Source organism: Erpetoichthys calabaricus, chromosome 12 (genome assembly GCF_900747795.2).
Source record: "Erpetoichthys calabaricus chromosome 12, fErpCal1.3, whole genome shotgun sequence".
NCBI lineage: Eukaryota > Metazoa > Chordata > Cladistia > Polypteriformes > Polypteridae > Erpetoichthys > Erpetoichthys calabaricus.
Window position 1 is genome coordinate 142,866,707 of NC_041405.2, and position 72,089 is coordinate 142,938,795.

At 39.7% G+C, this 72,089-nt stretch overlaps 2 protein-coding genes across 2 annotated transcripts; both read left to right on the forward strand.

Annotated features, from left to right (window-relative positions):
* Nucleotides 1-2,964: 2,964 nt before the first annotated feature.
* Nucleotides 2,965-25,475, forward strand: LOC114661565 (mucin-16-like). The gene is made up of 10 exons (XM_051935416.1): nt 2,965-3,146; nt 4,930-4,997; nt 5,190-5,356; nt 5,737-5,837; nt 7,392-7,459; nt 15,001-15,167; nt 15,292-15,324; nt 17,977-18,077; nt 24,961-25,028; nt 25,151-25,475. Exons 1-10 carry the CDS (start codon nt 3,087-3,089, stop codon nt 25,473-25,475), a joined length of 1,158 nt encoding a protein of 385 aa, XP_051791376.1. The 5' UTR covers nt 2,965-3,086.
* A 4,505-nt stretch (nt 25,476-29,980) lies between these two features.
* LOC114663175 (mucin-16-like) lies at nt 29,981-49,254 on the forward strand. The gene is made up of 8 exons (XM_051935310.1): nt 29,981-30,205; nt 36,011-36,078; nt 40,282-40,454; nt 44,153-44,343; nt 44,890-44,957; nt 45,035-45,198; nt 48,686-48,795; nt 48,884-49,254. Exons 1-8 carry the CDS (start codon nt 29,996-29,998, stop codon nt 48,968-48,970), a joined length of 1,071 nt encoding a protein of 356 aa, XP_051791270.1. The 5' UTR covers nt 29,981-29,995; the 3' UTR covers nt 48,971-49,254.
* The last annotated feature ends 22,835 nt before the right edge of the window (nt 49,255-72,089 follow it).

Below are 72,089 nucleotides of genomic sequence, written 5' to 3' on the forward strand. Positions count from 1 at the left end.
ACAAACATGCCCACATGCAAAACCAGAACACACAGGCATAAACTGACAGACATGGAAAAAAAGAAGCAAAAACAACGTCAAACAACTGAGTCTAGCAATTCAAAAGGAGGTCTGTTCAGGTTATTTTATTAATTTTGTAAAAATTCTTGTTGTTATACTATTTTGATACTATTATTGTGATGGAAATTTAGCACTGTTTAGTGGTTTTTACTTATAGACACTGTTAGTTTGTTGTTTGTGGTAATGACACCCATTGCCTATTATGTGGCCGGACATCACCACTTATTTCCAGAATAAAACGTTAGTGTTCAGCTCCTGGTGTTCAAACCCCTAGGTATGTGATTAAAAGAAACAAACCTTTGCCAGTGTTGGGAATAGTTAGGGAACTCTTCTTTATTAGTGGTTAGGGATTCTTCTTATTGTTTTTTGAGCATGATTTTGATTAATACTTTGATATTTGGAGCTTTCTGTCCCCTTTTTGGTTTCAGGCCACTTGCCTGCTTTTTAAATATTTTGTCTTGCTCCTTAAAACACTCTCAACATCTCGTGGCTCATTCCTCTTCTAGAATATGGTCCTTTGGACCAGTTCATTTTCATCTTGTCCATTATAAAGGAGTCCTAAAGAGCTGTCAGTGCTAGCATTGGTCTAGGCCTCCTGTTACAGCAGGAAGACGACCACTAGGTTGTCACACGTCCATAATTGAAAAACAATAAAATATCACTGAGCTGACGCAGATGACTGTTCCAACCCAGAAGAAATGTGACTAGAGTCCACAGTAGTCTATTTTTATTAACTACACAAAGGCAGATAATTAACAGATTTATATGGCGTGCATGCAGCTTGTGCAAGATGTCTCCAGCAGGGAGTGTTTGCAAGACAGACTTGAACCTGTATATACACCCCTTTAGTAACCATGGTGGAAATAATCAGAAGAGAGAAATATGGTACAAAAAGAGATACGTATACTGTATTTAACTGAACTGAAGGGATGAACTAGTATTTATATTGCTAAGTAGGATTTATAACATTCAAAAACTCAACAAATCCCTTTTCATTGCATTTTTTACATCAATTTACAGCAAGTAAAAGATGTCCAGTATTAATTTGGATTTATAACATCTTACACTATTTTTACTGTTTGTACTCAGTAATCCTATTTCAGGAGCAGACATCTAGCGTCATTTCAAGACAACCAAAACTGTGCACAGTAAGGTTAGGAAATGAACTGTGTAGTAGCTGCAGATAAAGAATAACTCAATAATGTGAAAAGAAAAATTGTGTGATGTCCTTGGCCACTAAAGAATCTGGAGTATCACTGGAGTCAAGTGGTGACTTGTTGTTTTAATTTATTACAGAAATGCTGCCTTTCACCATCAACTTTACCCTAAACAACCTGCAGTTTAAACAACGTCTTTCCTCTACAGTCAATCCTATTAACCAGAATATCACATCTCTGGTAAGTTAGACGATAAGAAGAAGGAGATATACGTGTCTGTAAGAGAGCAGCAATTATTAACAACCCAAAGCATCTGAAACAGTGAAATGATAATCAGCAATTAGAAACCAGATGCTGTGTAAAATATGACAAGATCTGCCCGAGATGTTCCTTTTTGGCGTATAAAACTTTTGGGATCCCTCTAAACAAATGGTCTTTCGATTAGATTAGATTAGATTAGATTAGATTAGATTAGATTAGTATAGAATGGATAAACTTTATTAATCCCATGGGGATATTTAGATGCATAAAGCAGCGGAAACATCAAAAACAAGGATACAAACTCTCAGGACAGATAATACATCTAATCAATCAATAAGAAAATTAATAAATAAAAATAAATTTAAGGAGTACATCGGGTAGATGCATTGAAGTGCCTGATAGCAGTGGGCAGAAAAGACCCCTAGAGGCGCTTCTTAGCACACCTGTGGATAAAAGAGCTCGAAGACAGCGCCTCCTGGAGGGGATTTTTCATGATGGCATCCGATTCTAAATGCTAGGAAAATTAATAATAAATTCAGAACAGTGTCCAAAAGGCTCACCTTTATATACTGTAAAAGACTCTTTCAAAATGACTTGCAGAAGTCTTGTTTCCAGGGCATTTTCTCCGGATTTGGGACTGACAACGAGAGACTAATATGTCTCCTTAAGAGTGTCAGTGCTTCATTTAAAGAGAAACTCAGTTTTCTCAGCTTATGCCATTTTTCATAGTATGTTCTGACATCTGACTGCTTATTCTTAAATTTAGGTTTCTAACGCACTCCTGACTGACAGTTGCGCTCCAGCGTTCTCCTCTTGTCAGCCTGCTTCCTTCAGGTAACAATATTGTTTACCTAAAGAAATGAATAAAAAAATCTCTAATGAAGTGTAATAATTTAGATCAATTTGGCTAAGTGCAAAATAAATAACAAATAGGTTTATTTAAAAAATAAACAACATCTTTAGAATCAGATTATCTCTGGTGCTACCCTGATATGTGATTTGTCTTTGTTTTATATCTCAGTTCTGACCCGGGAGGGACAGCCGTGAACCTTACCTGTAACTTCATGAATATGACATTAACACCACCCATTAACACAGTGACTGTCTACAGGGAGCTAAAGCAAAATACCAACAATGGCTCCTCCTTAGGATCTTACGTCATGGTCAAGGACAGCCTCTATGTCAATGGTGATTACCAGTCCTGACTGGACTGTCAATGTTATCTCTCTGGTAGACAAACATAGATTTCTGTTTGGGTGTGAGATGTCCATAAATATAAGGTATCTGAAGGTTGATATCTTTTTATTTCAGGGTACCGTGAACTAGAACCTCCTCTTCCCCCTTGTAAGTAAGACACTCAGCAGTGAGTGAATTTCTCATCCTTGTATAATTCTCTTAGTTGTATATTTCAGTTTGTCATGTTACAGTGAAATCACCCACAGACTAAAATAACTGAGAATACAACACATTTTACTGATTCTTCTAGGGATGTATAAACTTAGAAAGCCTTCACTGACGAGAATGTCCTAGAAGTCAAGTGCTGACCTGTTTGTTTGATTTGTTACAGCAACGCTCAACTTCAACATCAACTTTACACTCACCAACCTGATGTTCAATCAGAATCTTTCCTCTGAAAGCAACCCTATCAACCTCAAGCCAGTGTCCCTGGTAAGTGAGCGGGTGAGCTCTGTGAGTTGGATTGTGGTGTGGTGTGTGACTGGGTATGCCAGGTGGTATTAAACAGTTTATGTGCTTTGGGTGGCCAAGACTTGAATTCTCAGAAGGCACCATGGAGGCACCAGAAGACTGGGAGGTGTTATGGTCAGCAGTTTTCAGTAAAGTGTACAGTATATCTGTTTAGGGATTTTAAAACCCAAAGATTGTAAAAATAACATTTATTCTTACAAGACATTTTGAGAAAGTAAAAAATGTATAGTATTGGGCTGCAATGCCATCTTGCTTTCTATATGAACATCACCATTTTGTGAGTCTCGTTGCCAAGATTTGCTTCCCAGTTTCCGGGAGCATTGTCTCGGAGGTCATGACATCTGACGGCGCTAATGCAATGGGTTTGAAGGTCAGCACTGGGCATGTTCTCATTCGAGTTTGCAGATAATCTCTCCGTTAGTGTGCAGTTCTGATGGTGAATATCAACTTACTGGCTTTAGAAATCTACTGTTGTTTTTCGCACCTTGATTTTTGGTCAACGATTTAAAGTTGTGCACCGATAGCCTTGACTTTGGTTCTGATTTTCATTTGTTCCCTGACTATGTTTCATCTCCTGATCCTTATCTTTAAAAAGCCTGTCTTGCTTTGAGTCACCATCAACTTTACCCTAAACAACCTGCAGTTTAATCAACGTCCTTCCTCTACAGTCAATCCTACTAACCAGAATATCACATCTCTGGAAAATTAGACGATAAGAAGAAGGAGATATACAGTACGTGTTTGTAAGAGAGCAGCGATTGTTAACAACTCAAAACATCTGAAACAGTGAACTGATATGGTTTGAGGGCGGAGTGGTGGCTCTGAGGCTAAGGATCTGCACTGGTATCCAGAAGGTTGCCGGTTCAAATCCCTGTCACTGCCAAAAGAGATCCTACTCTGCTGGGCATTGAGCAAGACCCTTAACTTGTAATTGCTCCAGGGGCGCTGTACAATGGCTGACCCTGCACTCTGATCCCAAGGGGTATGCGAAAACTAACAAATTCCTAATACAATAAATTGCATAATGCAAAATAAAGAACAAAAAAACAAACAAAAAAAAATGATACAGCAATCGGAAACCAGACGCTGTGTAAAATATGACAAGATCTGCCTGAGATGTTCCTTTTTGGTGTATAAAACTTTTGGGATCCCTCTAAACAAATGGCCTTTCGATTAGATTAGATTAGATTAGATTACTATAGAAAAGATAAACTTTATTAATCCCATTGGGAAATTCAGATGCATAAAGCAGCGGAAACATAAAAAACAAGGATACAAACTCACAGGACAGATAATACAGCTAATCAATCAATAAGAAAATTATTAAATAAAAATAAACTTAAGGAGTACATCGGGTAGACGCATTGAATTGCCTGATAGCAGTGGGCAGAAAAGACCCCTAGAGGCGCTTCTTAGCACACCTGTGGATAAAAGAGCTCGAAGACAGCGTCTCCTGGAGGGGATTTTTCATGATGGCATCTCATTCTAAAGGCTAGAAAAATTAATAATAAATTCAGAACAGTGACCAAAAGGCTCGCCTTTATATACTGTTAAAGACTCTTTCAAAATGACTTGCAGAAGTCTTGTTTCCAGGGCATTTTCTCCAGATTTGGGACTGACAACGAGAGACTAATATGTCTCCTTAAGAGTGTCAGTGCTTCATTTAAAGAGAAAATCAGTTTTCTCAGCTTATGCCATTTTTCATAGTATGTTCTGACATCTGACTGCTTTTTCTTAAATTTAGGTTTCTAACGCACTCCTGAATAGCAGTTACGCTCCAGCGTTCTCCTCTTGTCAGCCTGCTTCCTTCAGGTAAGAATATTGTCTACCTAAAGAAATGAATATAAATATCTCTAATGAAGTGTAATAATTTAGATCAATATGGCTAAGTGCAAAATAAATAAGTAATAGGTTTCTTTTATTAAAAAAATAAACAACATCTTTAGAATCAGGTTATCTCTGGTGCTACCCTGATATGTGATTTGTCTTTGTTTTATATCTCAGTTCTGACCCAGAAGGGACAGCCGTGAACCTTACCTGTAACTTCATGAATATGACATTAACACCACCCATTAACACAGTGACTGTCTACAGGGAGCTAAAGCAAAATACCAACAATGGCTCCTCCTTAGGATCTTACGTCATGGTCAAGGACAGCCTCTATGTCAATGGTGATTACCAGTCCTGACTGGACTGTCAATGTTATGTCTCTGGTAGACAAACATAGATTTCTGTTTGGGTGTGAGATGTCCATTAATATAAGGTATCTGAAGGTTGATATTCTTTTTATTTCAGGGTACCGTGAACTAGAACCTCCTCTTCCCCCTTGTAAGTAAGACACTCGGCAGTGAGTGAATTTCTCATCCTTGTATAATTCTCTTAGTTGTATATTTCAGTTTGTCATGTTACAGTGAAATCACCCACAGACTAAAATAACTGAGAATACAACACATTTTACTGATTCTTCTAGGGATGTATAAAGTTAGAAAGCCTTAACTGACGAGAATGTCCTAGAAGTCAAGTGCTGACCTGTTTGTTTGCTTTGTTACAGCAACGCTCAACTTCAACATCAACTTTACACTCACCAACCTGATGTTCAATCAGAATCTTTCCTCTAAAAGCAACCCTATCAACCTCAAGCCGGTGTCCCTGGTAAGTGAGCGGGTGAGCTCTGTGAGTTGGATTGTGGTGTGGTGTGTGACTGGGTATGCCAGGTGGTATCAAACAGTTTATGTGCTTTGGGTGGTCGAGTCTTGAATTCTCAGAATGCACCATGGAGGCACCAGAAGACTGGGAGGTGTTATGGTCAGCAGTTTTCAGTAAAGTGTACAGTATGTCTGTTTAGGGATTTTAAAACCCAAAGACTGTGAAAATAACATTTATTCTTACAAGACATTTTGAGAAAAGTAAAAAATGTATAGTATTGGGCTGCAATGCCATCTTGCTTTCTATATGGAACATCACCATTTTGTGAGTCTCGTTGCCATGATTTGCCTCCCAGTTTCCGGGAGCATTGTCTCGGAGGTCATGACATCTGACGGTGCTAATGCAATGGGTTTGAAGGTCAGCACTGGGCATGTTTTCATTCGAGTTTGCAGATAATCTCTCCGTTAGTGTGCAGTTCTGATGGTGAATATCAACTTACTGGCTTTAGAACTCTACTGATGTTTTTCGTACCTTGATTTTTGGTCAACGATTTAAAATTAACCACCGATAGCCTTGACTTTGGTTCTGATTTTCGTTTGTTCCCTGACTATGTTTCATCTCCTGATCCTTATCTTTAAAAAGCCTGTCTTGCTTTGAGTCACCATCAACTTTACCCTAAACAACCTGCAGTTTAATCAACGTCCTTCCTCTACAGTCAATCCTACTAACCAGAATATCACATCTCTGGTAAATTAGACGATAAGAAGAAGGAGATATACAGTACGTGTTTGTAAGAGACCAGTGATTGTTAACAACCCAAAACATCTGAAACAGTGAAATGATAATCAGCAATTGGAAACCAGACACTGTGTAAAATATGACAAGATCTGCCTGAGATGTTCCTTTTTGGTGTCTAAAACTTTTGGGATCCCTCTAAACAAATGGTCTTTCGATTAGATTAGATTAGATTAGATTAGATTAGATTAGATTAGATTAGATTAGTATAGAATAGATAAACTTTATTAATCCCATGGGGAAATTCAAATTCATACAGCAGCGGAAACATAAAAAAAAGGATACAAACTCATAGGACAGATAATACAGGTAATCAATCAATAAGTAAATAAAAAAGTAAATTAATAAATAAAAATAAATTTAAGGAGTACATCGGGTAGATGCATTGAATTGCCTGATAGCAGTGGACAGAAAAGACCCCTAGAGGCGCTTCTTAGCACACCTGTGGATAAAAGAGCTCGAAGACAGCGCCTCCTGGAGGGGAGTTTTCATGATGGCATCTCATTCTAAAGGCTAGGAAAATTAATAATAAATTCAGAACAGTGACCAAAAGGCTCGCCTTTATATACTGTTAAAGACTCTTTCAAAATGACTTGCAGAAGTCTTGTTTCCAGGGCATTTTCTCCAGATTTGGGACTGACAACGAGAGACTAATATGTCTCCTTAAGAGTGTCAGTGCTTCATTTAAAGAGAAACTCAGTTTTCTCAGCTTATGCCATTTTTCATAGTATGTTCTGACATCTGACTGCTTATTCTTAAATTTAGGTTTCTAACGCACTCCTGAATGGCAGTTACGCTCCAGCGTTCTCCTCTTGTCAGCCTGCTTCCTTCAGGTAAGAATATTGTCTACCTAAAGAAATGAATATAAATATCTCTAATGAAGTCTAATAATTTAGATCAATATGGCTAAGTGCAAAATAAATAAGTAATAGGTTTCTTTTATTAAAAAAATAAACAACATCTTTAGAATCAGGTTATCTCTGGTGCTACCCTGATATGTGATTTGTCTTTGTTTTATATCTCAGTTCTGACCCAGAAGGGACAGCCGTGAACCTTACCTGTAACTTCATGAATATGACATTAACACCACCCATTAACAGAGTGACTATCTACACGGAGCTAAAGCAAAATACCAACAATGGCTCCTCCTTAGGATCTTACGTCATGGTCAAGGACAGCCTCTTTGTCAATGGTGATTACCAGTCCTGACTGGACTGTCAATGTTATCTCTCTGGTAGACAAACATAGATTTCTGTTTGGGTATGAGATGTCCATTAATATAAGGTATCTGAAGGTTGATATTCTTTTTATTTCAGGGTACCGTGAACTAGAACCTCCTCTTCCCCCTTGTAAGTAAGACACTCAGCAGTGAGTGAATTTCTCATCCTTGTATAATTCTCTTAGTTGTATATTTCAGTTTGTCATGTTACAGTGAAATCACCCACAGACTAAAATAACTGAGAATACAACACATTTTACTGATTCTTCTAGGGATGTATAAACTTAGAAAGCCTTAACTGACGAGAATGTCCTAGAAGTCAAGTGCTGACCTGTTTGTTTGCTTTGTTACAGCAACGCTCAACTTCAACATCAACTTTACACTCACCAACCTGATGTTCAATCAGAATCTTTCCTCTAAAAGCAACCCTATCAACCTCAAGCCGGTGTCCCTGGTAAGTGAGCGGGTGAGCTCTGCAAGTTGGATTATGGTGTGGTGTGTGCCTGGGTATGCCAGGTGGTATTAAACAGTTTATGTGCTTTGGGTGGCCAAGACTTGAATTTTCAGAAGGCACCATGGAGGCCCCAGAAGAGTGGGAGGTTTTATGATCAGCAGTTTTCAGTAAAGGGTACAGTATGTCTGTTTAGGGATTTTAAAATCCAAAGACTGTGAAAATAACATTTATTCTTACAAGACATTTTGAAAAAATGAAACATGTATAGTATTGGTCTGCAATGCCATCTTGCTTTCTATATGGACATCACCATTTTGTGAGTCTCGTTGCCATGATTTGCCTCCCAGTTTCCGGGAGCATTGTCTCGGAGGTCATGACATCTGACGGTGCTAATGCAATGGGTTTGAAGGTCAGCACTGGCCATGTTTTCATTCGAGTTTGCAGATAATCTCTCCGTTAGTGTGCAGTTCTCATGGTGAATATCAACTTACTGGCTTTAGAACTCTACTGATGTTTTTCGTACCTTGATTTTTGGTCAACGATTTAAAATTAACCACCGATAGCCTTGACTTTGGTTCTGATTTTCGTTTGTTCCCTGACTATGTTTCATCTCCTGATCCTTATCTTTAAAAAGCCTGTCTTGCTTTGAGTCACCATCAACTTTACCCTAAACAACCTGCAGTTTAATCAACGTCCTTCCTCTACAGTCAATCCTACTAACCAGAATATCACATCTCTGGTAAATTAGACGATAAGAAGAAGGAGATATACAGTACGTGTTTGTAAGAGACCAGTGATTGTTAACAACCCAAAACATCTGAAACAGTGAAATGATAATCAGCAATTGGAAACCAGACACTGTGTAAAATATGACAAGATCTGCCCGAGATGTTCCTTTTTGGTGTCTAAAACTTTTGGGATCCCTCTAAACAAATGGTCTTTCGATTAGATTAGATTAGATTAGATTAGATTAGATTAGATTAGATTAGATTAGTATAGAATAGATAAACTTTATTAATCCCATGGGGAAATTCAAATTCATACAGCAGCGGAAACATAAAAAAAAGGATACAAACTCATAGGACAGATAATACAGGTAATCAATCAATAAGTAAATAAAAAAGTAAATTAATAAATAAAAATAAATTTAAGGAGTACATCGGGTAGATGCATTGAATTGCCTGATAGCAGTGGACAGAAAAGACCCCTAGAGGCGCTTCTTAGCACACCTGTGGATAAAAGAGCTCGAAGACAGCGCCTCCTGGAGGGGAGTTTTCATGATGGCATCTCATTCTAAAGGCTAGGAAAATTAATAATAAATTCAGAACAGTGACCAAAAGGCTCGCCTTTATATACTGTTAAAGACTCTTTCAAAATGACTTGCAGAAGTCTTGTTTCCAGGGCATTTTCTCCAGATTTGGGACTGACAACGAGAGACTAATATGTCTCCTTAAGAGTGTCAGTGCTTCATTTAAAGAGAAACTCAGTTTTCTCAGCTTATGCCATTTTTCATAGTATGTTCTGACATCTGACTGCTTATTCTTAAATTTAGGTTTCTAACGCACTCCTGAATGGCAGTTACGCTCCAGCGTTCTCCTCTTGTCAGCCTGCTTCCTTCAGGTAAGAATATTGTCTACCTAAAGAAATGAATATAAATATCTCTAATGAAGTCTAATAATTTAGATCAATATGGCTAAGTACAAAATAATTAAGTAATAGGTTTCTTTTATTAAAAAAATAAACAACATCTTTAGAATCAGGTTATCTCTGGTGCTACCCTGATATGTGATTTGTCTTTGTTTTATATCTCAGTTCTGACCCAGAAGGGACAGCCGTGAACCTTACCTGTAACTTCATGAATATGACATTAACACCACCCATTAACAGAGTGACTATCTACACGGAGCTAAAGCAAAATACCAACAATGGCTCCTCCTTAGGATCTTACGTCATGGTCAAGGACAGCCTCTTTGTCAATGGTGATTACCAGTCCTGACTGGACTGTCAATGTTATCTCTCTGGTAGACAAACATAGATTTCTGTTTGGGTATGAGATGTCCATTAATATAAGGTATCTGAAGGTTGATATTCTTTTTATTTCAGGGTACCGTGAACTAGAACCTCCTCTTCCCCCTTGTAAGTAAGACACTCAGCAGTGAGTGAATTTCTCATCCTTGTATAATTCTCTTAGTTGTATATTTCAGTTTGTCATGTTACAGTGAAATCACCCACAGACTAAAATAACTGAGAATACAACACATTTTACTGATTCTTCTAGGGATGTATAAACTTAGAAAGCCTTAACTGACGAGAATGTCCTAGAAGTCAAGTGCTGACCTGTTTGTTTGCTTTGTTACAGCAACGCTCAACTTCAACATCAACTTTACACTCACCAACCTGATGTTCAATCAGAATCTTTCCTCTAAAAGCAACCCTATCAACCTCAAGCCGGTGTCCCTGGTAAGTGAGCGGGTGAGCTCTGCAAGTTGGATTATGGTGTGGTGTGTGCCTGGGTATGCCAGGTGGTATTAAACAGTTTATGTGCTTTGGGTGGCCAAGACTTGAATTTTCAGAAGGCACCATGGAGGCCCCAGAAGAGTGGGAGGTTTTATGATCAGCAGTTTTCAGTAAAGGGTACAGTATGTCTGTTTAGGGATTTTAAAATCCAAAGACTGTGAAAATAACATTTATTCTTACAAGACATTTTGAAAAAATGAAACATGTATAGTATTGGTCTGCAATGCCATCTTGCTTTCTATATGGACATCACCATTTTGTGAGTCTCGTTGCCATGATTTGCCTCCCAGTTTCCGGGAGCATTGTCTCGGAGGTCATGACATCTGACGGTGCTAATGCAATGGGTTTGAAGGTCAGCACTGGCCATGTTTTCATTCGAGTTTGCAGATAATCTCTCCGTTAGTGTGCAGTTCTCATGGTGAATATCAACTTACTGGCTTTAGAACTCTACTGATGTTTTTCGTACCTTGATTTTTGGTCAACGATTTAAAATTAACCACCGATAGCCTTGACTTTGGTTCTGATTTTCGTTTGTTCCCTGACTATGTTTCATCTCCTGATCCTTATCTTTAAAAAGCCTGTCTTGCTTTGAGTCACCATCAACTTTACCCTAAACAACCTGCAGTTTAATCAACGTCCTTCCTCTACAGTCAATCCTACTAACCAGAATATCACATCTCTGGTAAATTAGACGATAAGAAGAAGGAGATATACAGTACGTGTTTGTAAGAGACCAGTGATTGTTAACAACCCAAAACATCTGAAACAGTGAAATGATAATCAGCAATTGGAAACCAGACACTGTGTAAAATATGACAAGATCTGCCCGAGATGTTCCTTTTTGGTGTCTAAAACTTTTGGGATCCCTCTAAACAAATGGTCTTTCGATTAGATTAGATTAGATTAGATTAGATTAGATTAGATTAGATTAGATTAGTATAGAATAGATAAACTTTATTAATCCCATGGGGAAATTCAAATTCATACAGCAGCGGAAACATAAAAAAAAGGATACAAACTCATAGGACAGATAATACAGGTAATCAATCAATAAGTAAATAAAAAAGTAAATTAATAAATAAAAATAAATTTAAGGAGTACATCGGGTAGATGCATTGAATTGCCTGATAGCAGTGGACAGAAAAGACCCCTAGAGGCGCTTCTTAGCACACCTGTGGATAAAAGAGCTCGAAGACAGCGCCTCCTGGAGGGGAGTTTTCATGATGGCATCTCATTCTAAAGGCTAGGAAAATTAATAATAAATTCAGAACAGTGACCAAAAGGCTCGCCTTTATATACTGTTAAAGACTCTTTCAAAATGACTTGCAGAAGTCTTGTTTCCAGGGCATTTTCTCCAGATTTGGGACTGACAACGAGAGACTAATATGTCTCCTTAAGAGTGTCAGTGCTTCATTTAAAGAGAAACTCAGTTTTCTCAGCTTATGCCATTTTTCATAGTATGTTCTGACATCTGACTGCTTATTCTTAAATTTAGGTTTCTAACGCACTCCTGAATGGCAGTTACGCTCCAGCGTTCTCCTCTTGTCAGCCTGCTTCCTTCAGGTAAGAATATTGTCTACCTAAAGAAATGAATATAAATATCTCTAATGAAGTCTAATAATTTAGATCAATATGGCTAAGTGCAAAATAAATAAGTAATAGGTTTCTTTTATTAAAAAAATAAACAACATCTTTAGAATCAGGTTATCTCTGGTGCTACCCTGATATGTGATTTGTCTTTGTTTTATATCTCAGTTCTGACCCAGAAGGGACAGCCGTGAACCTTACCTGTAACTTCATGAATATGACATTAACACCACCCATTAACAGAGTGACTATCTACACGGAGCTAAAGCAAAATACCAACAATGGCTCCTCCTTAGGATCTTACATCATGGTCAAGGACAGCCTCTATGTCAATGGTGATTACCAGTCCTGACTGGACTGTCAATGTTATCTCTCTGGTAGACAAACATAGATTTCTGTTTGGGTATGAGATGTCCATTAATATAAGGTATCTGAAGGTTGATATTCTTTTTATTTCAGGGTACCGTGAACTAGAACCTCCTCTTCCCCCTTGTAAGTAAGACACTCAGCAGTGAGTGAATTTCTCATCCTTGTATAATTCTCTTAGTTGTATATTTCAGTTTGTCATGTTACAGTGAAATCACCCACAGACTAAAATAACTGAGAATACAACACATTTTACTGATTCTTCTAGGGATGTATAAACTTAGAAAGCCTTAACTGACAAGAATGTCCTAGAAGTCAAGTGCTGACCTGTTTGTTTGCTTTGTTACAGCAACGCTCAACTTCAACATCAACTTTACACTCACCAACCTGACGTTTAATCAGAATCTTTCCTCTAAAAGCAACCCTATCAGCCTCAAGCCGGTGTCCCTGGTAAGTGAGCGGGTGAGCTCTGTGAGTTGGATTGTGGTGTGGTGTGTGACTGGGTATGCCAGTTGGTATCAAACAGTTTATGTGCTTTGGGTGGTCGAGTCTTGAATTCTCAGAAGGCATCATGGAGGCACCAGAAGACTGGATGGTGTTATGGTCAGCAGTTTTCAGTAAAGTGTACAGTATGTCTGTTTAGGGATTTCAAAATCCAAAGATTGTAAAAATAACATTTATTCTTACAAGACATTTTGAGAAAATAAAAAATGTATAGTATTGGGCTGCAATGCCATCTTGCTTTCTATATTTTACATCACCATTTTGTGAGTCTCGTTGCCATGATTTGCCTCCCAGTTTCCGGGAGCATTGTCTTGGAGGTCATGACATCTGACGGTGCTAATGCAATGGGTTTGAAGGTCAGCACTGGCCATGTTTTCATTCGAGTTTGCAGATAATCTCTCCGTTAGTGTGCAATTCTGATGGTGAATATCAACTTACTGGCTTTAGAACTCTACTGTTGTTTTTCGTACCTTGATTTTTGGTCAACGATTTAAAGTTAACCACCGATAGCCTTGACTTTGGTTCTAATTTTCGTTTGTTCCCTGACTATGTTTCATCTCCTGATCCTTATCTTTAAAATGCCTGTCTTGCTTTGAGTCACCATCAACTTTACCCTAAACAACCTGCAGTTTAATCAACGTCTTTCCTCTACAGTCAATCCTACTAACTAGAATATTACATCTCTGGTAAATTAGACGATAAGAAGAAGGAGATATACAGTACGTGTTTGTAAGAGAGCAGCAATTGTTAACAACCCAAAACGTCTGATACAGTGAAATGATAATCAGCAATCGGAAACCAGATGCTGTGTAAAATATGACAAGATCTGCCCGAGATGTTCCTTTTTGGTGTCTAAAACGTTTGGGATCCCTCTAAACAAATGGTCTTTCGATTAGATTAGATTAGATTAGATTTGATTAGATTAGATAAACTTTATTAAACCCATGGGGAAATTCAGATGCATACAGCAGCGGAAACATAATAAATAAGGATACAGACTCACAGAAGAGAAAATACAGCCAATAAGTAAATAAAAAAGTAAATTAATAAATAAAAATAAACTTAAGGAGTACATCGGGTAGACGCATTGAATTGCCTGATAGCAGTGGACAGAAAAGACCCCTAGAGGCGCTTCTTAGCACACCTGTGGATAAAAGAGCTCGAAGACAGCGCCTCCTGGAGGGGAGTTTTCATGATGGCATCTCATTCTAAAGGCTAGGAAAATTAATAATAAATTCAGAACAGTGACCAAAAGGCTCGCCTTTATATACTGTAAAAGACTCTTTCAAAATGACTTGCAGAAGTCTTGTTTCCAGGGCATTTTCTCCAGATTAGGGACTGACAACGAGAGACTAATATGTCTCCTTAAGAGTGTCAGTGCTTCATTTAAAGAGAAACTCAGTTTCCTCAGCTTTTGCCATTTTTCATAGTATGTTCTGACATCTGACTGCTTACTCTTAAATTTAGGTTTCTAACGCACTCCTGAATAGCAGTTATGCTCCAGCGTTCTCCTCTTGTCAGCCTGCTTCCTTCAGGTAAGAATATTGTCTACCTAAAGAAATGAATAAAAATATCTCTAATGAAGTGTAATAATTTAGATCAATATGGCTAAGTGCAAAATAAATAAGTAATAGGTTTCTTTTATTAAAAAAATAAACAACATCTTTAGAATCAGGTTATCTCTGGTGCTACCCTGATATGTGATTTGTCTTTGTTTTATATCTCAGTTCTGACCCAGAAGGGACAGCCGTGAACCTTACCTGTAACTTCATGAATATGACATTAACACCACCCATTAACAGAGTTACTGTCTACAGGGAGCTAAAGCAAAATACCAACAATGGCTCCTCTTTAGGATCTTACGTCATGGTCAAGGACAGCCTCTATGTCAATGGTGATTACCAGTCCTGACTGGACTGTCAATGTTATATCTCTGGTAGACAAACATAGATTTCTGTTTGGGTGTGAGATGTCCATTAATATAAGGTATCTGAAGGTTGATATTCTTTTTATTTCAGGGTACCGTGAACTAGAACCTCCTCTTCCCCCTTGTAAGTAAGACACTCAGCAGTGAGTGAATTCCTTATTCTTGTATAATTCTCTTAGTTGTATATTTCAGTTTGTCATGTTACAGTGAAATCACCCACAGACTAAAATAACTGAGAATACAACACATTTTACTGATTCTTCTAGGGATGTATAAAGTTAGAAAGCCTTAACTGACAAGAATGTCCTAGAAGTCAAGTGCTGACCTGTTTGTTTGCTTTGTTACAGCAACGCTCAACTTCAACATCAACTTTACACTCACCAACCTGATGTTTAATCAGAATCTTTCCTCTGAAAGCAACCCTATCAACCTCAAGCCGGTGTCCCTGGTAAGTGAGCGGGTGAGCTCTGTGAGTTGGATTGTGGTGTGGTGTGTGACTGGGTATGCCAGGTGGTATTAAACAGTTTATGTGCTTTGGGTGGTCGAGTCTTGAATTCTCAGAAGGCATCATGGAGGCACCAGAAGACTGGATGGTGTTATGGTCAGCAGTTTTCAGTAAAGTGTACAGTATTTCTGTTTAGGGATTTCAAAATCCAAAGATTGTAAAAATAACATTTATTCTTACAAGACATTTTGAGAAAATAAAAAATGTATAGTATTGGGCTGCAATGCCATCTTGCTTTCTATATTTTACATCACCATTTTGTGAGTCTCGTTGCCATGATTTGCCTCCCAGTTTCCGGGAGCATTGTCTCGGAGGTCATGACATCTGACGGTGCTAATGCAATGGGTTTGAAGGTCAGCACTGGCCATGTTTTCATTCGAGTTTGCAGATAATCTCTCCGTTAGTGTGCAATTCTGATGGTGAATATCAACTTACTGGCTTTAGAACTCTACTGTTGTTTTTCGTACCTTGATTTTTGGTCAACGATTTAAAGTTAACAATCGATAGCCTTGACTTTGGTTCTAATTTTTGTTTGTTCCCTGACTATGTTTCATCTCCTGATCCTTATCTTTAAAAAGCCTGTCTTGCTTTGAGTCACCATCAACTTTACCCTAAACAACCTGCAGTTTAATCAACGTCTTTCCTCTACAGTCAATCCTACTAACTAGAATATTACATCTCTGGTAAATTAGACGATAAGAAGAAGGAGATATACAGTACGTGTTTGTAAGAGAGCAGCAATTGTTAACAACCCAAAACGTCTGATACAGTGAAATGATAATCAGCAATCGGAAACCAGATGCTGTGTAAAATATGACAAGATCTGCCCGAGATGTTCCTTTTTGGTGTCTAAAACGTTTGGGATCCCTCTAAACAAATGGTCTTTCGATTAGATTAGATTAGATTAGATTTGATTAGATTAGATAAACTTTATTAAACCCATGGGGAAATTCAGATGCATACAGCAGCGGAAACATAATAAATAAGGATACAGACTCACAGAAGAGAAAATACAGCCAATAAGTAAATAAAAAAGTAAATTAATAAATAAAAATAAACTTAAGGAGTACATCGGGTAGACGCATTGAATTGCCTGATAGCAGTGGACAGAAAAGACCCCTAGAGGCGCTTCTTAGCACACCTGTGGATAAAAGAGCTCGAAGACAGCGCCTCCTGGAGGGGAGTTTTCATGATGGCATCTCATTCTAAAGGCTAGGAAAATTAATAATAAATTCAGAACAGTGACCAAAAGGCTCGCCTTTATATACTGTAAAAGACTCTTTCAAAATGACTTGCAGAAGTCTTGTTTCCAGGGCATTTTCTCCAGATTAGGGACTGACAACGAGAGACTAATATGTCTCCTTAAGAGTGTCAGTGCTTCATTTAAAGAGAAACTCAGTTTCCTCAGCTTTTGCCATTTTTCATAGTATGTTCTGACATCTGACTGCTTACTCTTAAATTTAGGTTTCTAACGCACTCCTGAATAGCAGTTATGCTCCAGCGTTCTCCTCTTGTCAGCCTGCTTCCTTCAGGTAAGAATATTGTCTACCTAAAGAAATGAATATAAATATCTCTAATGAAGTGTAATAATTTAGATCAATATGGCTAAGTGCAAAATAAATAAGTAATAGGTTTCTTTTATTAAAAAAATAAACAACATCTTTAGAATCAGGTTATCTCTGGTGCTACCCTGATATGTGATTTGTCTTTGTTTTATATCTCAGTTCTGACCCAGAAGGGACAGCCGTGAACCTTACCTGTAACTTCATGAATATGACATTAACACCACCCATTAACAGAGTGACTGTTTACAGGGAGCTAAAGCAAAATACCAACAATGGCTCCTCTTTAGGATCTTACGTCATGGTCAAGGACAGCCTCTATGTCAATGGTGATTACCAGTCCTGACTGGACTGTCAATGTTATATCTCTGGTAGACAAACATAGATTTCTGTTTGGGTGTGAGATGTCCATTAATATAAGGTATCTGAAGGTTGATATTCTTTTTATTTCAGGGTACCGTGAACTAGAACCTCCTCTTCCCCCTTGTAAGTAACACACTCAGCAGTGAGTGAATTCCTTATTCTTGTATAATTCTCTTAGTTGTATATTTCAGTTTGTCATGTTACAGTGAAATCACCCACAGACTAAAATAACTGAGAATACAACACATTTTACTGATTCTTCTAGGGATGTATAAAGTTAGAAAGCCTTAACTGACGAGAATGTCCTAGAAGTCAGGTGCTGACCTGTTTGTTTGCTTTGTTACAGCAACGCTCAACTTCAACATCAACTTTACACTCACCAACCTGACGTTTAATCAGAATCTTTCCTCTGAAAGCAACCCTATCAACCCTGAGCTGGTGTCCCTGGTAAGTGAGCGGGTGAGCTCTGCAAGTTGGATTATGGTGTGGTGTGTGACTGGGTATGCCAGGTGGTATTAAACAGTTTATGTGCTTTGGTTGGCCAAGACTTGAATTTTCAGAAGGCACCATAGAGGCACCAGAAGAGTGGATGGTGTTATGGTCAGCAGTTTTCAGTAAAGTGTACAGTATATCTGTTTAGGGATTTTAAAATCCAAAGATTGTGAAAATAACATTTATTCTTACAAGACATTTTGAGAAAATTAAACATGTATAGTATTGGGCTGCAATGCCATCTTGCTTTCTATATGGACATCACCATTTTGTGAGTCTCGTTGCCAAGATTTGCCTCCCAGTTGCCGGGAGCATTGTCTCGGAGGTCATGACATCTGACGGTGCTAATGCAATGGGTTTGAAGGTCAGCACTGGCCATGTTTTCATTCGAGTTTGCAGATAATCTCTCCGTTAGTGTGCAGTTCTCATGGTGAATATCAACTTACTGGCTTTAGAACTCTACTGATGTTTTTCGTACCTTGATTTTTGGTCAACGATTTAAAGTTAACCACCGATAGCCTTGACTTTGGTTCTGATTTTCGTTTGTTCCCTGACTATGTTTCATCTCCTGATCCTTATCTTTAAAAAGCCTGTCTTGCTTTGAGTCACCATCAACTTTACCCTAAACAACCTGCAGTTTAATCAACGTCCTTCATGTTTCATCTCCTGATCCTTACCTTAGAAACGAAACACAGAACAAAGAAATCACACTGAATAATATGTAAGTACAAAGTTAGCAAAAGAAATGGACCTGAATATAAAAGTGTAACAAAAGAAGCTTAGCACTACACATAGGCCTGGATGAAAACTAACAGTCTAAAAAAGCCACAAGTGGTTGATGGTTTTTATGGTCAGCATCATTGACATCCAGAAGGAGAACAAAGTGACAGAAGTCTGCAGCAGTCCCAAATACTTTGTGAAGTAACCTTGATTATGTGTATAGACCACGCGGAGCCGTTTTCCACAAGCTGACTTGTGCATGTCAAACAGTCAACTGCCAACAGGACTCACCTTGTCTGCCACAAGGTGCCAGCGTAATCCCTTAATAAGCCCGTTTTGCCACTTTTATCCGAGAGCTTAATTTTTTTTCACCATTTGTGAAATGTGTCTTCACATTGCACAAACTAAAAGCACTTCATGCCGTGTGTGTGTGTCTGTGTTTGCCTTTGTCCTAAACAGCCAAAGTCTGCCCCTTTGTGATGTGCGAATAAATAAAATAAATACTGAACACTCTTTGTGAGGTAAAATAAGTGAGAAGTCAAGCAAAATGACCCCATTTATTGGCTAACTAAAAAGATTACAATATGCAGGCTTTCAAGGCAACTCAGGCCCCTTCTTCATGCAAGATGTAATACAGAAAGTGGAGTTCCCTGTGTTTATATACACACCAGGACAGATACAGCGTCGGAAAACCTTTAAGTGGGACATCTTAGATGTAAAAAAATGTAAAAACCTAACTGGGTGCAGTGAATCACATTCTTTTTTTTTATTCTTAAATAAGATAGACATTTTAATGATATTGATAAACATAATGTGTCCTTTTTGCTTTTTTAAAGCTAGTGCTGTTATCTTAATAATGTATAGAAGTTTAATAAACAAGACATTAATGGCTCCACTGCAGATTGCATTTACTTCATATGTGAACATAAACAATCCCGGAATTTTTAACCTGCATTCAAACATTTTTAAAACAAGTAAATGTTTTAACATAAAATATATAAATCTCAATTATGACCACAGGTCACATCCCGAGTGAGCAATATAGGCCTTCAACTGCTATCAGTTTGCTTCAATTTCTCTTATATAATTAGAAATAAATATTTAAGCTTAGCACAACCTTATTATGTTTTCCTTCTTCTACTTTGAATATTATTCTTATTGTTATTTGTGGTGAAGCTTTAATTTTAGTATCAGAAAACTACAAAGTATCATCGCCATTCCGAGGAAACTACAAAATGTCATCATGAGTACAACTTTGTGGATCAGGGGTGCCATAAAATCGTGACGTGTGTGTAGGATGTTTCGTAATTGCTTATCATATCCTACTCTCAGGTAGGACAAATTCTTATCCTAGTGAGACTTTGAGGATGCCTGATAAATACGAGTGCTTGGCCATTTGGTGAACGGAGGTCTCATTTTGTGTTTCACGGCAATGCCTGCTTAGATTTTTGATGTCGTTTTTGAATCTAAGGATTCAAATTTCATAAATAACATCAGCGTTCATTAACCATAAGAAAACATTTTTCTCCTGACACACATTACTTCATCTTTTATTATCTTTAATTAACCTTAAGAATACATTTTCTACTGACCAACACTGCACATGTAATAAGTAAACATAGCCTCATGTTCCTTCATAAACTTTATACTTTCTTTAACCAGAAACACCTACATTTTGCTTTGTTAATATGTCATTTATTATTAACATTTTCTCTTTTATTGTCCTAAAGCCAAAACACTCTTCTGCTTTTACTTTTAGTTAGCATGTTTTAATTTCAAGTTTATAGGTGTGCATACATAGCACACCTATACAAGACAATGATAAAGTGCCAACAAAATACACGCCCAAACACAAAAAATTATGAACAATACATATTTGAAAGAATTTGTCTTTCTCTCTCTCACATATACAATTAATACTCACTACCTGTGGTTTTGTTCTTGCTGATTCATTTATCCACAATTATAAAAGTGTAATCCATTTTGCGACAACCAGAGCCTAATCGTGCTTATTCATGGCCATACCTGGCAGAAAAAAAATGTTGAGAAACCTATTGCACAACAGAGAAAAATTAAATTGAGCAACAACATGTCTGTGATACCCTTAGATGTTCTGAGCCGCACACACACACGTGACACTGAATAGATCAGCGTGTGTCTACCTAACGCCGAGAGGCACTGGTAAGCCATTAAACCCCATTCACGATGCAAGTGTTCTCCATGACCAAGGAATTCCCAGTAAGTGTGGGTCATGTACTCGCACTGATTAAGACCCTGCCCTTTGTACACAGCACCTGCCACTACTATTGATTAGATGGTTTAGTGAGGTCCTCGGATCAGCCCTGTTACAGTCGCTTGCTGCCTGTGGTGGAGCACCTAGAAGATAACTGGACTTGACTATAGAGTCAGTAAAAGTCGTAAAAAACAGTTCCATCGATGAACCTGAGAAAGGATCATTACACGTTTATTTTTTTAATATATTCAACATTTATTACAATATTTGCTGTTAGTATTGGATGGGAAGTGCCTCTGAATCTACTGGTGTAAGTGCCAATAGTCCTGTTCTGTTTTCCAGAGGGGAGAAATGACTAAAGAGACCTTTCAGGATGGCTCGGGTCTGTTTGCCTTTCTAAGGTAGAGAGGTTTGTAATGTATATGACCTGAACAGAACACAGATGGGTATTAGAAACAGTCTGAACCACCTTCATCACTCTATGCATGGATTTTGAGCCAAGCAGGTGCTTTACCAGAATGTCATGCAGTTTGAGACAATGGACTTTACTTTGCAACTGTAGAAGTTAGCTAGAATTAATGGAGAAATCTGCCATTTTCTCAAATGCCTGTAAAAATTGAGGTGGTGGTGAGCCTTCTTAATAATACCCAAAATATGTTATACCCACTTCGGTTCATGAATAACAGTCAGTTCAAGAAATTAAAAACTTCTCACCTTTTTGGGAGCATCCTCTCCAATGTACACTGAAGTGGGGTTTGCCTTCTACTTTCTAAAATCTATGACCAGCTCGTTGGTTTTTCTGGCACACCACTTTGTCCAAAGGCAAGGACTCTAAAAATTAATATTAAATATTAAAACATCATTAAACAGTCCAATATGGATAGATAGATAATAATAATAATAATAATAATTCTTTACATTTATATAGCGCTTTTCTCACTACTCAAAGCGCTCAGCAATTGCAGGTTAAGGACCTTGCTGAAGGGCCCAACAGAGCATAGTCCCTATTGGCATTTACGGGATTCGAACCAGCAACCTTCTGATTGCCAGTGCAGATCCCTAGCCTCAGAGCCACCACTCCGCCTACATTAGATAGATAGATAGATAGATAGATAGATAGATAGATAGATAGATAGATAGATAGATAGATAGATAGATAGATAGATAGATAGATAGATAGATAGATAGATAGATAGAAGGCACTATATAATAGATAGATAGAACTTTATTTTTCCTCATGGGAAATTTGGCTTTTATAGACACTCAATAAACAAATAACTATTATTACATTATACAAACCATCAAACTGCTCTCAAAATTCCACCGGAATGACTCAAAACAAAGACAACCTCTGACTTGTCAGTAAGACCCTCCGTGAGGCACTGTAAGAGAGCAGTCACAGTGTCAAGTATGTTGTTTCTCTTTTCCCCCTCCCTTGTGCTAATTGTGGGGCTAGTTAACATGCCCCTTTTTAAAATAATTACTGCTCTTCTTGGTATTGTTCTTAGTATGAGTAAGCTATGAAAACACCTCCCTCTAGTGGTCATACTTGGTAATGTTTTTTAACTCTGTTCCAACATTGCAGAATCAATCTGCATTGATCACAAAGTACAACACAGCTAAAAGATTTGTTTTCTGAGCTTTATGTTTCCATACTTTTCAATGTATATTTGTGACATTGTGTCTGTCATTTTATTTCCACTTTGGGCTGGACACCCACATGTTCTTTCTGGGTTTTAAATTACCATTGTTTCACTTGTGAGTTTCAAAAGTCACTCCTTTGAACTGAGACGTTAATTTAACTATAAAATGTGTACACTAATTACACCAGTTTGATACACATGCACTATATTTATATGATTCTCTCTGCCAAAAAATATGTTTTGTTTTTTTGACACGGATGCATTAGAGTGGGTTGCCTGAAGGCTAAGGGAGTTGTCTGGCAGGAAAAGTGGCACAGGTACATGCATTGTATGTAAAGAAGGAGTTGTGTTGGTTTCAGTGTTGAATGACGCACCAGAAACACAAGAGGCAGGGGCACTGTTATAAGAAAGAGAGAGAGGACGAGAGTGAGAAGATCTGGTAGAAAATATGATGTTAGGGAGCAGATGACCCAGCAGGTGCAAGGAATTCTTGTGTTTAACTACAGAGAGAGTGAGATAATGAAGGACTGGCAGGAGTTCAGAAGATCTCTTGGCAGATAGAGGATGGCACTTGGCGCCAGCTCAGAAGTAGGACCATGCTGCATTTTTACAAGTGGGTTCTGGAAGGAATGACTCAAGGCCAGTATTTATTCCCCAGCCAATTAGCACCTAATCACAGAGTAGAAAGAGCACAACCTTGTTCAGGGGTGCAGTAATCTTAAGGTTACCAGGAGGATTTCTGGGTGCTTGGCACAAGAATTTGTAGGCTCACTCCAGGCATCACAGGTGGATTAAATCTCCATTAGCCCGTGGTATCCATGAGCTTTAGAGTATGGCAGTGAGTAGGAGTAAAGTCAGCTTGTGAGGGAGAGACAGAGAAAGAGGGAAAGGAAAAACAGAGGAGATAATGGATGGGAGTTATTTATGGTAATGGGGCCTCAGATAAGTTGGAGAACCACGAATGTGCAGGAGTTCAACACCTGTAGAAGTAGGCACAGAGAACTGCTGACTTCTATTCATATTCCTTCTGCTCTTCTGCTTTGTGTGCAATAAATATCCCAATTTTGATAGAAAACTCCTTGGATTTTTGTATTGGAAGAGGATTCCTGCCCTCCAATAAGAGAACCTTTGTTAGTAGTTTGATTTATAAAGCACATTTGGTTCTTGACCCAAAGGTTTCTCAGTTACACTTCCAAGATCGTCCTAGGGTGTTTCATTACCCCATTTTTTTGATCTTATGTTCTGTACTGTTGTTATTGTGCTGATTGGTTTTTCGATTGCACAATGTGCTTATTGTGTTAAAGAAGAACAAACTACAAGTAATGGAGGTGGCCAGAAGAAGAAATGACATAAAACAAAAATAGAACTGATACTGAGATTCTGTCCTATCTTTTTTGTAAACCGAAAATCAAAGTTGAAGCCAGAAAAGGATTCTGTAACGCTAATGATGAAATAACAATTTAATATCTAGTGCAGAAGAAAAATAAATAGCACCTTATGGACACTAAACAGGGTTGAAGGACCAAAGCACCGAGATATCCTCAATCAAATCCCTGCTCAAAGTCCTCTGGACCTCAGAAGGGGTAGATTCATATTTTTATAAGTGTAAATTGTTATTTAATAAAAAACAGCTTTCTATCAACAAGTTTTGTAAACTCACCAAAGTTTGAGGAATACTATCTTTGAGATCCCTTGTGACTGAGTGAAAACAGACCAAGCATGCCAATGAAATATTGGGGTGCCAACTAAGCAACTCTGTTCAATCAGAAACAGAAAACAAAAAAAGAAAACTAGTGCCCTTGGCACTCGGGGGTTAATGCCGTCAGTAGCCCAAGGTTTTGACACTTCAGTTGGAGCTCTGTCTCTGTTGAGATCCAGGTCCAAAGTGACAGCCTCTATCCGGGGACGGCCCGCTTTTATGGTGTCCGGGGCTAAAGGGGGGTGGAGCCTTCATTGGTTGTTGTGGGAGGGGCTTGCTGTCATCCTTTGACGTCTTCCCAGAACGGTGATGGAGAGAAACGAAACCATTAGTGCCAGTGCCCCTGTCATCCCAAGGTGGTATTGGGTATGTTTTTGTAGCCTGGACGGTGGTTCCCAGTGGAGCATGTGTGACACCCTGCTTGACGTTATTATGGATGCAGTAAATGAATAAAAATTGACAAGCTGAGTTGCTGGGCTGAATTGTGTGTCTCCTTCAAAACTTTTTCATGTGTTTTTTTAAATGGGATATTTTCATCTCTAGGTGTCGCAGGCTCTTCTCGCAGGAAATATGAGTTCGGAATTCTACGCGTGTCAACCTGCCTCCTTCAGGTAAGAATTTTGTCCTCAAGTAAAGTTAATAAAATTTTCAAAAGCAAAAGAAAATCTTTGAGCAATGTCATAGGTATCAAGTTCTTCCAAGTACATTTCTTATTCTTTCTTCTTCATCTTAGTTCTGACCCTAGAGGAACAGCAGTGTATCTTATGTGCAGCTTTAGGAACGACACCTCAATACCACCTATTGACAGAGTGACCGTCTATTTACAGCTGAAGCAAAGTACCAATAACTGCACCTCCTTGGGGCCTTACTCCATGGCAAGTGGCAGCCTCCATGTCAACGGTGATTACCAATCTGCCTTGGGGGCAAATATTACATCTCTGATGGAAATCCATGTAAAGGGTACCAAAGATTTACTGGTGAAAAATGACAAGGCGCTATATTGTTCTTTCTGTTTTTTCAGGATACCCCGAGGCAGAAGTGCCGCCAGTCTCACGTAAGTAATGTGCACTGCTATACCCATGAGTGGGTTCATCCTCTTTATTAGCTTTATGTGTAATTGTGTCCTTTTACAGTGAAGGCATTAAGGTGATCAGACCAATTGAGAACAAATAAAATCAAATTATACTGGCCACTCACTTACCTGATGTGCCATTAAAGAAATCCTGATGAGCCATTGGTCCAGGAGATTATGATATGCTAACGCCCACCTGAGAGAGTAACCATGGAGCACATGGCCTTTTATTTCTATGTGGGTGTATCAGCGTGTGCTCCTAAACCTCTCTGTCTCTATTGTGCCCACGTGACCACACGGTAATATCCAAACTATTCCGAAGGAAAGTTTGCACTGATTTGTGTTTTTTGTATCTCACACCCTCATACACCTTTATCGTAAGATCATCCCTTTTCTACGATGGAGCATTCGATCAGAAAAAAATATAAAGCTGGTTTTAAATTAAACGTTGTTGAAGTAGCAAAAGAAATTGGTAACTGCGCTGCTGCAACAAAATTTGACGCGTCTGAGAGACTGGTGCGAGATTGGAGGAGGCAAGAAGATGTAAAAAAAAAATTTAAGAGTCGCATTTTTGAACAGGCGTATAAGTCGGGGTCTGATTTTATGATCCATTTTTCGGGTTTCAAGACCCGCCTTATACGTGAGCATATATGGTAACAAAAATTGAATAAACGTCAGAATTGATGGGCCCTAAAAGTTTACTCAGCACTGCGTACATCGGTACATTAGGTAATAATAATAATTCTTTACGATTATATAGCTTTTTTCACTACTCAAAGCATTTTTTGTAGTGAGGGGGGGCCACCTCAACCACCACTAATGTGGAGCATCTACCGAGATGATGCGACGGCAGCCATTTTGGCGCCAGTACGCTCATCACACATTAGCCATTAGGCGCTGAAGTGGTGAGTGACAGCCAATTAGAGACAGGGGATGATTATGGAGGCAGAATGAGGCCATAGTGGGCAATTTTGCCTGCACATCAGGATACACCCTACACTTTACAAAGGATACCCAGGGATCTTTAGTGATCACAGAGTTAGGACCTTGGTTTTACGTCTCATCCATGGAGGATCGCAGGAATCATTGAGTAGAGGGGTCCTTTCATCAGATTAGCTGGACCAGCACCAACTCAACTGTGGAATGGCCAATAGGGGGAGGCAGCATGATGGCCGTGGTCTCTAGTACTCTGAACAAATCCAAATCATATTATTTGATATCATCTACTGTTCAATTCGGCTCTGTACTTGTAAGATTTCTATTTTACTATTATATTGCATTGAGGATTTGTTCTGTGTATTGTATTGTATTGACCATCTTTTTTTCTGACACCCACTGCACGCCCCATCTACCTGGAGAGGGGTCTCTCTTTGAACTGCCTTTCCCAAGGTTTCTTCCATTTTATTTTCCCTGCCAGGGTTTTTTGGGAGTTTTTCCTTGTCTTCTTAGAGAGTCAAGGATGGGGGGCTGTCAAAAGGCAGGACCTGTTAAAGCCCATTGCGGCACTCCCTGTGTAATTTTGGGCTATATAAAAATAAATGGCATTGTATTGTGTTGTATCCGCCATTTTTACAGCACAGTGTCCCCGTCACTGAACTGGGGCATTGGGATCCACATTCAGACCACAAGGTTGGCACCCCCTACTGGCCTCACCAACACCTCTTGCAGCAGCAGCAGCTGCCCAAGCTTTACCTGGTTGGTCTCCCATCCCATGCGGGCCCTGACATGCTTAGCTTCAGGTGGTACATACGACAACAGCTAAGAATGGCAGGGTATCTGAGCTCACAGCTTGATAGATAGATAGATAGATAGATAGATAGATAGATAGATAGATAGATAGATAGATAGATAGATAGATAGATAGATAGATAGATAGATAGATAGATAGATAGATAGATAGATAGATACTTTATTAATCCCAATGGGAAATTCACATTTTCCAGCAGCAGCATACTGATACAATAAATAATATTAAATTAAAGAATGATAATAATGCAGGTGAAAAAAAAGACAGAAACTTTGTATAATGTTAAATGTTAACGTTTACCCCCCCGGGTGGAATTGAAGAGTCGCATAGTTTGGGGGAGGAACGATCTTCTCAATCTGTCAGTGGAGCAGGACAGTGACTGTCTGTCGCTGAAGCTGCTCCTCTGTCTGGAGATGATACTATTTAGTGGATGCAGTGGATTCTCCATAATTGATAGGAGCCTGCTGAGCGCCCGTCGCTCTGCCACAGATGTCAAACTGTCCAACTCCATGCCAACAATAGAGCCTTCCTTCCTCACCAGTTTGTCCAGGCGTGAGGCGTCTTTCGTCTTAATGCTGCCTCCCCAGCACACCACCGCGTAGAAGAGGGCGCTCGCCACAACTGTCTGATAGAACATCTGCAGCATCTTATTGCAGATGTTGAAGGACGCCAGCCTTCTAAGGAAGTATAGTCGGCTCTGTCCTTTCTTGCACAGCGCATCAGTATTGGCAGTCCAGTCTAATTTATCATCCAGCTGCACTCCCAGATATTTATAGGTCTGCACCATCTGCACACAGTCACCTTTGATGATCACGGGGTCCATGAGGGGTCTGGGCTTCCTAAAATCCACCACCAGCTCCTTGGTTTTGCTGGTGTTCAGTTGTAGGTGGTTTGAGTCGCACCATTTAACAAAGTCATTGATTAGGTCCCTGTACTCATCCTCCAGCCCATTCCTGATGCAGCCCACGATTGCAGTGTCATCAGCGAACTTTTGCACATGGCAGGACTCCGAGTTGTATTGGAAGTCCGATGTATATAGGCTGAACAGGACCGGAGAAAGTACAGTCCCTTGTGGCGCTCCTGTGTTGCTGACCACAATGTCAGACGTGCAGTTCCCAAGACGCACATACGGAGGTCACTAGGTATGAATCTAATCCCATCTCTGTCAGCTTGTCCCTAAGGAGCAGAGGTTGGATTGTGTTGAAGGCGCTAGAGAAGTCTAGAAACATAATTCTTACAGCACCACTGCCTCTGTCCAAGTGAGAGAGGGATCGGTGTAGCATATAGATGATGGCATCCTCCGCTCCCACCTTCTCCTGATATGCAAACTGAAGAGGGTCAAGGGCGTGTTGAACCTGTGGCCTAAGGTGGTGAAGCAGCAGCCTCTCCATGGTCTTCATCACATGTGATGTCAGAGCAACAGGCCGAAATTCATTCAGCTCACTAGGATGTGATACCTTTGGGACTGGGGTGATACAAGATGTTTTCCAAAGCCTCGGGACTCTCCCCTGTTCCAGGCTCAGGTTGAAGATGCGCTGTAGAGGACCCCCCAGCTCCGATGCACAGACCTTCAGCAGTCGTTACGATACTCCATCTGGACCGGCTGCTTTGCTGGCACGAAGTCTCCTCAGCTCTCTGCTCACTTGCGCTGTTGTAATTATGGGTGGGGATGTCTCTCCTATGCTGGTATCAGCAGAAGGAAGTGTGGAGGGTGCAGTACTCCGAGGTGAGAGTGAGAGTGGGTTAGGGTGGTCAAACCTGTTAAAGAAGTTGTTCATTTGGTTTGCTCTCTTCACGTCTCTCTCGATGGTGGTACCCCGCTTCGAGCTGCAGCCAGTGATGATCTTCATCCCATCCCATACTTCCTTCATGCTGTTATTCTGTAACTTCTGCTCCAGCTTTCTCCTGTACTGCTCCTTCGCCGCCCTGAGCTGGACTCGGTGTTCCTTCTGCACGCGCTTGAGCTCATGCTGATCACCGTCTTTAAAAGCCCTTTTCTTCTGGTTCAAAAGGCCCTTGATGTCACTTGTAATCCATGGCTTGTTGTTAGCATAGCAGCGTACAGTTCTTACTGGAACTACAATGTCCATACAGAAGTTAATGTAGTCAGTAGTGCAGTCAACAACTTCCTCAATGTTCTCACTATGAGATCCCTGCAGGATATCCCAGGCTGTAGTTCCAAAACATTCTCTCAGAGTATTCTCAGCCTCTGGGGTCCACTTCCTGAATGAGCGTGTGGTTACAGGTAGGACTCTCACTTTTGGTTTGTAGTGAGGCTGAAGCAGTACCAGGTTATGATCTGCTTTCCCAAGCGCAGGCAGCGGGGTGGCGCTGTATGCGTCTTTAACGTTTGCATACAGTAAATCAATAGTCTTGATTCTAAGCTTGAGCTCTGCCTATGCACAGTTGGTGAGTTCTGTTTGTGTTCATGTGGTTTTTCTTCATGTATTCCTGCCACATATCACATGCATGCATATTAGGGTTACTTGTTGTTTCTTATTTAATCTTGTTAAATGTGTGTGTCTCCCGTCGAATGCTGGTACAAATGGCTCTGGCACTGAGGGATTCTGTAACAGATAAGGCAAAGAGAGAGTGTGAATAGTAGGATGCTAAAATCCCTGTCTTAAAATGAACTGTAAGTGAGGAATGATATGAAAGTTACCTGTGAAGGAACCTTGTAGACAGGCCTGGGGAAGGATAAAAACCATTGAAAGTTACAAGAGCATTAATTAAGAGTAGTTTAAGAAAGATTTTGAAATATGAAAAAGCTGTTCATCAAAATAGTGCCAAAGACTGTCATCACCCTTTTTTTAATATCCTGTTTAGGTATTCAAGACGTTACCTCGGCGCCTTCTCCAACCAACATTTATACAGTCAACTTCACTATTACAAATGTGGCATTTGTAGACGCCCTGAGAAATCCTCAATCCAATGAGTATAAGTACTTGTCTTCCTCACTTGAGATCCTGGTATGTATCTGCAATCATAATTAAATTTATGAGTGTAAATATGGATAATTCAAAAATTGCTTTAGTTAAAATGATTTTCTTTGAATTTGTGAAATTTGCATTTGAGCATTGCCACCTCACCACATTCAGAACCCTTCTTGAACTCTCAATGGAGTCCCTCCAATTGGTGTCTGCATGTACTCCTCATCTTCACATACTCTGATGAAATTCAGTTAAACTTATTTTTGGGTCTAAGTGGGCACAGTATGGGCACATGTGGGCTGGATGAATAACTTCCACTAACAGACATGACCGCATGACTTTTTGAAATAATTGAATTTGTGACACAGCCTGCACTTAGCTGTTGCTTTGCCTTTCCAGGTAGCCAAAAAAAAAAAAAAAACTAATTCCCACTTTCAGCTAAACTATGGCAATGTGTCTCCATCTTGGCCCTGGTGCATCTCTGTGACGGCAGGCTTTCAATTTGGTCTTCCGTTTTGAGCTTCTTGCTTAATTTGATGTCTGGCTAGAAAGTTAGAAGGTAGAAATCCAATGCAGTGTTTTCTGTTTGAAGTTACATTTCTTGAATTTTCTTGGGCATTAAGACCTTGTGCCATTGTTGTTGCTGTTAACATTTAGCAAGCTAACAGAATTGCTGCCACACGATCCCAAGAAAACCCGAATGGTCACTGCTTGTATAGATTGACACTTTCTTCAGGGGTCTATGGCTACTCTAAATTGTCTATCACTTTGTTAGATTCTGACCCACTGTGGATGAGTGAGTGCCCCACAAACCTAAAATTGGATTAAGGGGCAATGAAATGATTTGGCTAACAGCTTGCCTTGTATTGGAATTAATGAGTTCATTAAATTAACAGATTAACACAAAATCAAGGAAGCCATGAGATATGACCCAATTTTGATAATAATAATTATTATTAAAATAATACTGTATATCAAGTTTTCAAAGTACACAATGTATTCATAGACACATGATGTCTTATGCTGAGAATGCCATAACCACTCAGAATCATTATTCCATTCCAATGGAATCCACACTTCTGTATTCAGAGGTGGAATTATGGGTAAACTGTAAGTCAGTCCTCTTCTAACAAGTTATGACTGCATGGGGGGCATAATTCAGGAGACCAAGGCAGGAGTCCAGAACATAAGGTGTTAGCCTCAATTCCAGGCAATGCATGTGTTGCATTTCTACCTTTAGCATTTAAACATTTAGCTTTGTCCTTAATTGATAAAAAGAATACATAAAATAAGATTTACAGGTGGAGAATTTCCTAGGGCTTTCTCATAATGAAGAGCTGAATATGGACTAATTGGAGATGTGCAACCTCAAACAAAAATACTAAATGTCTTTTATAGAGACAACTGAATGAAACGAGCAAAATCAAAGATTCAAATTGTTTTTCGCTGTAGATCTAGCTCCTGATGTGAATCTTTATTTTATTGAGTAAAAACGTTTTTCTAGTTTCAATTCCATTCATCATGGTAATACCACTGCTACTGTACCTAAAAGAGGGCATCGGAGGACCGGACACACTCTGGCCGTCCTAAGCATGTAGTTTGAATTTAGTGCCATCAAGAAAGGATTTTCAGACTGAGTACGTGGGCAAATGAAGTTTAATCAAGACACACAGTCATGTGAAAAAGTATGTACACCCCATGGAAATTGTTGACTTTTTCAACATATATGAACAGGGAATCAATAGATCTTCATGTAAGCCATGTCTACAGATAAAGGTGATATACGTAAATAAAAGCATGAAGAAAATGAGCATTTTCAATCATTTATTCAACACAAATATCAATAAAGTTATGGCCACCCGGGGGCACAACCAGCCGTCCAAACCTGACACAAACGGACTCTAGGCATAAGTTCAACAGACATGTTTTATTTCTAAGTGGGGAAGCACTTTACCCTCGCTCCCCACAGCAGCACAGTACAATACCAGTACGCTGCACAAATGCACCAATAAACGCTGTCCTTTCTTTCTTTCTCTTTCTTTCTTTCTTTCTCTCCCTCTCTCTCTCTCTTTCTTTCTCTTCCTCATTCCACCTCCACTCCTCTTCTGGCAATCTTCATCTCTCTGTCCCTCCCGGCTCTTTTTATGCTGCACCTGGGAGCGCTACAGGTACCCCATCAGTGTTATTTGGAAGTACTCCCAGGTGTGGTGGAAACCCAAAGTAGGGCTCTACTGCTCCCCCTGGTGGCCATCACGGAGCCCAACAGGGCTGTGCCAAACTACAACTCCCGTGGAGCCCTGTGGAAATCTGACGGTTTGCTGCAACCCAGGGGGGCTGCCATCTAGCACTCTGGTGTAGGTAGCGTCCTGTGCACATCTGCTCCCCCGGTCCTTCCAGTATATTGGCCTCCTGGCGGGGAAAGAGTCATGGCTGTCTGTCACAATGTAATGGGCTAGTGGGGAAAAAGGAAGTCCACCTTTGGCCTCAGAAGTTGGCATTGTCCCCTTTAGCAGAAATGACTTCTTGTAGGTGTTTTACATAACTGCCCACCAGTCACTGACATTGACTCAGTCAACATTTTGACCAGTCATCCAAATTCCTTCAGTTTCAAGATGTCTGTGGGATTTCTGGCATATTTAAAATCCCTCCACAACGTTTCAATGGGATTCAAATCAGGCTTTTGACTAGGCTGGTCCATAGCCCTGCATTTCTTCGTTCCGAGCCATTCCTTGGAAGATTTGCTGGTGTGCTTCAGATCGTTATCGTGCTGGAAGGTCCATTTCCGAATCAACATTTTCTTTCAGACAGATGGCCTCAAATTCACCTCAAGCATACTTCAATATGACACAGAATTCATAACTAACTGAGTGACTGAAAGCTTCCCAGGCCCTGAGGTAGCACAGCAACCCCAAACCAGAACATTTCTGCACATGCTTCACTGTTGGTATGAGGTTCTTCTCCTGAAATGCTGTCTTTGGCTTGCACCAAACCTGTCTACTCTACCTCTGATTCATTTGTCCAGAGCACTTTGTCCTAGAAAGTCTGATCTTTCCCTAGATGTTCAAATACAAACTGTAGCCTTGCTCAGGTGTTCTTTAAGAACACCATTTTTTTTTTTCCTAGCACACCTTGCAGAAAGGAGTGATCTCTTTCTGATTATAGATGCTTGCACTGTACCACCAGTCTTTGCAGGAGTTACCTGCACATTCCACAATGAATTTCTGGGGTTCTTGGAGACTTCTTTCAGTATGAAATGGTCGGCTGTTTGACTGGATTTGATTGGCAGGCCAATCCTCGATAGATTAGCAGCCATTTGAAATCAATGCAATCGACGCCACTTGTAGATGATTTTCCATTGTTTGATTTCAAATAATTTGGCAATTGTTTTTTAAATCCCTTCCCAGAATCATAGGCATCCACAGCCTTCTTTCTGAAGACCTCTTTTGATCTTAGCATGATGACAGTACACATTAACAGCAAAGAGAACATCACACCCTGAATATCTGTGGTTTAAAGAAGACAGGGTCCACCAGCATACTTAATAAGAAAGTTCTAATCATTGGCATCTCATCTGAAACACCCGATTCTAATGTTAAGGATTTTAAGTGGTGATAAACTTTTTCCACATAATAAATCTGCATTTTTGTTACTGTATGTATTCGCATACAAGTCTGGTCTTGAAACCTGAAAAATCGATCATAAAGACTCCAAAAAATCGATCACAAAAACAGACCCTGACTTATGCCTGTTCAAACATACAACACTTATTATTATTTTTTTTACATCTTTTTGCCTCCTTCACTCTCGCACCAGTTTCTCAGACAAATCGAGTTTTGTTGCAGCAGCGCAGTTACCAATTTCTTTCGCCTCTTCAATGCCTTTTAATTTAAAGCCAGCTTCATATTTTCTTCTGATTGAACGCTCCATCGTAGATAAGGGATGCTCTTACTGTAAAGGTGTATGAGGGTGTGAGATACAAAAAGCACAAATCAGTGTAAACGTCGCTTTGGAATAGTTTGGGTATTACCGTGTGGTCACATAGGCACATTACATAGAAAACAAGGCTGTGTGCTCCGTGGTTACTCTCTCAGGTAGGTGTTAGCATATCATAAGCTCTTGGATAAATAGTGTGAGTTTTCCGCATTCGACTTATACGACCGACATTATAAAATACTGGAAATTATACGGTAAATTCAAACCCCGACTTATCCTTGGAAGAACTTAAACGTGAGTACAGTATATACAGTACTTGCCTGTCCAAGATGTGAGATACGACCGACATTATAAAAAACGGGAAATTATACGGTAAAATCAAGCCCTCGGGAGAACTTAAACGTGAGTATATACGGTAATTTAGATTATGAGAACGACTACACTGTGTCATACTGATGTGTCATTTGTTCAAGTGTATCAACTTTGCTATATAAATAAAATGTATTATTATTATTAATATCATCATCATCTTTAGGCACAGTTTGCATGAAGATGTACTGTTTGCTTCAAAAAGGTTTAAAAAGTCAATTTTCAATGGGTGTACTTACTTTTTCACATGACTGCAATTGTGCAACTCTTGAATTGAGACATCAGCCCCTCTAACCTGTGCTGCTATACCCACTTCTGCACAATATCCCCTGCCCACCAAATGACACTCTCAGCCAAATTCATGTTTCTTCATTTTCTCATTTGTTGACAATGTAAAACAGATGTTATATTTCAAATTGAAATAATTGTGAACTGTACACCTGACTAAACAAGGACAGTTACTGTAACTGTAGAATTCTCCATCTGATTAAAAAATGAATTATTATCAAAACCAATGGGAACAGTGCTTCTGTAGGTGCAGGACTGGGAGGCACTGAGCTAAATATTCCTTCAACTCAAACGTCTAATGAGATCTTTGACCAAACACTTGTCTGGATTTCCTCTCACAATCTCCAGCCACCATGAAACTGACTGGAAATTTCAAACTACCTGGTTATGATTAATGATTGGCATGTACATCAATATGCCCAGTAGAGTATTAGCGAACCAGCTGGGCTTGGCTCTGCGTCTGTCTTTGCTGTAACCCTCTACTGGGACCGGAGGCTCAGAAAATAGCTAAGGGATGTTATGACTGGGAGTCCCAAAACACGTTAGTTCCAAAAGCACTTCCAAGAGGGGGAAATCCTGTCAAAAACCCCAGATAAGTACAAAAAGGGGCCAGGTAGAATCTTCAAAAAATGAAAGATTTATTATTTCAAAAATGCTGTTTAAGTACATAAAGCTCTGTAAAGCACACAAGGCAAAAAGGAGTTGCAAGCAAGGGCAATCAAAAGTGAACAAGTCCTAACACACACTTTGAGCCTGGGAAAGGCGCTATATAAATAAATACAAATAAAATATATTATTATTATTAATATACAAACCAAAGGTGAAGTCCAAAAACAGTGCAAATGGTCAAAAATCCTGGTGGGGTTCCTGGTGGTGATTGGCAGGTGGCCCCACCTCTTTGGGAACCACCCAAAAACACATGGAACATGGCACAGGTATAGAAAACAAAGAAGACAATTAACAAATGTAACATTAACATACCTCAACGGCAGAGTCAACAAAAAATAAGACATAAAACAAGACTTTGAACCCCAGTCAACATATAACAAGGGATAAGAGAGATTTGATGGGAGAGCCCTCCAAGAGTGTGGTTACTCTGGTTTTCTGTAATTCCCCAGCGGGTCAATTGGCTTAAATTGATGTATCGAGTAAAATTCATAAAAGCATGTGCATAAAAATGATGAAAAAAAATCCTTGATGCAGCGGGGAGACAGATTAATGCACTAATTGTTTTGTTTCCTTTTCTTGTTTCAGACAGGGAACATCTTCAACAGCAGCCAGTTACAAAATAACTATGCTGGGTGTCATATTGTGCAATACAGGTATGAAAAGCTGATGTGTGCTTCTGGTCTCAAGATCAAAATGGACAGAACAGGTCACTTTTACTTGCTCCACGCATAAGAATTCTACAGGATGAGCAGGATGGGGTTAGACGCCCATGAAAGTTAAATGGAAGAAGCCATCAGGCCTATCCTAACTAACTCGAGCAAACACAGTGGGAACAAAGGCTCTGTAAGCTGTTGTGGAACTTGCATAAAAATCTTTCTTTTTCTTTTCTTTAATCTGATTTAAAAAATGGGTGACTGCTGCCTTGGCCTCACTAAATCTGACTAAATCCACGCCAGTGCTGTTTAACGACCTGTTCCACTTTGCTACCCATCAATAAATATATTAATAAATAAAGTTATCGGATCTAGTCCCACAACTTGGTTAGCAAAATCCTTCTGTAACCTTTCCCAATATTTATCAGGTTCTTCCTTTGACTTTTGTATGCTCCCATTTTATCTTACATCAGTCAATCTTACCCTCCTTAACATTTACTTTTTTTCTCAAAAAAACATGTAAAAAGCAAGTGTAGAAAGAATAATAATGATACAAATAATAATAATAATGAATAATAATATGAACAGTAAAGTGCACCTGTGTCTGAAGTCAGATTCACTTCGTCATCACTGCTGATGAAAGGAGTTTCTTACAGTACACCATTATGAGCCTAGGAGAAGTCGCATGTACACCTTTGCCAGGGTAATGCTCAGGTCTGACGCTTACACAAGACACTCCTATACAGTAGCCTGAGTAACGCTCGATGCTGGCATTTTTACAGCCCGAGTAATCCTTCGGTCTTACACGAGACGCATCTATACCACTGTCTGAGTGACACTCGGGACTAATGCTTTCAGCACTGTTTTTACAGCCCGAGTAATCATCAAGTCTTACACTAAGGAGGTTAATCGGATACTTTTTCTTCAACTTGTCTAATAATTCAATAAACCCTTCATTAGTAAATAACTCCCACAATTCTGAATCTGTTGGCCATTCTTCTAATTCCACACAACTCATTTAGGTGATAATAATTCTACCATATCTCCCAGTGTCTGCCTATAACTTACTTCTGTTTCCTCTGAAAATGCAGTTATATTATTTCTTTATTATCTCCCGGAGGTCTGAAGGACTCCATGGTCTGTGCACTTCAATCACCACGTTCTCACCAGCATTAGCTGCTCTCCCAATAGTAAATTCCTAGCCTCACCTGCAAATGCCTGGCCTTATGACCTTTCCGAATGCCTAAGTGCTCTTTCTCTCCCCCTTCTGAATCTTGATCTTCCATCGTGGAAGTAACTAACTTGATGATCTGCAACTGAATTATAGAAGGTTATGCTGGAGCATGGATGGCAGTAACAGTCTGCTGACGTTGATGACAAGGAAGAGGTGCTAGACAAGGTGCTCATTCATCATCCTCCCGGTTACATTTTGAACTGCAATTGAATGTTGGGATTGCAGGAGTATTAGAGATTTGAGGGTAAAGGGACTGCCACAGAATTTGTACTGGGGAGCTGCATTGCCTGCTTATGCTAATGTTCCCATATATTTTCTTTCATCCTTTCTATGTCTTTCTTTCGATTTTCCAATTTACTAGCCCTAAATGATTTTTAATGTCTGTCATCCAGTTCACATTTCCAAGCATTATATGCTCTTTCTTTAGTCCAATCCTTTTTATCTTTGGATAGTATATCTTGATACAGGAGAAAGTAGGGTGAAATAACACCTTTTATTGGTTAACTAAATAGATTACAAATGCAAGTTTTCGAGGCAGCTATGGCCCCTTCATCAGGTAAGGTCTCCTGATGAAGGGACCTTAGCTGCCTCGAAAGTTTGCATTTGTAATCTATTTAGTTAGCCAATAAAAGGTGTTATTTCACCCTACTTTCTCCTGTATCAATCTATGGCTAACACGGTACAACACTCTACTGATGGTATATCTTGTCATTTAGTCCCTCTGTCCCAGTTAAAACTACATTCCATTGGCCACCTTATCAATCCTGTTGTCTTTTTGTGCAATTTCTTCTTAGATTTATCACCTTCTGGCCCAAATTTATTACCTATCTGTTCAAAATGACTAAGCTTACCAGTGTGTAATACCCATTTTAGATAGATAGATAGATAGATAGATAGATAGATAGATAGATAGATAGATAGATAGATAGATAGATAGATAGATAGATAGATAGATAGATAGAGCTCGCCACAACCGTCTGATAGAACATCTGCAGCATCTTATTGCAGATGTTGAAGGACGCCAGCCTTCTAAGGAAGTATAACCAGCTCTGTCCTCTCTTGCACAGAGCATCAGTGTTGGCAGTCCAGTCCAGTTTATCATCCAGCTGCACTCCCAGGTATTTATAGGTCTGCACCCTCTGCACACAGTCACCTCTGATGATCACAGGGATTTTAGGGCCTGGGCCTCCTAAAATCCACCGCCAGTTCCTTGGTTTTGCTGGTGTTCAGTTGTAGTTGGTCTGAGTCGCACCATTTAACAAAGTCCCTGATTAGGTTCCTATACTCTTTCTCCTGCCCACTCTTTATGCAGCCCATGATAGCAGTGTCGTCAGTGAACTTTTGCACGTGGCAGGACTCCGAGTTGTATTGGAAGTCCGATGTATATAGGCTGAACAGGACCGGAGAAAGCACAGATTTTGATTTGCACTTTGTTCTTTGACCCATTGTCACTTATCTAAAGCTAATTTAATAACGAGAACCGCTCCTCAATTTATCAAGGCCCCTGCTTGATTTTGTTGTTAATACTGGTATATGTGTAGGTGAACCACTCCTTACACCCTGAAGGACCCACCTTGAACCAAATACATATACACAAAAACAGAAAAACTACCAGTCCTTCTGCCAGTTTGGTTTCAGAACTTTTTGACAATGTCCTACAAACAGAACTGAGCCCGGCCTGTGAGACGAGGCATATTTGAAAAATCATGCTTACATTATGGAGTGCTGACAATGCAGTCACAGATCCCGTGCTGCTGGAAAGAATCATCAGAGAAGTCTGTTCCCGATTCCACCCATAAACTGTGGAAGAGAAATGAGTCACATTTATCACTTATCAAGTGGGAGGTCTTTATTACAATACACAATAAATCTTATCCTTGACAGGAGTTGAATCCATCCCTGTTCTGTAATAAAGACCTTATGCTTGATAATTGATTATTTTGTCTCATTTTTCTTCCACGCTACCCTTCAAAATTCTACCCATAAATGATATGTTCCTTTCATTATGTTAATTGTATCCCACTTTGTAATTGTATAATGTATTTGCACTCTGATGATTATAGCTGCTTTCACTTTTTTGTGTTAGTAGTGCGATGTAGTCTACCGTCTAATTTTATGCTTTAGTTGTGCTTGACTTGTATACAGTAGTTCCTTTTGATAATCAATGAGGCAGACCACTGACTAAAAAGGTGAAGAACAGTTAGGTGACCTAGTGGAATACTGCAGCCCAGGTGACAGAGGAATGCAATGTCCGGCCTTCTTATGGTGTTTGCTATTTTACCCACGTGATGCTATGCTTCAGGACTGAACAACACTTTGAAGATCTGAACCAAAATTATGAAAACTGCACTGTGTTTCACTCAAAGTCATGTCATTTTATTTTCCAGCCCACTTAATCCAGACCAGGCTCGTGGGGAAGGGTTGAAGCATCCCCACCAGTATAGGGCAAAAGTCAGGAACAAACCCTGGACAGGGTGCCAGTCCATTGCAAGGGACACACACACACACCCACCCACAACAAACAAACACTAGGGCCAACTTAATGTCTCCAATTCACCTGACCTGCATGTCTCTTTGGACAGAGGAAGGAAACCCACACAGATACAGGTACACCATACAAACTTCAAGCAAGGATGACCAAAGGATGTGAACCCAGGTCTCCTTACTGCGAGGCAGCAGCACCACCACTGTACCACTGCACTGCCCTCTATCCCAATGTCCACTTCTTCATTCTTAGACACATCGTAGTACTGTTTTGCTTAGAACTGAAGAACAATGAACACATTCATGATGATGGTGATGATGATGATGATACTTTGTTTGTCCCCAAGGGGAAATTAAAAATTGTCATTGTTTCAGGCACCATCTACCGGTGCAAAAGGCAGTAATTATAAATGTTTTTTTTTTTTATTCAATCTTCTGTTCTCTAATCTGTATGCATTTTTATGTCATTCTGTTCTTTCCCACAGTCCTACTGCATATCCAGATGAAACAAAAGTAAATATGATATGTAACTTCGGAATTAGCGCTTCAAGGGAACTTACGCAAAAGGTTCTTGCATTTAACATTTTCAGGGAAGCCACAAAAAACATCACTATTCTGGGTCCCTACACCCTCGATCACAATAGCCTGTATGTCGATGGTAAGTATGCTCTACCACCTGACCTTCTAAGGAAAGTTACCTACTAATGAACTTGTACTCAAAGCTTGTCCAGCACCTTCTCACAGAACTGCTGAGCTTTGTGGGGCTGAATGGCCTGTTCTCATCAAAGTTTTTCTATTCTTTGTCACAAACTTGATCATGAGCAATAGCAAGGTTTAGGGCAGCCACCCGTATATTATTTTCCAGGCCGCAAAATTGCAAACAAGAAGATAGCACTGGGGGGCACAAATCAGAGTCCAAAACAGAACTGAGGGAGTAGGGGAAAGGTGGAGGATTTTAAAAGTCAGGATAGGAAGTGACATCCATGGGGCCAGGATCGGAAGGATCTTCAACCATAGGCTCGGGCCCAGACATGACCGGAAAGGTCTTCATCTGCAGTGTTTCCCAAACTCAGTCCTGGGGACCCACTGTGGCTGCAGGTTTTTGTTCCAACCAGCTTCTGTTTTTAAGTGGACTCCTGGGCTAATTAAGTGAACTATTATTTCCCAAGTTCTGTGTTTTGGGAACAACATAGAAATTCGAAAACTAAGTTTGGTAAAAAAAAAAAATAAAATAAAATAAAACATGCCAAGCAGTTATATGGGAGGAATGTATTTTTCATTCTTTTTAACAATATTTACATCTTGATTTTCATTCTACTTTTCCGGGGGTTCTAATTGTTTAATTAATTCATTATTTACTAATTAGTGGGTCTGACACTAAAGTAGTTTCAGCCTTTGATTATTTAGTGTTGTTTGCCTGGGTGTCTGCTCTGCTTGTTTTTAATTGTCATTAATAAGATACAACAAAGAGGGAAAACTGCACAAAGATAGGATAAAATATAATGAAATCAACAAAAGAGAATTAAGCATTTCAATTTATAGAAAAAGCAGAAATATCTCTAAATGTCTTATAAATGTAAAAATAATGCCAATGTGCTTTTCTGAATGTAGAATAACAGAAAAAAAATACCAGCTAATTAAATGAGATCAGTGTTATCAGGTGTTGTCACTGATTAGGAATCTGGTTGGAACAAAAACCTGCAGCCACAGTGGGTCCCCAGGACTGAGTTTAATAATAATAATAATTCATTACATTTATATAGTTTGGGAAATACCAGTCTATAGGTTCGCTCCCGGAAGTGATGTCACCAGGGCCAGGTGGAATTTCCCGTGAATGGTCTGCAGGGAAGTGAGAAAAAGAATCCGTACACTCTGCCACATCCCGGTCTGATTCAGAATTGCCCTCATTCAAGCCCTTTAGCTGCCTCCCATGCGCAAGTGTGTGACATGTACTTATTATGTAAAATGTAGTGAGAAACTGAACAGTATTTAGACAAGACTTTGGCAACTTTAGGCATGTGTGCCATGGTGGCACACTAGCACTTGGATTGCAAATGACTGAATGTTCACTTCTGGCAAAGCACGCACATGTATTATTACAAGAAGGCCTTAACCCTGTTTTACACTACTAACTATACAGTGCCATCTAGTGGTTTCATATAGTTTTACACTATCATTACTACTACATGGCTTGCGCATTTACTTTTGCTAATCTTTTCTGGGGGTGTCTTCACTGTCAATGACTATCCCACTACCTAAGAAGGCTAAAGCTAAGGTTCTGGCTTTCTAACCCACATGAACAGAAAAATGGGGTTTTGTGTTTCAAACACTGCACAGTGTGTACTTGATGTCTTGAAAATGCTGTCTGCTAAACGTCAAGATTTCAAATGACATTTTGAGATAAAACCTGAGAAAACTTTCAAGGGTGAAGCAGACAAGGTAGAATCTATCAAATGCTCCACTTTCACGTTACACACTGAAAGTATTTGCTTATCCCAATGCTAAAAGCCAAGCTAGCGAAGCAAACCATCACACTGCTCATTGCATTGTGCACTGTGAAACATGGAAAGCCATTCACTGATGGGGAGTATATTAAGGAGGCTTTTCTCTGTAGCTCAGTTATTTATTAAGGATAAAAGACATCCCCATGTCAATCAGAAGTGGTGGAAAATGCTGGCATGCAACAGACAGCTGGGTTGAAAGATGCCGTGGTACTCAGAATCATACTTGATGAGAGCGTGGGTGGGAAGGACATACCCCGCTTGGCAGTCATGGCAAGATACTGTGATTTGACTTTAAGGGAACAGCTCTGCTGCTTAAAATCACATGCAACCAAAGGAGAGGGCATTGCCAAGGTTTTTGTGGAGCATTTAGTGGAGTGAGGGATTGACATAAGCAAAGATTTTTTAGTGACTACAGATAGTCCTCTTGCTATGATTGGGAAAGTGAATGGAGCAGTCACATTGACCGAGGAGCAAGTCAATCATCTCATTATGAAACTGCACTGCGTAATACACCGAGAAAAGCTCTGTGTGAAGATGTCAGAACTTCATGAGGTTATGGCTACTGTGATAAAGGCTATCCTTAATATTCCTCTCAGTGGAAAGAAGATGAGGCACAAGCTAATAAAATACAAACATCTCGAAATTCTTAGTACTCAAGAACTTGATTGCCTAAAATCAAACCTACAAGAGTTGCCAACTAGGTCCAACATCACGGGACCATTTGTTTTGGGAATGCACTAAGTTAAGATCATTTTGGACAAAAATCTTTATAAACGTCTCAGATAGCCTTTGCTGTCACAATCACTCCTAATCCCTTAATGGCAAAATTTGCTGTACTTCCAGATGGAATTAAAGTGGATAGTGCGATAAGGTGATATATAGGTGCCCGACCTGACACAGACTGACAACAGAGGCACACATAAAAAGTTTACAAACTTTTATTTTCTCTTCAGCTGGGGGCCACGTCTTCCCTTTGTCCCTCAGCCCTAACACAGTCCCACAAGCACAAAAAAGCAAAACAGAAACACAAATCCACTCTTCTTCCTCTTCCACTCCTCCTAGGCAACTTTGTCCTCCTCCTCCCGACTCTGGCACGCTGAGTGGTGGGTGTCGACTTCTCTTATAACCCACCCAGAAGCGTTCCAGGCGATAATTGACCAAAATTAGGCTTCACTTCCAGTTGTGGCTGCATCACAGCCCAGACGGGCTCGTTAAGCCATGCAGCTCCCACCGGTGGCCACGGAGCCCAACAGGGATGAGCTCCGGTGTTCCACGACTGTGGCCCCGATGCAACCCAGGGGGGCTGCCACCAAGTGTTCGGGGGGAAGTAACTGGCCTCCCATGGCCATTCCCTTGCATATAGTGCCAGAGGGGCGTCCTGGCCGGGCATGGACCCCAGCCGTCCGCCAAAATAGGAATAAATCGATAGCACACTATGACATGCAGACTTATCTTGTTTAGCTAGAAGAATCCCAAACAGCCTTCTATAACTCAGTAGGAAAGAAAAATTCAATTTTATCTTAAATTAGAAAAAAATCAAATTGTCTCTTACAGGATATGTCCAAAAATTGTTTTAAAAGTTGAAACAAATAATTGAATATTTTAGAACAAACATGCTCTCCCATGCTATTAATTGTTCTATTATATTTAAAAACATTAGATTTTTTTCCATTTTCGCGTATTTTCTTTTGTTTTATCTTCACTGATTTTTGAAGTAAATGGCTGTATTTGTTATGTTGTTATTATTATTTGTCAGATTTTATGTTTGATTATGCTCTGCTTTACTAAAGTGTTTATTTCACTGAAGAGCCCAGTCCCCACTGAATTATATTCTTTGTTTCATGTTTGACAGGCTATAATGAGGGCTATGGTACCATCACTACTGTTTCTGCCTTTCTGCCTACAACACTTCCAGAAATCAGCATGCCTGGCGACGCCGGCTACAGCCTTGATTTCACTATTTTCAATCGGAATTTCACTGCTGATCTGGATAACCCAAACTCCCCTTACTACACTCAGCTTGTGTACAACATAACTTCCATGGTAGGTTATACAGTATATGCAGAATCATTCAATTTCTCTATTTCTTATTCTAGTCAAGGTACACCGACACATACACACGCCCATTCTTTGATGCTTATAGAATTGAGCGTGTGTTTGGATTGTGGGTGACGAAAGGAGCATCAGCAGGTAGGTCCATGCAAGATGACAGACAGGATGCAGGAAATGAGACTACAATATACTGCAACATCACCCCTCATGTAGAGACAGTTACATTAATGTGAAATTAGACCACACACTTATTTTTGTACAAATACAAATTTTCTTTGTGATGACTGCAATCAGTGGGCCTACTGTTAAGGTCATATTAATGATATAATAATCCTTCATATGAGTTGTTGCAAAAGGAAATTAAGCAATTATAAAAAAGCTGTCAAGCATAACAGCGGTACTGACTTGTTATTTTACATTGCGGCCAAATAAAGTGTACCAGTTTTTAAAATTCATACTTAATATCCACTGAGTGCTGGATTTAGTTTCAGAGATGTCAAAATTGAATATAAACATGATGTTACTTCCTCTTGACAGCTTGAGACCTTATATGAGACAAGTACTCTGGGTGGTAGTCTCCGTTACTGTTATGTGACTTCCCTAAGGTAAGACTCTTTACAGCTGTTATATGTAGACTTTCAGTTGATGTTCCTCTACAGCACTCACCTCTTTGTTTCCCCAGCCCTAACCCTGGACATGGCGTGCATGTGACCAGTGTGTGTGTCTTCAGACCCACAACGGGCATTGACAGCGACGTAGTAACGAACCAATTTGCAAAAGGGACAGACAATTTAGAAGAGCTGGGTGACACTTACCAGCTACAGGATAGCGGATCAAATATGAACGGTGAGAGGTTTTGACCATATTGGGATAGTGGGATGGGGTAGTGGGAATGTAGTTTAATTCGGTAGCACCTCTTTTCTTTCCTTAGCCTCTGAGTTTTCGTTTCCTATGCTAACCAGCTTATTAGCATGCATGCAGTCTACATATTACACAAAGTTGTGTCTGCTAAGCTATCATGGAAAATCCCACAGCTTCTGCAGGCGTTCACATTATGCACAGTGGCCAGAATAGTTTGGATATTGCAAATCTCTAAGGTGGATAAAAATTTAATTGTAAATCCTTGAATATTGATAGCACTCGAATGCAGTCTAGTCTATTTCAGCATTAATAGGAATTTATTGATGTTATACTGAAAGTCCAAATGTCCAGATAAATAATTCATCATGAAACAGCAGAATCTGGTGGTCATCACTCCATCTAAAGCCTGATTTAAATTTACTGTGTGAAGCCGGCACGCAGACTACACCACAAAGCACACGTGGCGAGAGACCAAAACACATTTATACTTGTCATGGCCCATTTGGTGGGTATGTTGATATTCTCCTAATCAATATTATTATTATTACTATTATTAATAATAACATTTTTATAGCACATTTCTCACTACTTAAAGTGCTTTACATACAGTGTGGAGATCCACTTCATCTATCACCAATGTGCAGCATCCACCAGGATGATGTGACGGTAGCCATTTTGTGCCACACATTAGCTATTAAATGGTGAAGTGGTGAGATAGCCAGTTAGAGACAGGGGATGATTAGGGGCCAGAATGGTCAGTCCAATGTTCAGCAAGGAGTCTGGGAAACACCCCACTCTTTTGAAAACATGTCCAGGGATCTTTAATTAGGACTTTGCTTTTACATTTCATCAGAAGGAAGCCACCATTTTTACAACACAAAGTCCTCGTCACTGCACTGCGGCATTAAGATCCTCACACAGACCACAGGTCAAGCGCCTCCTGATGACTTCACCAACTCCTCTTCCAGCAGCAAACCAAGCTTTTCCTAGATTATCTCCCATCCAAGTACTGGCAGATGTACAGATGGAGAAAAGTCCTTCTGTTTTGTGATTTAGAAACCACTCACATCGGAGCTCACTTGCAGTTGCTGTTAATGAAATATGTGAGCTCTTTTCCAACCTCTTTTTTCCTTGCTTTTAATTTTTAAGAATATCCATACATTTCAATTTCGGGCTGAATGTTGGAAAATACAAACAAAATAAGCCATGGTTAACTTTGTTTTGTTTTCAGGCAGCTAGAATGCAAATGTAGACAAAAAAGATGTATAGAATTTCTCTTAGCTCTCTTTAATGTTCCTATATACTGTATATCTTTTAAAATTTGATTTAATATACTATATTAATCCCTGAGGGGAAATTGTCTTTTCTCATGTCTTTTGGGGGTAAGAGCACAGGGTCAGCCATCGTACACCACCGTGGAGCAATCTTCAGGTTAAGGACTTTACTAAAGAGCCCAATGGCATAGGATCCATTCTGGCAGTAATGGGGTTTGAACTGGCAACCTCCCAGAAACCCGTGCAGATCCTTAGCCTCAGAGCCACCTCCACCTTAAAAGCCTTTAATTTCATGATGTTGGAGCTCAGTGGCAAAAATGCATATTTCTGAACCTTAAATATTACATTATACATTAAACCGAGAAAAAATTCATTTTCATTGAACCATTGAATCATGCCATTAAATACCCTCCTGTTTGTATGTATTGTCATATAAATGAGCCAGACACGTCAAAAAAGTTTGGGACAGCCACCCGTATATTATGCCCTGGCTGCAAATAGGTAAATGGTTGAGTTTTTCACAGATCAGAGTCCAAAACAGAACTGATTTTAGGACGAGAATATGGTGGCTTTAAAGGCTGAGACAGGAAGTGACGTCATCTGGACCAGAACCATAAGTGATGTCATCGTGACTGGAAGTGACATCATCAATGGCGCCGGTACCGGAAGTGGTGTCATCAATAGCCCCGATACTGGAAAGTGACATCATCATAGGCGTCGGAAGCGAGAGGGATTTTCCGTGGATGGTGATGCAAAGGACTGAGAGAGAAAGTCAGTGCAGCTCGCCACCCCCTGGTCTGGCGTGGTACTACTGTTATTCAGGCCCTTTACCAGCCTCCCAATTGCACGTGACGTGACAATGTACTTAATCCTATTGTAGGGTCTCTAGGTGCTGGAGCCTCTTCTGATAACTAACCGTAGGTGAACACCTGTTTACTGTAAGACTGCCTCTAGCAGGGAGTGTCAGTTCCTCAGAAGGATGAGGTTCACTGCTGGGAACAACACTCAGGAAAAGTCACTCCACTTACATGTTGGATAAAAGCCAAAATGGTGACAAAATAACCACATCAAAACAATGAGCTTCCTTGTTTTCATTTCCGTCAGTGGAATGTGGCATCACTTTGACAGTTTTAACCAAAACACAGAAAATGTTACTGAGTCATTATCATGCAAGAAAATAAGCAAAGAACTTTTCCCACATCCATTTCAAGGGGCAAGTAGATCCCTGGGAGTGCAACTCTAAGCAGACTGGCTATACACAATATTCTATGGTCCTGATTCACTACACTCCTAAAAAGGTTAAAGAATCCCCTGTATGCCACCTCAGAATGCCATCATGACAGGTCTTTTTGTCTCTCACTCTTATGGCCGCTGTGTTCCTGCCAAGAAACTATTGCTTCTTTTAACCACTTTGTCCGAGGGAGGCCATTTAACCCCACTAACAGTTTCCATTTAGTTTAATTTCAGAATATAAATCTAAATCTATGCCCCACACCAGGAGCACATTTAAAAGGCTACGCATGAAAAAGGAATTATGAATATTGGCTTTGTGCTGTATATCGACATATGTATTCATCACTTGGGAAAATTCAGTTGGTTATTTGCAGGTGGCGTTTGCTGACCCACACTTTGTTTTTTTTTTTTTTTTTTTTTTGTTCTTTATTTCGCCTTATACAATTTCTTGTATTAGGAATTTGGTAGTTTTCGCATACCCCTTGGGGTCAGAGCGCAGGGTCAGCCATTGTACAGCGCCCCTGGAGCAATTACAGGTTAAGGGCCTTGCTCAAGGGCCCAGCAGAGCAGGATCTCTTTTGGCAGTGACGGGGATTCGAACCGGCAACCTTCGGGATACCAGCGCAGATCCTTAGCCTCAGAGCCACCACTCCGCCCTAGAGGGATTTTTCCACCTCTGTTTGGTTGTTTGCTTTCACACAATGCTATTGGGATTCAGTTCTTGTGTTGCTATCTGGGTTTACTTTCACAATGTGCATAATTTTAAATATATACAAGTAAAAGTCATGATAATAATTAAAAGCAAGGGATGGTGCTATAAGATGGTGGAGCAATTGGTAAAAATTGCATAATATAATGCATGTTTCTATAGTAAATTCTATATTGTACATTGTGTTATATGTTGTATAGTATCGTCTGTATGCACTTCTTGTAGACTAAGTAAGAATTTTACTTTCCTTGACTAGGAGGAGACAACAGAGACCTCATTCAGAAGAGATTTCCCTTTTGGGCCATTGGGCTCCTTTCCCTGGGTGCTTTACTACTCATTGCCCTGTTCTGCCTCTGTTTTTTCCTGGTAAGTGAGAGCAAACAAACAATTTCACCGCAGTTTTTGCCTAATGCGTGTCACATTTCTCAACATCTCTTTTTTTTCTGTTTCACAGCTTAGACTGTTTAGACGGCGTCAGATATCGGGCCTCTATGATGTGTTAGGTTTACCTTATGGAGAATACTACACTCACCTTAAATAACCTGGAGACCTCTCAGCAAGAGACACACACACCAGAGGAAGGAAAATAGCGTGGCTTCATCTGGAAAGCGGTCCCTTTGCTTTGTGACATTCATTATAATTAATACTGCAACCTTTTTTTTACAAACTTTTGTTTCAACAAACCACCTGAAACACTTCCTTTAAAGCAACTATGACTGTTACTTTAAACAAATTCTGTAATGTAAATAGGATTATTTACTATTTAGCTGCTATAACTGACAGTGCCATACTTTATTTAAATATCAAGTTATTATTGTAGCAAAATCCTTGCTTAAAGATTTGTTTTTTTATCTCCCTTTTCAAGTCTTCTTCCTGAGGAAAAGCTCCCAGTTATTGGTCAGCATGCCTATGATCCCAAGTGGCAGTCTCAGATAGTTTTAGAAGCGAATGGTTGATGGGGGGAGTTTACTGGGGGGGCTGGATAGGATATTTACACGAGTGGAGAGAGAAATGGTTAGAATTACAAATAGCAAAGGATGCAGAAATTTGTAATCATTAAGATTTCTATTCTATGAGGCTGGGCCTTAAGAGAAAATTATCCCTGTGGTCACATCATTACAAATATTTATCTGTTATTGAAGGTGGGGGGTGGTTGTACTGTTAGTACGACCCTTAATTTATTCTAAAAGATAGCCCTTTCTAATTCAGTAGCAGCTGGCCTCTTTTGGCCAGTCCTTGCTCCATCATTCTTGATTAAAAATTCTGGACCTCTGATAAAAGTCCACCCCATTTTAATCAATACTTCAGAGATACAGTTATGATGCAAAAAAAAAAAACAACAACCAACGTGCAGAATGTGCTCCTATGACTTGAAATTCTGGAGGGCTATGGACTTGCAGAAAGCCTCCAGTGGCTAGGAAGCCTTGTTCCCTCCAGAAGGTGGCTATGAAAATATTTTAATGGAAAAAGACTAACTCTGGAAGAGCTAGGGGGCTGAGACAGACAACTAAAGTCTGACGGACAAGATCAACAGCAATGAAGGCCAAACAACGAGAAGAACAAGTGTCTAAAGGAAAATTGTAACGGAGAAGACAGGAGGAGCAGACATGAAAATGAAAAGAAATACCACATCATGGTATCTGTGAATAAACCTAAACAATGTGTAGTTAACTTTTAACATTTTTAATCAATGTTTTATTTTGAGACCCAAAGTTTAAACTCTGCATTAATTACATTTCTTGTTTCTTCATTCTTTTGCAAGGCTACAGTTCCTATGTCCCCCTATGATTCTTCCCATCAAAGTTCACAAATTCTATCCACTGAATTCCTCCAAAACAACATCAAGTTCAGTTTGGAAGGTCTCTAAAGTCCTACTGTCCACCATGCTACATGGTAACATACTCCATGTGTCTGTGGTTCACTGTGTGAATGGCAGGCAGTGTGGTGTAGTCATTAAGGCTTTGGACTTAACTGAGGTTGTGGGATTAAATCCTCCAACTGACAGTGTGACCCTGAGCAAGTCACTTGACCTGCCTGTGCTCTCCTTGGATAAAGGTGTCAGCCAAATGATTAAATGAAGAAAATGTTTTTGTGAAATTCACCCTTAACAAGTTGCCAACTGTGTCCCCAAGTTTGTGATGAACTCATTTTAACTCTTTGAGGGCTGAATATTTTTTCCAAAAAACTCAAAGCACAAAGCAATGGTTTTATACAGAAATCAACCTCCCTGGATTTATACACTACACAACAGTCTACTACGTATATAACCTAACATTCTGTTGGCCTTCTTTTTTCTTTTACTGTAGTAGGCAGTGTGGCATAGTGGTTAAGGGTTTGGACTTCAAACCCCTGAAGTTGTATGTTCAAAGCCCGCTACTACCACATGATCTACCTATGCTCCAACTAGAAAACCAGAAGAAATATAACCAATTGGATCAAAAATTTTGTAAGCTGCCCAGGATAAAGGCACCAGTCAAATAATGAAATGTTAATGATTCTGAGCACTGCTTGGAGGCTGATAGTGACAAATCCACTACGACTCCTAAATCCTTCTCATAAGGAGCACTTTTGATTTTCAGAGATCCTATTGTGTATTCAAATTTAACATTTCAACTTTCTATGTGACACTTTACACCAAGCCTGTATGATGTCCAAATCCCACGCCTTCTATCTGCACTACCTGCACTAAATATCAGTGAAGAGGAAGTGTGCCAGCTCTTCAACAGACAATACATCAAGAAAGCAACAGGACCAGATGGTGTCTCACCCTCCTGCTTGAAAATCTGTGCTGATCAACTGGCCCATGTCCATACATGGATTTTCAAACAATCACACTGCACAACATTTTTTTTGAAAAGTTTAGGTACTGAAGGATAAACTTTGCCATTGTGTAGCAGAACAGCTTTCAGGCTTAACATTGATGAATCAATGAAGAGACGCCACTCTTCCGGGTTGTGATCACAACCCAAGGCCGAGAACAATCCTTCAATGTCACAACAGAAACAGAGACTGTCAACTTGTGGAAAAAAAAATTAGTTTTATCATGATGTCGGCCTCGAAACACAGACATTTTCGTAACCGTTGACAGCAAACACCATTCCTGCAGTCTCGAACCCAGCAGCTCGGTTGTTGCTTTTGACAGACCCAAATCTCTGACAAATCATTCAATTCAGACTGTGTTATCAGATGTGGATCGCCTGATGAGCACGGTTCAAAATCCGGGTCAATGTCACTGTCAGTACCCTGCATTGCAGTTTCTTCATCGGGTTCGTCTAAGGTCCAATCCTCTGGTGGTTTCAGAATTGGAAGACTGTCATCATGCGGCACGGGTCTCATTGCTGAAGACAGATTAGGACATTCAATTGACTTCTTGTTTTTGGCAGAGAAACCAGACACATTAGTCAAACAGAAGTAACAGTCCGTCATATGGTCACAGATGATAAGCTTTCTTCACAAGAGCAGTCATCAAACGTCTCTGAGGCGCAAATGTATATTCGCCACAGATATAACAGAATGTATCACGGCTATAATGACATTGACAAGACATATCACCCGACACCAAAACGTCTATAGCATCAAGCTTACTTACTGTTGTATTGCTACAGATACTATACTTTACTAAACTGATACTCTACATACATACTGACTATCTATATTAACCAAATGAACAGGACCGGTGTATGCAAGCCACCTATATAGCATGCTGAGACAGCGTCAAGCTTGTTCAGACCTGCCCAGGATGTCAACTTCCACAGAACAGCATCCAACCGGGCCTGATTCCATACCTGAACATGCCCAGGCTGCACAAACCGTTGTTGATAAGTCACTTACGGGAGTGAAAATGTTTGGATACAAATATAAGAAAAAATAATGACAAAACTGAAGATTTCTCTAAAACGGTCTGCTTTGACATATGTGGTGATGAAAATTTTTGAGAAACTGGTGTTACCTCATCTGAAGGACTTCAGTCACCCCTGCAGGATCCCCCTTCAGTTTGTCGCTGGATGATGCCGTTAATATGCGCTCACACTACATCCTGCCACATGTTGGCAAACCAGGGACTTAAGGATTTGGTTTGTGGACTTCAGCTCAGCGTTTAACACAATCATTCCTGAACTCCTCCACTCTAAACTCATTCGGTTTTACTGTCCTCGCTTCCACCTGTCAATGGATTACCAGTTTCCTGGCAAATAGGAAACAGCAAGTGAAATTAGGAAGACTCACCACTAGCTCCCATATAATCAGCACTGGTGCCCCCACAGAAGGTCTGCAATTCTACTGGCCTTTAATTCAAACTCCTCAAAAAAAAATGCAGATAACGCAACCATCATTGAACTCATTAGAAATGGTGACAAGTCTGCATACAGATGGGGGGGTTGAGCAGTTGGCCCTTTATTGTGGTCAGAACAATCTGGATCTTAAACATGCTCAAAACTGTGGAGATGACAGTTGGGTTTTAGGAGGGGCACTTCAACATTACCTCCCCTCGCCATACTTATCAATAATCTGTCAGTTGTGGAAACCTTGATGTTTCTAGGATCTATAATCACTTGGAACTTGACATGGAAGACCAACATAGATTCCATAATAAAAAAAGACACAGCAGCAGATGTATGTCCTGCGACAGCTGGGGGAGCTGCTGATTCAGTTCTATGCAGCAATTACAGAGTCTGCTCTTGGCTTATCCATCAAAGTTTGGCCTAGATCAGAAATTAAATATGACAAGAACATGCCACAAGGAATAGTCAGGTCTGCCAAAAAAGATCATTGGCATTAGTCCTGTACTATTCCAGAATCATGAAATGGGCAGGAAAATCTTCACCAACCCATCTACACAACACACCCTGAACTGACACTTCTTTTAGTTTAATGCCCAACCTCTGATGTGGCATCTTATCAAATGTTTTCTGAAAGTCAAGATAAATTATATCATATGCTCCAGTTTGATCATATCCTTTTGTTGCTTCCTCATAGAATTCCAGCATGTTCGTAAAACACGACCTCCCTCTTCTGCACCCATGCTGACTGCTCAGTAAAACTCCTGTACTTGCCAGGTGTTGCTCAATCTTTTTCTTAACAATTCCTACCATTAATATATCTATGATGCACATTAGGCTTACTAGTCAGCAGGTACTTTGATCTGCCTGGTCACACTTTTCATAGAATTGAATAATATTTGCCAATTTCCAGTCCTGAGGAATTTCCCCAGTGACCAGTACATGCTCCCCAACCTGACCTGCAGTGACTTTATAAAAATATGCATCAAGGTTTTATACAGTACTATATGTACTTACTACCCTTGTGAAACACTCAAAGATAAAATATTATCTGGTCCTGGTGATTTGTTTGGTTTTAGACTATTTAATCTATGCAACACTTCTCTCTTAACAATTTCTAAATCACTCAGTACCTCCTTAGTAGTCCCTGTTACTGCTGGAGGTTATCGGCTTCTTCTTCACATAAATGCAGGATGCACAGAATTCGGAAACACTGCACTGTCCTAAGGCAGACTGTCTATTTCTTCTCCTTCTCTATATGTCCTACAGTAAACCTGCTTTTCCAAAAAACTCCTCTCTTTTGTTTTCCTACCATCGGTGTAATTATCACTGCCATTTGTGCCTGGACTCCTCCCGTTACTGGCAAAGCATGTTCCAACTGGTCCTTTCCCCATCATAATTCCCACTGCTGACATTGTAAGACTCACTCTGTCTCTGAGATTCAATCAGATGATCAGAGTCCTGTACTCAACAAAAGAAAACAAAAGGTACAAACAAACAAGGGAACTCCTCATGACTATTGCTACAAACTGGCTTAAAGACGAGGTCAAAGGCAAGCCAAGCCGGAAAGACATTCAGTACCAAATCTGCTAAATCAAAGGGCAAAAAACCCCAAAGAAACCCTGGCAGTAGTCCCTGTTCTATATTGACATTCTGATAGTGGGGAATTGTTCTCTCTGATTAGGTCTGCAGATATTTTGGTCTCCCTTGGAAGTGTGAAAGTATGCTGATATATTGAAACAACATCAGAGAGTTAGAGAGGATGTTCTCCTTGGTAGTGCGAAAGCTCGGTGAAAGGTAGTAGAGCGAAGTGCCGGTACTCATATTAACAGCTAGTACTCATAAGTGCAAAATGAGGATAAGTGCAGAATGAGGATAAGTCGGCACAGACTATGGCCAAAGACAAAATCAGAGGTCAGAAACCAAAAACCTCAGACTAAGGCTTACTTGGTGAAGAAGATACATAAAGTTTCCAGTTGTATGGAGTATCCATATTTATAGCTAAAGTAATGGAAACATCCTTGACTCAGAATCCAGTTACAGCAGGAATATAAAGATGTTCAGACAAATTAGCATCAAGTGAACCAGAAAAACAAGGCAGAAATGAAGAACCGCATCTCTAAAGTGCAAAAAACAACCCACTTTGGTTAGATATTTAAACCTCTAATAAAATAAAATAACCAAACCAGACAAAAAAACATGAACGGGATAACACTGCCTTCTCCCCAAGGCACAAACTCTAGACACGGCAATCCATCATTTAAGGTACTGTGACAGAATTCTACCTGAGGCAACACATCATAGTAATCTGACTAAAAGGAGTCAACTATACACCCCACAATCATTAATCCAAATCTTGATTCACTCTTCCTGACAAACCATTACACTCTGAGTGGTAAGTTTAACTTAAATGCACACTTTGGACTGAAATTCTTGCCAAAACCTAGTTGAGAACCACTGTCTAACAGGATGGTTTTAGAACGACCATGCAATTTAAAGTGCTGATGAATAAAAATTTCAATTAATAGTTTGATGTAGGGAACTGGGGCCTCATGTATAACGCCGTGCGTAGAACTCACACTATAACATGGCGTAAGCACAAAAGCGGGAATGTGCGTATGCACAGAAAAATCCAGATGCAGGAATCTGTGCGCACGCAAACTTTCATGTTCTTCCACTACATAAATCCCGATCAGCGTGAAAAGTAACGCATGTGCACGCGCCTTCTGTCCCGCCCCAACTCCTCCCAGAATTACGCCTCTTTGAATATGCAAATCAATATAAATAGCCTTCTGTGAAAAGACAATGGGAAAAGCACAGGGGAAAATATAAGAATTTCAGCAAATACCAAGTGGAGGCAAAGGAAAAACGTACTATTTGTTGGTTTAAACAGTGGTATAATCAACAAAAGGAAGTTGATCGAGTGACAGAGTGTCGGAAAAACTCGAAAGATCAAATTCACAAAGTCGCACAGTGCCCGAAATAAAAAAGAAATCACATATCAAAGTCGCTGTGAAAAGGCGAGTCGTAGCCCACCGTCTGAGTGTCATATGAAAGCGTATTAGGGTACAAACAAAAAACATAGGCACACAGTAGGAAAAAAGCACGAAATGTCAACTTTAATCTCAAAATTTCCACTTTAATCACGTAGTTTATTTTGCCATTAAAGTAGAACATCATAAACTTCATCTTAAAATCGTTTATTTTACTAGTTTCTCAAGTAGTGTGTTAAATGCTTTTTTCTGTGTTTGATCTTCTATGTGCTCTATGTGTGTGAATCACTACATGCTTCCGTTCTTTCTCTTTCTCCGACAGGACACAGAATCCATTACATTCGAGATATTACAGCTCTCTGAATAATTAAAATACTGAGATGTATATGTGATATTTTCATGATGATAGGAATGAAAGCATGTTATTAAACATGGGAACACGGTGGCGCAGTGATTGTTCATATCTCACGCAAGAGGCTTGCTGCACCATGTGCGACCTTCGATGAAATAATTTATTACAGAAGTACTGTCTCTTTCAAACGTACTAACCTCCAATTCCAGTCCATACTTTTCTTTCTCCAATCGCCACACAATCAGCTCTGTAATAGACGTTAAGCCATTTGTAAGCTTAGAACGCTGATTCTTCAAAACTTTTAAGGAATATTGAAATATCTTCGTAGTACATGTTTAATTATTCTATTCGTCTATCCTTCCAGTGTCGCGTCAGCACCAGCAAGAATACAGCGCAAGGCAGGAGCTATCCTTGAACTAGCTATACGCTGCGGCACCGTGTCCTCACATGTTTAATTATTAACAATACAGATTATTTAAATGAAGTTAAAGTTTTATCTGTATACTATAAGCAACATATTTTGCTACATTTCATCTTAAAAATGATATTGTCATCGTATGTGCTTTATAAAGTAGCGCAGGTTGTGCAATATTATAACTGTAGTGCAAGTTTACAGTGAGGTGATTGTACTTATAAGTACAAACAGTTCTACAAGGAGCACTTGATGGACTGATTGAGTGCGTTTATAGTTCTTGGGATGAAACTGTTTCTGAAACGCGAGGTCCGTACAGGAAAGGCTTTGACGCTTTTTGCCGTGGTTGAGGTAGTGTGTACTTGAAACTGTATACCGATAATTCTCTTTCCGATCATCTGCTGCTGTGATTCACACTCAGATACAGTGATATAAATACTCCGAGTGGTGCAGTGAGAGTAATATGGAAAAAGATGATCCGCAGTGGCAACCCTTAACGGGAGCAGCTGAAAGAACAAGAAGGTGCAGTGAGCGTAACAACGCTAAAGCAGTTCTGGTATTTGGAATACTATGGCTATTCCCTGGCCCATTATATTACTACAGGTTAATTACAATCAGATGCATTACACTAATAAACAATATGCAGTTAATTTCAGTGTATTTATAAAGCCGCGTCAGGAATGTGGAGCTAAGAAAGAAAGGATGAGCACACAGGAACAGTAGTTTGACCATTCTGTGGACCATTATATTGTTACAGGTTAATTACAATCAGATGCATTAAATTTATGAACGATGTGCGGTTAATTTCAGTGTATTTGATAAAGCCGCCGCCGTGGATGTGGATCTAAGAAAGAGTAACCACACAGGAACAGTAGCACTGCTTTGACGCTGGGTGCCGCCAGTCTGCAAAACCGAGCGGAGAAATTGCGTACGCCAAGGTATGAGTTACCGTGGAAATGTGCGTGGCTTTATGCCAAGTTTAGGTTTTATACATCGCGATTTGAGCGTGGAAAGGTTCGTACGCAACATTTCTGTGCATACGCACCGTTTATACATGAGGCCCCTGGTCATGTGCGGAATAAAGTGAGCACCGCTAGAAAACTGATATATGATTACTAAAATAGTAGCATGAGATGGGTGTCTGAATTGAAATATACTGTAATATCCTGTCAAGGCCGAGTGGGTGGATGATCAATTGTAAAGCTGAGGTCACGTTACATGACTTTTAGTTGTAGAATTGCTGACTGCAATTGCTGATCTCGTTGCTGGACCACATCAGTTTAAATGACTGAAATTCTCTGGGCGTGTTACATTTACTGATGGCCTGATGACTTTTTAGTCCATTTCTGCTCACCCCTTAACAGCCAATAGCGTGCTGACTGATGGAAGCTGTGGTGTTCAAAGAGTTAATGGGTATAGTGAGTTTCTATTCCGTCGTGGTATGTAAAACATCTTCCTGGTTGATGACATCAACAAGTACATTGGGAAGGCTATAACATCTCTTGCCCGCCTCACTACATATATCTGGGAGAACACCAAGCTAAAAATTAAGACCAAGATAGTTGTCTGCAGTGCTTGTGTGATTAGCACACTCCTGTATTGCAGCAAGACCTGGACAAAATACGCCAGGCAGGAGAAACAACTTAACATCTTCCACCTGCGATGCATCTCCTGGGAGGACAAAGTGACAAACACTGAGCTTCTCTTTAGTGCTGGCTTATCAAGCATGTACATCCTGCTCAGACAACACAGACTGCACTGGCTTGGTAACTGTCCGCCACATGGATGACGGTTGCATCCCAAAAGACATTCTCTATGGCCAGCTGGCGTCAGGCAAGACAACAGCAGGCCTCCCAAAGCTTAGCTACAGGGATATCTGCAGGTGGGACATGAAGGCCCTGGGAATCAGCACCAAGTCCCAGGAAGACCTTGAAGTCAATCGTTCAATGTGGAGAGGCGTCTTGAAGTAGCGCCTCAAGTCCAGTAAAGAAACTTCCCAGAAAGCAGCAGCGGACAAGTGAGCTTGCAGAAAGCAATGCTGCTCCACATAAAGAGCCGAGACCATCCACAAGTGTGACCTCTGCAACAGAGATTGACATTCCTGCATTGATTTCAGCAGTCATAAAAGATGCTGCAACATCAACAAAAATAACAACAGCAAGGGAAACGAGAGCACATCTTTCCAAGGTCATCTTTGACTGATGGAGCCCATCAATTGTAATACACAAAAAAGACAAACATCTAACTTGAAATATCCATCCAACCATTACCCAACCTGCTATATCCTAACACAGGGTCACGGGAGTCTGCTGGAGCCAATCCCAGCCAACACAGGGTGCAAGGCAGGAACAAATCCCGGGCAGGGCGTCAGCCCATCACAGGGCACACACACACCAAGCACACGCTAGGGACAATTTAGGATTGCCAATGCACCTAACCTGCATGTCTTTGGACTGTGGGAGGAAACCAGAGTACCCGGAGGAAACCCAGGCAGATATGGGGAGAACATGCAAACTCCACACAGGGAGGACCTGGGAAGTGAACCCGGGTCTCCTAACTGCGAGGCAGCAGCGCTACCACTGCGCCACCGTGCCGCCCAACTTGAAATATATAATCTCAAATATATTGTGTAGTTTTTCATAATTAGCCTTTACAGAATGTTTAAAAATATCTCTCGATTTTAAAAAAAAAATCTTGGGAGTGAAAGACTAAGGAGACGAGACGTGATCTTCACGTGAAAGATCACGGAAGACACTTAAAAGACCCGCGAGACGAAAGAGATTGGCCACGGAGCATCTCGCGGGGACCTTAAACATGAGACTTTGTGCCAAGAGATTGACCCAGGACCGTCTTGTAGAGACGTAGAACATGAGATTCTATCAAGACATGCCCTACTTACAACCTAATAAGACCACGGACAGCAAAACACTCAGTCGTGTCAAGGCTTTGAGCACACACAGATCCAGGGCTCTCAGCACATATAAAGCGTATAAGGACAATACGTTATAGGTGAAACGTCGATGACTAAGCGAAGAAGAAAGAGCAGCGCAGAGAAAAGAGACTCAAAAGCGTTGGAGAGAAAAAAATGTAAAAAAGAAAAAGAATAATCTAGGTGCAAATTCAGAAAATAAGGAAAGTAATAAACAGCCCGGAACAAGTGGAATTGAAAAAAAAAAGCACATCCAATCGGGCTCAGAATTAAAAGACAAAGAGTAAAAGACAAAGTAGAACTTCATAAAGACGTTCACAAACGTTGGCGCTATACACATGTAGAGCAGGTTAGAGATTATGAAAGCAGTGGAATTCGAAAGGCTAAAAAAAAAATACGTTGGCGCGATACAAATGTGGAGAAAGTTAAAGAATATGAAAGCAGGAAAAAACGAAAGTGTCAAAACAAAGAAAGTAAACATTGCATTAGCGCAAACAAAGACAAATTATTACTTGGAGAAATAACGAAAATGCAAATAGAGATCAAATATATGGACATAGGTGATATGTCAGCAGTATGTAAATATTGTAAGGCTTTAAAGTTTAAGTCAGAGAATTTCAAAAACAGGGTTTACCTCACATGCATTATTGGTTACTTTGCAAAAAAATGATTAACTGCTGATGATGTCGATCGCTTTGTCTGTGCTGAAATTCCAAACAGAGAAACCTATCCTGAATTATGGTACAAAGTCATTAAACACATGTCTCACGGACCTCATTTAAAAGATTCAGCATGTTGGGACTCAAAAGATTCCAAATATTGTTTTTACCGAAGGTCTGAAATAAAAGTGAAACTAATGAAATAGCAATAATTCAAAGAAAAAAAAAATTTTAAAAGTGTGTATCCGGAAAACCAAACATGGGGGTTGGCGAGTGAAGAGAGCAGGGGCGACCCTAGTATTATAATAGTTTTCTAAAATACAGCATATCATACAGTATATGGTTCCTAGTATTTAATATATTAATACAAATTCATTTTTCTATTTTTGAAAATATGTTGCAATACACAGAAAAGCAATAATTTACATATTTTACAATAAATTTCATTATACTTCAAGGTGTTTAACGATATAAATATGTTATAAAATATTTTAAGGATAAATATAACTATACTAGCTGTGTAAGCCCGTGCTGTAAAAAGCCTGGGCTCCTAGAAACAATGGATTCTGGCACTTCAATCAATCAATCAATCAATCAATAAAAATCACATCGGTTGTGCATTAGCGGTTAAATGAGGTTCTCTTTCCTTGGCGGTTTCGTTTTGCTGACGTGCTTGGCTCCATTGTCTATCAGCAGCTAAGTGAGTTTCTTTCTCCTCTGAGGCTTTATTTTGCCGATGTGCTCACCTCGCTTTTCTATTAGTGGCTAAGCGAGTTTCTCTTTCTCGGCAGTTTCACTTTGGTGACAGAGTCGATTTCTTTGAGCTTCATGCTGTACTCTTGCACTTCCAGGCCGCTTCGCACTTTTGGACCAGACAGACAAACAAACACACTTATACAGTATATAAATGTCTACGCATAGAAGATTAATATAGGTAGTAATATATTTAATATATATATACTGTATATACAGGTGCCGGTCATAAAATTAGAATATCATGACAAAGTTGATTTATTTCAGTAATTCCATTCAAAAAGTGTAACTTGTATATTAGATTCATTCATTACAAACAGACTGATGTATTTCAAATGTTTATTTCTTTTAATGTTGATGATTATAACTGACAACTAATGAAAGTCCCAAATTCAGTATCTCGGAAAATTAGAATATTGTGAAAAGGTTCAATATTGAAGACACCTGGTGCCACACTCTAATCAGCTAATTAACTCAAAACACCTGCAAAAGCCTTTAAATGGTCTCTCAGTCGAGTTCTGTAGGCTACACAATCACGGGGAAGACTGCTGACTTGACAGTTGTCCAAAAGACGACCATTGACACCTTGCACAAGGAGGGACAGACACAAAAGGTCATTGCTAAAGAGGCTGGCTGTTCACAGAGCTCTGTGTCCAAGCACATTAATAGAGAGGCGAAGGGAAGGACAAGATGTGGTAGAAAAAAGTGTACAAGCAATAGGGAATACCGCACCCTGGAGAGGATTGTGAAACAAAACCCATTCAAAAATGTGGGGGAGATTCACAAAGAGTGGATTGCAGCTGGAGTCGGTGCTTCAAGAACCACCACGCACAGACGTATGCAAGACATGGGTATCAGCTGTCGCATTCCTTGTGTCAAGCCACTCTTGAACAAGAGACAGCGTCAGAAGCGTCTCGCCTTTGGACTGCTGTTGAGTGGTCCAAAGTTATGTTCTCTGATGAAAGTAAATTTTGCATTTCCTTTGGAAATCAAGGTCCCAGAGTCTGGAGGAAGAGAGGAGAGGCACAGAATCCATGTTGTGTGAGGTCCAGTGTAAAGTTTCCACAGTCAGTGATGGTTTGGGGTGCCATGTCATCTGCTGGTGTTGGTCCATTGTGTTTTCTGAGGTCCAAGGTCAATGCAGCCGTCTACCAGGAAGTTTTAGAGCACTTCATGCTTCCTGCTGCTGACGAACTTTATGGAGATGCAGATTTCATTTTCCAACAGGACCTGACACCTGCACACAGTGCCAAAGCTACCAGTACCTGGTTTAAGGACCATGGTATCCCTGTTCTTGATTGGCCAGCAAACTCGCCTGACCTTAACCCCATAGAAAATCTATGGGGTATTGTGAAGAGGAAGATGCAATACACCAGACCCAACAATTTAGAAGAGCTGAAGGCCACTATCAGAGCAACCTGGGCTCTCATAACACCTGAGCAGTGCCTCAGACTGATCGACTCCAGGCCACGCCGCATTGCTGCAGTAATCCAGGCCAAAGGAGCCCCAAATAAATATTGAGTGCTGTACATGCTCATACTTTTCATGTTCATACCTTTCAGTTGGCCAACATTTCTAAAAATCCTTTTTTTGCATTGGTCTTAATTGATATTCTAATTTTCCGAGATACTGAATTTGGGACTTTCATTAGTTGTCAGTTATAATCATCAACATTAAAAGAAATAAACATTTGAAATACATCAGTCTGTGTGTAATGAATGAATCTAATATACAAGTTACACTTTTTGAATGGAATTACTGAAATAAATCAACTTTGTCATGATATTCTAATTTTATGACCAGCACCTGTATACATACAGGAAATAAATATATATTTTTTCTTGTGTCACTGGAAATGAAACCATTCTTTGAAAAGCTAAACAAAGAGTTTCACTGTGAACTCGTTTTCATGTGAATCATTTCAATGATCATTACTTCCAGGGAAAATCAGTTGACTCTTCTGGGTGTTTGAGGATAACCCATCGGATTCTGCTGATTGTTGCAGTCCTGCCTAAGGGCGAGAGGGGGCGCTGTTGCTAACTTTATCATCACTTTTTTCCCTCAGCAGTACCAAGACAACTTACAATGAAGGCAACTGAGCCATACCCCCATCTACTCAGGAAATCCCTGCCCTTCCGGTCAAACTTTATAAATACCGATGTCCTTGGAAGGAACGAGGTCAGTTGAGCAGCAGACCTCCTGCATGTCAGATATCCCCTGAGACTGCTCAGCTCAAGAGAGCGTTAAAGATTGAGTAGGCTACCTAGGCAGTCTTTGCGCCTGTTTTCTGTATTTGTGCCAGCCAAGGTCTATATCTGTTCTCTTTTTTGGACTTTAGCATTAAACAGGGTGGCCCAGTTGGTCCCCAAACATTTTCTATGGACTCTTCCGCTCATTTGGCCCCAGACACAGTGTATCCTCCCAATTCCTGAACCAACTCAATATAATTTTAGGGCTAATCTGGTTGGACAATTGGAGGTGCTCATCAATGCCCACACCAGTAGTCACACTGGACCAGTTTAGAGTCAAAGGTGTAAGACATCATTTTAAAAAAAAAAGAAAAAAAAAAAGAATATTCAACATATCTACTTTTCAAAAGTCAGAATAAAAGTTCATTGTGACAACACAAGGAATGTAATGGAGAGTTTGTGGGCTGTTTAAAAAAACAGAAGCAGGTAAACTATTGATGTGTAACTGTGTGTCACAAAGCCAACAATACAACTATGCTGTAAGGGAAAAAGAATACTGTGCCTCTGTTTCTTGTTCTTCTCCGAATCTGACATTTGGTCTGAAAGAGGAATCAGAGGTGGCAGGATATTACAGTACCAAATGCTCTGATGAGCGGTCCTAACATTACTGCCAAACTGAAGAAAAACACCCCCTGAGGTTATCTTTCTGTGACTTAAAGATAGCAGCTTACAGGGCTTAACTGACATAAACATTAGGAAATGCAAGGAAAACCAGAGAAGCCACAGATGGAAAATGCAGACACAGGGAGAATGTTCAAACTCCGCAGAGACAGCAACCACACCAGGGTTCAGACCTAGTCTTAGATAGCCAAATAGCCACAACACTTACCACTCCATGTTAGGAGCAGTTTTTGATTTATTACTATAGTAACAGCGGGCGGCACGGTGGCGCAGTGGGTAGCGCTGCTGCCTCGCAGTTGGGAGACCTGGGGACCTGGGTTCACTTCCCGGGTCCTCCCTGCGTGGAGTTTGCATGTTCTCCCCGTGTCTGCGTGGGTTTCCTCCGGGCGCTCCGGTTTCCTCCCACGGTCCAAAGACATGCAGGTTAGGTGGATTAGTGATTCTAAATTGGCCCTAGTGTGTGCTTGGTGTTTGTGTGTGTCCTGCGGTGGGTTGGCACCCTGCCCTGGATTGGTTCCTGCCTTGTGCCCTGTGTTGGCTGAGATTGGCTCCAGCAGACCCCCGTGACCCTGTGTTCGGATTCAGCGGGTTGGAAAATGGATGGATGGATTATAGTAACATGGCCACAGCAACCTATTTTAACGGCAATTCAAAATGCCAACGCATTTACACAGTATTTAAAAACACAAAGTAGCAGGTGAGCCCACAATAAGAAGGGAAGCTCTGAAAATACCTGCATTTGTCCAATACCTGCGGCCCTTAAGTGTGCCTGTCAAGAGCGACAGGACATTCCCTGGTGCTCCATATCAACACAAATGAAGGCATTTGACGCTGACATGTGCTTACCACAGTTTTAGTTTTACATTGATAAAGCTCAGGAGTCGCCTGGAGTGACAAGTCAAGGTTAAATGAATGCATTATTTAGCAATGAGTCAGGTGTGAATTGCTATGTTGATAAGCATGAATTTTTTTTAATTAAGCTGTAACACAGTGCGAAATACTAAACTAAAAAGCTACTGACTGCCACCCATCTCTACATTCATTGGTCTCTGAGGAACATGCAACCTTGGTTATTCAGGCCGCTTTATTGATGTTAGATGTGGACCTGAGAATGTGCTACAAGGGGCCTCATTCTAAATGGAACAAAATAAAGAGAGACAGATAGAAATGAAAGGTGCTATATTAGATAGATAGATAGATAGATAGATAGATAGATAGATAGATAGATAGATAGATAGATAGATAGATAGATAGATAGATAGATATGAAAGGCACTATATGATGATAGATAGATAGATAGATAGATAGATAGATAGATAGATAGATAGATAGATAGATAGATAGATAGATAGATGTGAAAGGCACTATATAACAGATAGATAGATAGATAGATAGATAGATAGATAGATAGATAGATAGATAGATATGCATAAATTTACATAATATGATAACCTAGATAGACAAGAAATCACTTTATGACAGAATGACAGATATGAGCTGCGCACTTTAAGTGTCTTTTTTTTCTTTCTAGCGCTTCTCCCACTTTGCTGTTGTGCTTGCCATTCTCCGTTCAGCACAGCCAAAGATGTCCTCAAGACTGGCATTTACTACTTGCACTTTATCTTTTATGCTTTTTGATCCAACAATTCTTTGGACGGCCACATGGTTGTTTTCCCAGAGGACAGAATCTTAAGGCCAGCTTGGATACTGAATTGTTGGTGCTATGCATCATATGGCCATACCATGGGCTTTACTATTGTGTATTATGGCCCCATGATTTTGTGGATGTTATTGCTAATGAGGCAATCCACTGAGGTCAGGCCAAGTGACCATTGAAACATCTTCATTTCCATTGAATGCCGGACAGAGTCATGCTTTCTTGTTGTTGACCAGCACTCCATTTTATGCAGGGCAACTAGGCATATGACTGTCATGTAAATCTTTACCTTTAGATAGATGGGTATTTTTGTTAAAGAGGACTCCAAATCACCTGTCTCCTCTTATTGTAAGCCACATGGTGTTGATACCTGCTGGGCGTCAGGGAATGAGTTACCATTGGAGCTGACAAGCAAGCTGAGATACTTCAAGGATTTAACTTTGTTAAAGTCTTGTCCATCAATCTGGATGTCCACATTCCATATTCCATCTTTTAAATGTTTAGATGCAGTGTGCTTTCTTCCAGCTTCTCCTTCCATTGCTGTATAGGCAGCATCCGTGGAGTAGAGTCTGAATGTCTAAAGTGACCGTATTAGTGCACACATCAAAGAGCAATGGCTAAAGGGCTAATCCTTGGAGTGTACCAACATGGATGTCAAGTCAAATCAATTTTATTTATTGAGCACATTTAAAACAGCAAAAGTCGACCAACGCGCTGTACACCTTCCATAGATATACCAATATATATATATTTTTAGAGAGAGAGAGAGAAAGAAAGAAATATATAGAGTCTATAAGTAAGCAGCAAAAGCATACAATAAGAGAGGAGCATATGATATTATCTATCTTAACTTTCAGAATACTTTAGATAAGCTACCACTTGAAAAGTTCAAAGTAAAACAAGTGTGAATTCCAGGCATGGTCTGCGGGTAGGTACAACTTTGGCTCAAACACAGGAAGCCAAGGGTTATGATGAAGGAGACTTTTTAAAAAAATTAAGTAATGTTAAAAGTGGTGTCCCTAAGGGTCAGTGCTGGGGCTGCTGCTTATTTTAAAATAAATAACTGCTGGTGCATCATGTATAAATGGTGCATATGCACAAAAATTTTGCGTACACCTGTTTCCCCGCTCAGTTTAACATGTATAAAAACTAAACTTGCTGTAAAGCCACCCACATTTTCACAGCAGCTTTCTACCTTGTGTACGCACTTTTCTGCTCGGTTTTGCAAGCTGGCGGTCTCTAGTGTCCAAGCAGTGCTACTGTTTGTGTGGTCTCCCTTTTTTCAGATTCTCATCAATGACACATAATTCACTAAATACATCGAAATTAATTTCATATCATTTACAAATTTAAGGCACTTGATTGTAATTATTCTGTACCCATATAAGATGGATGGATGGAATAATTATACCTGCATTACAAAGATTTTTCAATGTTCCTTAAAAGTTTTGAAGAATCGCGTTCTAAGCTTACAACTGGTTTTACATGTATTACAGAGCTTACATTGTGGGATTGGTTAAGTGGAGGAAGAAAATGGAAGGACAAGAATTGGGGGTTGGTACGTTTGACAGACACAACACTGCTGCAATAAATTATTTCATCCAGGTTTATGCGTCTCCCAGCAGGCATCTTGTGGGAGGCAGGAATAATCCCTGGATGGGGCGCCAACTCATCACTACTACTGTGCCATCACGCCCCTAAGTTTAATACATGCTTTAATGCATTTCATCATGAAAATAACATGAAGTATACATCTCAGTATTCTAAAATGTTCAGAAATCTGTAATATCATGAATGTAATCACTACCTGTGCACCACTATCTACGAAAGAGAAAGCCCGTTTAAGAAGCACATAGTGATTCGCACACATAGAACACATAGAGTATGAAACATTTAACATGCTATTTTAGTGACGATGGGATTTGAGAAACTCTAGTAAATTAAACATCGATTTTAAGATGAAGTTTATGACGTTCTACTTTAATGACAAAATAAACTACAAGATTAAAGTGGAAATTTTGAGATTAAAGTCGATACTTTGACCTTGTTTCTTCACTGTTTTTATTTCTGTGTACTAATACGTTTCCGTATGACACTCAGACAGTCAGTTATGGCTCACCTTTTCATGTTGACTTTGACATCTGACTACTTCTTTTTTTATTTTGGGCACTGTGTGACTTTCTGAATTTGAACTTGAGTGTCATTCCATCAATTCCCTTTTGTTGCTCAGAGCTACTGACTAAGCCACCAAAATGTACATTTTTCTTTGCCTTTACTTCACTGAGTAGGACCTCCACTTTGCATTTGGTGAAATTCTTCTTTTTCATACGTGCTTTTGCCATTGTCTTTTAAGAAAACACTGAATGAAAGGGGTTATTTATATTGATTTGCATATTCAAATATGCAAAATTCTGGGAGGATTTGGGATGTGGCTGTAGGGGTGTGCATGTGTGTTAAATTTCACATTCATTGGGAAAATGGATGGAACTTGGCGCACATACAGTTTTATGCATCTGGATTTTTTTGTGCGTACACACATTTCTGTTTTTGTCCGTACGCCATGTTTTAGTGTGAATTCTTCACATGGCCCCTGGACAAGAACATAATCAATAAGGTGGTGTTAAATTTGCAGATGATACCAAGGTATTTGGAAGGGCTGCTAAATTGTTACAGATGGACTTGAATAGTATACAGGCTTTGGCAAATCTGTGACAGATGAAATTTAATGTAAGTAAATGTAAAGTATTACATGAGGGACATAGAAATGTTTGATTTAAATACACAATAGAAGGTCTGAAATGTGTCAGTACACCTTAAGAAGGACTTAAGGGTCATAATGGAATCATCCCTATCTAAATCAAGACAGTGCACAGAAGTGATCAAAAAGGCTAATAGAATGTTAGGTTATATAGCACAACATATTAAGTACAAGCAAAGTGACGTTCTGCTTAAGTTATATAATGCACTTGTGAGGAATCACATGGAGTGCTGCGCACAGTTTTGGTTTCCATATTACAAAAAAGACATAGCAGCTCTAGAAAAAGTAAAGAGGAGAACAACAATGTTAATTTCCGTGACTGAGATGTATGAACTATGAAGAATGAAAGAGAAATGAACTATGAAGAATGAAAGAGATGACCCTTTCTAACCTAAGAAAATAGAGGTGAAGAGGTGACATGATCAAAGGGTTTAGAATTATGAAGGAAATTAGCACAGTGGAGCCAAGCTGTTACTTTAAAAAAAATTTCAACAAGAACACGGAGACATGTCAGTACACTTGTTAGGGGCATATTTTGCACAAATGGAATAAATTACTAAGCAGTGTGGTGGAGAGTAGGAGAATAGGATGGACAAGTTTGTTGGGCAGAATGGGTTATTCTTATCTCAGTAGTACTTTTGATTAATATTTGAGACACTGCTAATTAATTTTTTTGTACCGACGTTCACATCATTACGTGTAAAATGCATTTGATTGTACATAGCTCAGACGATATGAGTTGATAATAATAATAATAATAATAATTGTGTTGAGACATGATTCAAGTTGCAATGTGAACAAACAAAATGGATCATGAATAAGAGAGTATAGCCAGTAAAAGACATGAACATTAAATATTAAGATTTAGTTATTCAGTTGATAGATTCACTTAATTGTTTAAATGAGTCTGATTTATAGAGCTGACTGTTCAGTACAACCGCAGTGTAAAAGAATTTAAAACTAATAAGTAGTTCAAACAATAAAAGTGGAAACATAAACATTGTATATTACATAACCCGCACTAAAGAGTTTAATTTTTTTCCAAATGAGCACAGTTGAGAAAGCTTCCATCATTTAATTGGGTGTGAGAAGAAAGGATTTAGTAAAGTCGTTTATATTAAAGCAGAAGTTAGCCTATGGCATCCTAGCGACCTCTAGTGGTAAGTTTAGACTCTGCAGTTTACTTTTTGTGTTTTTATAAAGACGTGCTCTATTTTCATGAGTCGTTAATAAGTCTGTCTATGAAATCATCTGAGTCAACTTGAGTAACTAAAATAAGGGGAAAAGGCGAAAATAATGTATTTACGTGGGTATTGAATGAATCTTGTAGCTATTCTGTAGCTATGGACTGGGTTATCATTTTTATGCAGATGATACTCAACTCTACTTCAATGTTAAAAGTGGAACTTCATCAGAGCTTTCTCAGCTCACAACCTGCCTTAGTGAAATTAAAACCTGGATGGAGCAGAACTCTTTAAAATTAAATTGCAATAAAACTGAACTCCTGCAAATTGGGACTAAAATGCAACTTAATAAAATGAGCTCCTTCCCAGTCTATCTTGGCGGTGATCTCATCAGACCTGCCTCTACTGTAAAAAATCTTGGTGTCATTTTTGATTCTTCCCTCTCTTATTTCGCCCACATAAATCACAAAACTTTCTTACTTTCAACTCCGTAACATATCACGTGTTCGCTCCTTCCTCTCCTTTTCTAACGCTGAGAAACTTGTCCATGCTTTTATCACATCCTGTATCGATTATTGTAATTCCCTGCTGGCAGGTGCCCCTTCTAATCTTATATCACACCTCCAGCTTATTCAAAACTCAGCTGCAAGAGTCCTTACTCGAACCAGCAGCAGCGAGCACATCACACCCATCCTGCTCCATCTTCACTGGCTCCCTGTGTCTTACAGAATTGAATATAAAATCCTAATAACCTACAAAGCTTTAATAACCTCGCGCCAAACTACATCAGTGACCTTCTCCATCACTATGTGCCTGCCCACCCACTAAGGTCCTCTGATTCTGGTAATCTTGTTGTGCCCCACACTAATCTACACTCCATGGGTGACAGGGCCTTCAGCTGTATAGCGCCCAGACTCAGGAATGACCTACCAAAATTAATCAGGTCAGCTGACTCCATGAATTCTTTTAAAAAAACTCAAAACTCATCTGTTCAGGAAGGCTTTTAGCTCTATTTGACTTTATTACCTTTCTCTCAGTTTACTTCTCTGTCAAGATGCTCATGTAACCTGTGTGTTTGTGCTAGACCATCAATTATGTTTTCTGTTTCTTTTTTTCAGAATTCACTGTCTTAATCTTCTTTATTTATTTATCTGGTTTGTACAATGCTATATACTGTATATTCTGCCGTTCTTTATTATATTCTGTAAGTGCCTTGAGCATGGGAAAGGCACTATATAAATAAAATGCATTATTATTATTATTATTCAGTGTTGAGGAACTGTCTATAAGTAAGAATCCCCAGGTGACACTATAGTGTGCTAGTTACAAGCAGCAATGAAACACTTCAACTTTAATCTAAACACATTTAAAAATTACCCAGAAATATGTCTATCATTAGTAATTTAATGTATATTGGCAACATTCATAGTTGGAAACTTCTTCTTTACACAGAGAACCATAGACTCTTGGAATAAGCTACCAAGTAGTGTGGTAGACAGCAAGACTTTAGGGACGTTCAAAACTTGACTTGATGTTTTTTTTAGAAAAATTAAGTGGATGGGACAGACAAGCTTTGCTGGGTTGAATGGCGTGTTCTTGTCTAGATTGATGTAATGTTCTAAAAAAAATTGGATTCTTCTAGGTTCAAAAAGGTGTACTGGCATGTAAAATATTACAACATAATGATCAGACCAAATCACTCATTGCAGTAATCCTCTATGGGCACCAAATGTGTCTCCAAATGGGCCATCAAACTGAGCCCCCAAGGATCATATGGGTTAGCCCACTGTTATCAATTGTCTGGTACAAAGGTGCTGGGAGTGAGAAAAAAAAAATCCAGACAGTTTGAGGTTCCCTTAGGACTGGGTTGGGAACTTCTGGTGTAGTTATTATGTGCCTAAGCCTTGAAGCAACCAATTAAAATGATGAAAGATTTGTTAACTTACATTTTGTTATTTGGCTGACACTTTTTCCAAGGCAATTTACAATATTTGAGATGGAATTGATTCCATTTCTTTTGATTTTTCAATTGAAGAACAGCAGGTGAAGTGACTTGCTCATGGTCACACAATGTCAGTGGTAAGATTTGAACCCAAAACCTCAAGGCTTTAGAGTTCAAAGCCTTAAGCACTACGCCACATTTAAATCAAAATTAATAAAAAAAAATCCAAAATATGTCATTTATGCATATCCCAGCTCACTCAAGTTACATGAAAATACATATCCTGCGCAGGAAAAAAATGTTTTCATGTTCTTCTAATAAAAACCTAGTTTAAGGGCAGCAGTGTGTTGCAGTATTTAAGGCTTTGGGTGTCAAACTCTGAAACTGTGGGTTCAAGTTCTGCTACTGATACTGTGTGACCATAAGAAAGTCGCTTCACCTGTCTGTTCTCCAACTGGGGAAACAAAACAAATGTAACCAATTGTACACCAAATGTTGTAAGTTGCCTTGGATAAAGGTGTCATCCAAACAAGTACTTTAAATTTTTCATTATTTGAAATGATTGTTTTAAGCTCAGAGGTACATTAAACATGTTTTGTTAAAACAATGCAGATTAAATAAAATGAATCATTAATAAAACAGTATAGAAAACTGTTACCATGCTGATTATTCATGAAAAATGGGTACGCTGATTATTAGGATTCAGTTGTTCAGTTGATATAGTCACTTAATTATTTAATTCAGTCTGATCTAGGTTACCTAGGGTTAAGCAAGTCACTTCACCAGTCTGTTCTCTCAAAAGTTGCCTTGTTATCCAAACAAGTACATGTAAGTTAATAACTCTTTCATTATTTTAAATGATTGCTTTAAGCTA

What these genes read in the sequence shown, in the direction of transcription:
- LOC114661565 (XM_051935416.1), top strand. Translation starts at nt 3,087, where the DNA reads ATGTTCAATCAGAATCTTTCCTCTGAAAGCAACCCTATCAACCTCAAG. An exon ending in GGACAGCCTCTATGTCAATG is followed by an intron (nt 15,168 to 15,291) that starts GTGATTACCAGT and finishes TTTTTATTTCAG; the next exon opens with GGTACCGTGAACTAGAACCT. An exon ending in ACCCTGAGCTGGTGTCCCTG is followed by an intron (nt 18,078 to 24,960) that starts GTAAGTGAGCGG and finishes TTTCATCTCTAG; the next exon opens with GTGTCGCAGGCTCTTCTCGC.
- LOC114663175 (XM_051935310.1), top strand. Translation starts at nt 29,996, where the DNA reads ATGAAAAAGCTGTTCATCAAAATAGTGCCAAAGACTGTCATCACCCTT. An exon ending in CTTCCTCACTTGAGATCCTG is followed by an intron (nt 30,206 to 36,010) that starts GTATGTATCTGC and finishes TTCTTGTTTCAG; the next exon opens with ACAGGGAACATCTTCAACAG. An exon ending in TGTACAACATAACTTCCATG is followed by an intron (nt 44,344 to 44,889) that starts GTAGGTTATACA and finishes TCCTCTTGACAG; the next exon opens with CTTGAGACCTTATATGAGAC.